General features: G+C 33.3%; 3 protein-coding genes and 2 long non-coding RNA genes across 8 annotated transcripts; 3 read left to right on the top strand and 2 right to left on the bottom strand.

Annotated features, from left to right (window-relative positions):
• Window positions 1–6,955: 6,955 nt before the first annotated feature.
• LOC131935787 (zinc finger protein 883) lies at window positions 6,956–44,266 on the bottom strand. Of its 4 annotated transcripts, none has more exons than XM_059292433.1 (3): window positions 17,285–17,345; window positions 12,071–12,222; window positions 6,956–11,717 (listed from the first exon to the last, which is right to left on the bottom strand). In XM_059292433.1, the coding sequence occupies exon 3, from the start codon at window positions 11,691–11,693 to the stop codon at window positions 9,849–9,851; it is 1,845 nt and encodes a 614-aa protein (XP_059148416.1). In that variant the 5' UTR covers window positions 11,694–11,717; window positions 12,071–12,222; window positions 17,285–17,345; the 3' UTR covers window positions 6,956–9,848. The 4 variants fall into 4 exon arrangements, with proteins under 4 accessions (XP_059148416.1, XP_059148417.1, XP_059148420.1 ...); XM_059292434.1 differs by having other exon boundaries at window positions 12,071–12,215; window positions 17,285–17,333; XM_059292437.1 differs by lacking the exons at window positions 12,071–12,222; window positions 17,285–17,345 and adding an exon at window positions 44,196–44,266.
• LOC131935795 (uncharacterized) lies at window positions 18,733–20,089 on the bottom strand. Its single transcript, XM_059292450.1, has 2 exons — window positions 19,730–20,089; window positions 18,733–19,092 (listed from the first exon to the last, which is right to left on the bottom strand). The coding sequence occupies exons 1-2, from the start codon at window positions 20,087–20,089 to the stop codon at window positions 18,733–18,735; spliced, it is 720 nt and encodes a 239-aa protein (XP_059148433.1).
• Window positions 23,382–24,506, top strand: LOC131935794 (zinc finger protein 100-like). The gene has a single exon (XM_059292449.1). The coding sequence runs from the start codon at window positions 23,382–23,384 to the stop codon at window positions 24,504–24,506; it is 1,125 nt and encodes a 374-aa protein (XP_059148432.1).
• LOC131935788 (uncharacterized) lies at window positions 37,800–39,053 on the top strand. The gene is made up of 3 exons (XR_009385980.1): window positions 37,800–38,045; window positions 38,335–38,380; window positions 38,708–39,053. It is a non-coding gene; the product is annotated as an uncharacterized LOC131935788 (long non-coding RNA).
• A 12,565-nt stretch (window positions 44,267–56,831) lies between the features above and the next one.
• On the top strand, window positions 56,832–60,533 carry LOC131935786 (uncharacterized). The gene is made up of 3 exons (XR_009385979.1): window positions 56,832–57,010; window positions 57,708–57,761; window positions 58,461–60,533. It is a non-coding gene; the product is annotated as an uncharacterized LOC131935786 (long non-coding RNA).
• Window positions 60,534–60,544: the final 11 nt, after the last annotated feature.

The raw sequence follows: 60,544 nt of genomic DNA, 5'->3' as shown, positions 1-60,544 counted from the left end.
AAGAAGGTAGACTATTCCGATTGGGCAACGCCCATTGTGCCAGTGTTAAAGAAGGATGGTTCTATAAGAATTTGTGGAGACTACAAAACTACACTGAATAAGCAAATAGAGCTAAATAGGTACCCTATTCCTAACATTGAGGAAATTTCTTTGAATTTGGCAGGAGGAGACAAATTCACTGAATTGGACTTTAGTCATGCTTACACTCAACTAGAACTGCATCCAGATTCAAAAGTCTATACGACAATAAACACACATAAAGGACTCTACCAATATGAAAGACTATGTTTTGGCATATCATCTAGCCCTGGAATTTTCCAAGCTGTCATGGACAGTATTTTTAAGGATATTCCAAATGTTTGTGTGTACTTTGACAATGTGTACATAACTGGTAAGAATGACACTGAACATCTTAAAACACTTGATAAAGTCTTGAAAATTGTTGGTGAAAAAGGTTTAAAGATAAACAAAGATAAATGTCAATTCATGTTGACAGAAATTAGTTTTCTTGGATATATATTAAGCAAGCAAGGTATCAGACCTCAACCTGAGAAAACAAAAGCCATTAAAGAAGCACCCAAACCTGAAAATACCCAACAACTAAGAGCTTTTTTGGGCTTGATAAATTACTATGCAAAGTTCATAGGAAATCTGTCTGGTAAACTATCACCACTGTACAAGCTGCTACAGAAAAATGCAACTTGGCACTGGGGTAAACAACAAGAAGCTGCTTTTAATACAGCAAAAGAGGCTTTGTCTGCTGACACCTTACTAACTCACTATGACCCAGGGAAAAGACTTATATTAACATGTGATGCTTCACCAGATGGTGTAGGAGCAGTCTTGTCCCACATGGATGAGAAGGGTGACAGACCCATTGCTTTTGCCAGTAGATCTTTGAACCAGGCTGAGAAAAATTATTCTCAGTTAGATAGGCAAGGCTTAGGCATCATTTTTGGTGTTAAGAAATTTCATAAGTTTCTGTTTGGTAGGAAGTTCACCATCTTTACAGATCATAAACCATTGCTAGGTTTATTTGGAGAAAACAAAACCCTACCTGAGCATGCCTCACCAAGAATTCAAAGATGGGCTATCACACTAACTGCATACAATTATGAATTGAAATACAAACCTGGATCTGAGAATAGTGCAGATAGTCTTAGTAGATTACCTTTAGAAAACCAAAGCCTGAGCTATGTACCAGAAGATGTATTTGTTCTCTTCACTATCATGGATAACTCCAATATAAAGGTGAATGATATTAAGAGAGAAACACAAAAAGATGAGTGCTTAATAAAAGTATATGAGTACTGTAAGAATGGTTGGCCTGAAGAGTCTGTGAATGATGACTTAAGGCCATATAAAATAAGAAATAAAACCCTTTGTGAAGATAATATAAAAGATGGAGAAGATGCAGTCCATTACCAGTCAGAGTTGCCTAAACAAGGTACTTGTAACTTGATAAATGATTATGGTGATATGGCAATTTCAAATGTTTTAAAGAGAATACATTAGTAAGAAGGAATGTGATCATCAAACAACTTTGCTAACATCATTAGCACTTACAGAAACTAAAAGGGTAACATCAAAAGAAAAGAGCAAAGATTTTTGCCATTGAATACACCCACTTCAAATACTGGATCACAGTTGCAAAGTGATATTGTCCAGGATATTACTTTTAAACAGTATGTTTGGTTACGAAAAAGCACTATCAGATTACCTGAGGAAATTGATCAATCAAAGAAATCTATGCCAGTTAAGGATCTGAATAACAGCATAATACTTTCAGATGCCAATTCAAAAATAGTTCCATTAGATCATGACAAACATTCATTGAAAGAGAATTTGGTGTTAATAAGAATGTGTATCTAAGAAATTATGGGAGAAGGGAAAAATGGATACCAGGTCAAATTGTTCAATGTACAGGACCTGTGTCTTATAAAGTAAAAACAAATGATGGACTTATTGTCCGTAGACATGCAGACCAGTTAAAAATAACTTGTGCAGATAATAAGTGTGAATCTGTCAATCCCACCAAGACTGATCAGTTCACACCAACTCAGTTTGTTCCACAACCAAGTTCTGTTGATATGAGTGAACCAAGTTGTCTGGAGTCAGAAAATGTAAATTCTGGAGTTAATGATTTAAATCCTAGACCTTCTGAGATAGAGAATCCAGATGGTCAGAATCTTGAGTCACCAAATCAAAAGCCACTGAGAAGGTCAAGCAGGACAATCAAAGTCCCAAATAAGTTAGACCTATGATTCTAAAGGTCAAAAGGACTTTGACATTATTGTTTTGTATTTTGATTATGTTGTAGCATATTGTGCATTGTTTGTAAGGATGTAATCTACCATAGTGTTCATGTTACAATATAATTGGTGATTTTAGGATACTATCAATTGTTCTATTGAGAGATGTGTTATTGTGTTCTAAGGGTAAAGGGATGTAATAGATTGAAATAATTGTGAGGTCAAGGGAACTCACTCTTCTGTATTAGTTATATTTATAATATTGTTATCTTGAGTGATGTCCCTTGTGTACTTCCTTCGGTCCTCTCTGTGTGTTACCATCGTGGTAGTTAGACCCAATAAATGTGTTATATACAACTACAGGCTTCTGTCGTCAATCTATTATAATAACTCTAGCATTAAAGAACATAGAAAATGAGAGAGCAAGTAGGTCACTGTGATATCTGTTCAAGAACATTTTCATCTTTTGAAAGATTACAAAAACATTGGAACAAAACGCACACAGAAGTGCAAGCCATAAACTTGTTTTTGTGATTTTATAGTTGCAGAGGAGCCATTGTTTGCTAAACATAAAAAGGAATTTCATCCAAACGATCGAATGGCGTGTGAGTTTTGTGCTTTTACCACCAGGAAATGGAGTAAGCTGAAAAAACATCACACGATAGTTCATATGGCTTTGTATAAAGAAAACATTGCTACTGGTTTAAAAAAGGACAATTTCAGAGAGGAAACCATGACATCTTCATGTACCCATCAGATCACAAACTTCACCAAATTGTAGAAACTTTAATGTCCAATGCTCAATATTGAAGGAGAAAATTTTTTTATCATCAACTAATGAAATGACAGCTGAACTTTACCACAATAAATTCAAATCATGTGACAAATTACAGTTACATCATGAAAATTAAACAGCTGCACCTCAAAAGTTACAGACTTTAACTGGGCAAAAATGTGAATGTGCTCTGGAGAATTGTACAACTTGTCAACTATACCATAAAGATAAACAGAGAGGCAGTGATCCTCCAACTGAGATTTCTGTGTGTGACATTTGCCAAAAAAGTTTTAAATCCTTATCTCATTTGGCTTCTCATAAAATTGTACACACTCCATTGAAATGTTATATATGTTGCAGGGGCGGAACTACAGTGCCGCCAGACCCCGCAATGCGGGGGGGGCCACGCCATTTAGGGGCCCACGGCCGACCATAAAAAAATTGTTATAGTTAAAAAAAAAATGTTCTTGCATTTTTGGCTTAATGTTCGTTTTGTAAAAAAGATTACCGTAGCTGCGGTTGGATTATCTTTATTCTATAGACACCACCCCACGCTAATTTTTCCTTCGTTTTTAAACCACTGTGAAAGCCGAGTCATCTTTCTCCTACAATGAAACTTATCAAAGATAAGCAAACGTTCAAACCACTTCCATGACTTATTTCCCTTTTTTAAATAGTCAAATAGTGATGCTCATAAGCCTCTTTTTAATAGATTTGTACTAAACAAATTAAAAAGCAATTACTTCTCTTTATTATTATTTGTTTATAAATTACTTACTAAAGAATGACACTGTATAAAAAGAAAATGTATTTAAAATTAATAAAATAAATACAAAAAACCTTAAAAATAAACATGGCACGAGACACCATTATTTACAGAAAGCTTTCCTGTTTTATATTCTTTTGACTGATGGGAGGTTACATGTCTTACGGCAAAGATAATACAAAACTGATTTTCACAAAACAGACTAATGCACTTACACTAATGAATGTAATTTGTTTTAATTAAGAAAATACCCACGTATTTCTCATAACACGAACAGGCCAACATGAATAAGTACCCTGTGTTCGTATGTTGTGTTTGAGTATATATATATATATAAATATATATATACATATATATACATACATAGGTCTATATATTTATAATGGGGGGGGCCTAAAAAATTTTTTTGCGGGGTGGCCCCTTTTTTCTAGTTCCGCCACTGATATGTTGCCACTGTGATAAAAGTTTTAACATTGGAGAAGAATATGATCTACACTTAGCAACACATTTTAGGTATAAGCCATTTAAGTGTGAAATTTGTGAAAAATGTTATGCAGATAAACAATACCTAAAAGCTCACATTAGATTGCATAATGGAGAATCAATTCACAAATGTGAGAAATGCAATTACACGTCACCTTATCTGTGTCGGCTAAAACAACATCAAAAGATTCATCTAAACCTTCAATCAGTTGATGGTGTTGAAAATGTACAAACTTGTGATATTTGCCAAAAAAGCTTTGTTTCTATAGCTCACCTTTTGTCCCATCAACTGATGCATACACCTTTGCAGCTTTACATATGTAGTCATTGTGACAGAGGCTTTAACTTACCAGATGAATATGACCTTCACCTTGTAAAGAGACATTTCAGGTACAGACCTTTCAGATGTTCATTGTGTGAGAAATCTTTTAGCACGAAAAGTAAATTAAAAGTTCACACAAGCATACACACTAGGGATTTACTGTATAAGTGTTTCAAATTGTGAATACACAACAAATGATAGAGGTTCTTCATTAGAACATAGGAGAGTTCACATGAACAGTAAGCCTTTCACATGCAATTCTTGTGACTATTCGGCTGCTTCTAGAGGTACTCTACAAAAACATTTGAGGACTCACTCTGGTGAGAAGCCATTTTGTTGCAACCTTTGTGACAAACGATTCAGTCAACATGTAACTTTAATCTCACATAAACGGCATATTCATCTAGTTTAATCATACTACTGAAGACACACTACGAACAGTGTTATGATGTGTAGTTAATCAAGGTATGTTGGTGTGAAATATATAATGATGACATAATGAGGAAAGATAGTGATGTTTTGTGTAGAAACTGGTTGCTGTGTATTGTGTGAGTTAACCTTAGTCTTGGTGAAAGGGTGTATATGACCAGTGTGACTCAGTCAGTAGAGTGAATCGTGAGACGTCCATGTGGATGACGATTATAAGCAGAATGTGTTTAATAAATATCAGAAGAAAAACCTTTTTTCATCTTGTCAATAAATTGTCACCTGTGTCGTCTAGACGTGTAAGGGTATAATGACTGCCTATGTTGTCTGATATTCTCACATGGTAATGAACCAAGTAGTTCAACCCTCTCACAATCGAAAAATATATTATAAAACTGTTGTGACTGAAGAAATGTAAATTTATGCTGCAATTAAAAATTTTTTTTTTTATTGACATTGGTGTAAAAACACTGGTGTTTTTTTTTTGCATGCCTCCAATTCTGTTTATACCCAATCACAGTTAGATGAGGGGGGGGGGGGGTAGTAAAATGTTTAATCTGCTCAAGTTACAGCTATTTCCAACAGTGGGCTTGTGTCACTTTCAATACCATCATACTGTAAAGTTTTTTTTTAACTTTTAAAAGTTTTTTATATCTGCTTGTCATATATCAAAAAGTGTATTGTGTTGTTTATTGGAAGTCTGTGTTACCTTCTTTCTATTTGAAGCTTATCTGAAGTTTTGGTAGCTGTATTTTCTTATATAACTAGTAATTTGATTTATGTTGACACATTTACTAGTAATAGTTAATCCGTTTAGGCTTTTATGTTCTTGTCTTTAACATATTATAAAGCTTTTCTATTGCTTATGATACACATTGAAATTTATTGGACACATAAGAAAATAAACTTGTTAATTAACAGTTCTTCTGAAATATCTGCAGCTATGTAACACCTCGCCAATCTCTGTTGAGGCTACATCATAGGAGTAATTTAAACCCATAACGAGACAAATGGTGTTGAAAAATTACACACTTGATTCTTTATGTCATCTTATCAACTTTAAATGTAATTATCAAACCAATACAGCATTTTGATAGTAGTGACAGTTTAATTTTGGATGATGACTGTTACACTTGCTTTTCTTTTAAACTCTTAATATTATTTAAGTTATTTATTTAAGTTCCTGTAAATTATCAAACTTTATTTAAATTACCACAAGTTCTATCAATTTTAAAAAGCATTAGTATTTTGCACAATTAAGGTCTTAATGTTTTGTACTGGGCTTTGTGCATCAGTAGGAGTGATGTCACAATTAGCAGTCTTTAACACTATCTGAACCAAATTATCCTCTTTATTTCTAAAGAGCTAATTATAACACAAATATTTTTTTTAATTTTCTGTTATTTTTTAAAATTTACATTAATTTGGTTTTAAATTGTCAATTAAATAGTTAAATTCTGTCTAATCTGAAATATATGCCTATTTCTGTTTTTTTAAATTTACCTGTTGGATTCTTTAAATTTGTTAATTATGTTTATAAATTTTGACATAAATTTTTTCTCAGCTGTGAAACATTGTTGTTGAGATTCATTTCTAATTGCGTTTGTGTTGAGGTTGTATTTTTCATATTGTATGTGGCCAGCTATTAACTCTTTTGTTAAATAAACTAATAGTATTTACATAATTAAGTCTCGAACTTGAATGCAGGTTAAATTAATGTATGTGGCATGTGGTTAAATAAACTAACAGTATTTACTAAAATAAGTCTCGAGTTTGAATGCGGGTTAAAGTCAGTAGAACGTTCCAGAGTTCACCCAGCTCTAATGTGTACCTGACTCACATTATGGAAAGCAAAGACGGCTGGGCATAGTGCTGACCACACTATCCCTTTAGGTGCTGAAGTCTCTGAAAAATTAACTCTACATCATTGTAGAACCAATTTATCCTACACAATGAGCAGCACGAAGCCATTGGTCTACCTATACAACATCCACATTGATAACAATAAAGTTAACACACCCCGCTAAGGCCCCAAATAGAGGTAGACACAAAGCAAGTGACTCAACATGACATTGTAAGAAACATCACACACATTAATTTTACAGCAACCTAAAACTCGAGACAAACTAAAATACACTTATTACTGTCTAAGACAACCACAACAAAATTACTTGTGACTGAGCCCAACTTAGTCATCGTGGGGAACTCACAATAACAATACTTTAAAATAAAAAAGTAAAATACACAAACACACTCAAACCAGTTTGGGAAACCATCCTAAACAGAGCGACCTAAACCACGTGGTCTAAAACACGCCAAGGGTTTTAGAAAATACCAAAATACAATTAAAATCTTTCAAAAAAGAAAACACCACAAGTATACCAGACAAGCCGATGCCCACTATCTCTTTTCAGACGAAAAAGAAAGAAAACGAGAATTATCGGCAGTCGCTTTCATACCAATCACACATATACAAATACAATAAAAAACACAAATACCTTCACGCACGAGGTGAGCCCACACAGAAACTGACCTGATCTACATCTCGCCTAGGGTCAAAAGAAAGAAATTATCCAAGCGGTAAGTTTTTACTGACCGCTTCGTGCAGAACGGGAAACCCTGTAGCCGCTGTCAAGTGGACCATTCATGCAGATTCTCACACAATAAAATAATACAAAATAAGACATCCATTTACCCGCTCACACTAACATTAGTAACAAACAAATGTTATCCGACACTGAACTTACCTAACTTGCAGGTACAGGCTTTGGAGCATCACAAGAGAGGAAAATACACCCCAGCATTCAAAACACATTGGCCTCATTGGAATTTACATACATAAACTGTTGTTAGAAAAACAATAATAATAAAATTTGCCACACACTTTAGCCATTTTATTTCTTAAAATTTTCACGTTACAATTTGTAATAATTCACTACTTTAGAATTTAGATTACAAGTCTATTTTTTTAATAGTAAGGAATAAAAAATTAAATAACTAGCCAAAAATAACATTACGTTGAAACTAAGATACCAAAATGTAACAATTGCAGCTCTAGTCTTTCTTTTCTTCAAATTTATAATTTTTATGCTGTTTTTGTAAAAAAAATTAATGTTAATTTATGACATTGAAATGTGTGGTTAATCTTTAAATTGTATAGCCTTATGTGAAGAAAATTATTTTATTATCTTTTCAATCACATAGTATGCAGAGAGGAGTCTGAGATTTGGCATAAAGTTCATATTGACTTGAGGTGTAAAGAAAGATAAAATCTATATATAACATGTTACAAATGCATTTAATTTAATAAAATAAAACATTTAGCAAAAGTAAGGAAGTGACCATAAGCCTTAGCAATGATGAAACAACATGAAAAAAAAAATTGCTGCTTGGCCAGGTGCCATTGTGACTGCTGGTCTGATGTCATTGTACTTGTCTAATGGAGGTCGTATTAACTGTCAACATGATATTCTGTCATGTTGCTGTATGTCTGACTGAGCTGTTTGTGAGTAGTGTAAATGTGTAAAGTTAAGAATGAGAATTGTGTTTCAGTACTTATATTGTAAACATCTAGTAAATGTAAATAATACATCGAAGTTGAACAGCGTGTTTTATTTTAGTTAGCTTCTGTGATTGTTAATGTGCAATTGGTTTGATCAGAATTGGTAAACTTCCTTGTCCCAATGAATGTGCATTGTCAATTTTATATAATCTGAAACAGGCAAATTAACTGTGTGGCCTGAACAAAACAATGCGGGTATAAAAATAAAACCCTGGGTCCCTGAAGTGAAAGCTTACTTCTCCTATCATACATATTTACAAATAACACAAAAAGAAAGCTACATAATGAAAAAATTGTACACATGCAGCTGACAATAAGATGCTATTTCCTTTTACAGTCAGAATACAATTTCTTTTTAGAGTATGTATAATAATTGACGAGGTATACTCTTTGACAAAAGAACCTTTTTATAATATAAATATTTATTAACTATGGCCCACTATTAGAAGTTATGTGCAGAGAAAAATTATAAGAAATTTATTAATAATAATTTGCTAGATATTAATTTTATGTCAAAAATGATTTTAAATTGGTTTTAAGTCATGATGAATTTCTATATAAAGTAAATTTAAAAGAAAATGTTTCCTTACCAACATCACATTCCTCTGTCTTACATATAGAATGAATTTTTTTAGAGTATTTAAATTTGAGAAAATCGTTTGTGTAAAACATCATTTAGACTACAACTTCTAGAAAACCTTTAATGACATATACCACTTTCATATAGCTTGTCTCATAAATGAATTTTTTCATGTGCACTTAATTGAGAATGTTGAAAAAACCATTTATGGCCAAAAAAAGTTTTTTATATGTAGTTAAACTATTCTGAGTAAATCATTTAGGATTAACATCAAATTCATTTGGATTTTTTCCCAAATGAACAAAATTGTCTTAATAAATCACACTTACAAGCAAATTTTATAGGACAAACATCACATTCATCATGTGGCCTTTCATCTGAATGAATCTTTTTTTGTGTTCTTAAATTAGAATATTGAGAAAACATTATATTAAACATCACATTCATGTGGTTAATCTCCTGAATGAACCTTTTTATGTGTTCTTAAATGAGAACTATTTGAAAATCTTTTCAGACAAACATCGCATTCATATGGCTTAGCTCCAGAATGAACAATTTTATGTCGAAAGAGATCCTTCATATCCACAAATTTTTTATGACAAACATCACATTCATGTGACCTTTATAATGAATGAACTTTTTAATGCTGTAATAGATTATTCTTATTTGCAAAGATTTTATGTCAAACATCACAATTATACACCTTTTCTCCTGAATGAATCTTTTTATGTTTACCTAAGTTAGAACTTTGAGAAAACCTTTTATGACAAACATCACATTCATATGGCCTTACTCCTGAATGAATCTGTTTATGTTGATTTAAGTTAGAACTTCGAGTAAACCTTTTATGACAAACATCACATTCATAATCATATGGCTTATATCCAGAATGAACATTTTTATGCATTTTTAAACCATAATTTCTAGAAAACCTTTTATGACAAACATCACATTCATGTGGCTTATCTCCAGAATGAACATTTTTATGTATTTTTAAAACAGAATTTCTAGAAAACCTTTTATGACAAACATCACATTCATGTGGTTTATCTCCTGAATGAACTTTTTTGTGTTCTCTTAAATCATAACTATAATAAAATCTTTTCAGACAAACATCACATTCATATGGTTTATCTCCAGAATGAACATTTTTATGTTGTAATAGCACATTCTTATTTGCAAAGTTTTTATGACAAACATCACATTCATGTAACCTATTTCCTGAATGAATCTTTTTATGTTTACCTAAGATAGATCTTCTAGAAAACCTTTTATGACAAACATCACATTCATGGGGTTTATCTCCTGAATGAATCTTTTTATGTGCTCTTAACTGAGAAGCAGAAAATCTTTTATGACAAACATCACATTCATGTGGCCTTTCTCCTGAATGAACCATTTTATGTTCTCTTAAATGAGAACCTTGAGAAAACCTTTTATGACAAACATCACATTCATGGGGATTATCTCCTGAATGAACCAATTTATGTTCTCTTAAAGTAGAACTTCTAGAAAACCTTTTATGGCAAACATCACATTCATGTGGTTTATCTCCTGAATGAATAATTCTATGTTGCAATAGATATTTCTCCTCCACAAAGGTTTTATGACAAACAACACATTCATGTGGCCTTTCTCCTGAATGAATCTTTTTATGTTTACCTAAGTTAGATCTTCTAGTAAACCTTTTATGACAAATATCACATTCATACGGCTTAACTCCAGAATGAACATATTTGTGATAACTTAAACCAGAACTATGAGAAAACCTTTTATGACAAACATCATAGTCATATGGCTTATCTTCAGAATGAACATTGTTATGCACATTACTTTCAGAACTTTGAGAAAATGTTTGATTATAATAAACAATTTTATTTCCGTTGTCCCTAGACAAATGTAGATTATCTTTAAGTCCATTTTCTTGTTTATCCTCAAAAAATAAAAATTCTGTTGTGAAATCTTGTTTTAAATTTTCAGTAGGTGATAATTCTGGTTTTAAATTTTCAGATGTTGAAAATACTGCTGCTGCAGCTGGTTTCTTATTAATTTTTTCAATTGAAAATGTATTATCAGGTTTAACATCTTGATAAGTTTTAAATGACATGTTAGGTTTTATATCCTGAAAATTAAAAAATGATAATTCTGGTTTTATTTTTATGTCATTAGAAGAAGAAAATTCTGAATTAATATCAGGTTTAACATCTTGAGAAGTTTTAAATGACATGTTAGGTTTTATATCCTGGAAATTAATCAATGTCAATAATTCTGTTTTGATGCCAGCAGAAGAAGAAAAGTCTGGTGTAACATCAGGTTTAACATCTTGAGTGGTTTTAAATGTCATGTCAGGTTTTATATTCTGAGAATTATAAAATGACAATACTTCTGTTTTGATGCCAGCAGAAGATGAAAATATGGCCGATAGATCTGGTTTCAAATCTTCAGAAGATGAAAATTCTGTTAATTCATTTGACTGTATATCTACAGTAGATGAAACTGCAGCTAACACATCTGTTTCCACCTCCATGCTGGACAGCTTCTTAGATATGAACTGATGATTAAAAAATGTAAATGATAAACTGGTGATTAAATAACCAAAACAACATATTACTAATAACATGGCAAAATTTGTAACACATGCCTGACTTTTGTCAGTCTGATTACTAATGATTACTCAGTCAGATGTAATTTAAAAATAGACAACTAGTAATGCAAAGTAATCAGGACTGCAGATTAATATCTGAAGCTACCAGTTTCTTAAAAATTATTGTTAAAAATAGAAATACTAAGATATTAATAAAAAAAATCAAAACTTGATTTGCTTTTGTTAGTTTTAAATGTAAGTAATAAGTGCTTAATCTTATCCAAATATGTAATAAAAGTGTTAAAATTAATTTTAATTACAGTTCTAAACTGTCATAAACAGCTTAATAAACACTTGATTTCTTTAGACAGCTTGGCACTAATTTGCACTTTTTGTAGTTTAGTGACAATATTTGTACACAATAGGACTTGTAAGTACTTGTTCTCTCTCACTTAAATTCAAGTCCTGTTAGCTGGGGAGAGATAAAAAAATTTGAACTAAATCAATTGTTGTGAACAGGATTTATATTGATAACAAAAAAAACATGGCAGTTTCAAGATTTAAAAATCATCAACAGCTTCCTTAATGCAACAATTGTAAAAACTTTCAATTTCAATGCTATTTAATTCGTATGGCTGGGAACTAATATATGTGCATGCATAAAAGTTTTGTGTATATGGATTTATTAATTTGTTTACAGGTAGTGCAAGGAAGGCTAGGGGATGATACTGTTACTCTACTAAACTGGCTTAGCTATTTTAAACTACGGAATGAACATAGCACCAATGGTGTCCTCTTCCAGTTTTAGAATATAAAGAAATGAACTTTTTCATTCAAATTTGACTTAGATCTAGATTTTATAAATTTAATTAGCAAGACCTACACTATGAAATGTATACAATTTTCTTGGTCAAACTAATGGAGAGGTTGCACACACATGACTAAAACCACATGATGTTTACATCCGCCGCCATGTTGATGCCCTAGCCTAGCACTGGACTTCTCTATGTATTTTATATTGCTAGTCCCTAAGTTTATTTTAAAAACTAGCCTCCCACAGAACAGTAACAATATTTGAAGGAACTTAAATTATTCAGGAACCTATTTTTTTTATTTTTGTCCAGCTGATAGACAATATGAATATAATAAATAACTGCCAAAATGTGAACATCTATCGGAATCTATCCAATCAAAAGTGAAAGCCACAACCCCAGAGAGTCAGCCTCAAGAATACCCAAGATTCTAGAAAGTTCAACCTCACAACAATTGTTGTGGTCTTGGATGCACACTATTAAGTATGAATAGGTCTATTAGTCATTCATGTCAACTATATTGAAAAAAAAATGAAAAATTACTATACAGGCATATATTAAAACAAAACAAAATAACCGTATTAAACAACAAAATCAACACAACAGACATGTGAATAGACAATTTTTCAAGGGAAACTACTCTATTATTGTTTTTGAAACATGGCAACTGCTTGTATTTACTCATTGTTGTCTCGAACGGGGTAGTTTACAAGTTTATTCCAGGATATTTTTGGCTGGTTTGGTCATAGATTGTGATTTGTTATATTATGTAAAATATGTCATAAATGATGATAAATATGGACAAATGAAAGAAATATTCATTAGTTACCGCCATCGCACATTACTAGCTAGTAGCTACTTTGGAAATTATGATGCTTAACTAAGGTTTTACCGAGAAGAGTTATGATGACTATTATTTAGCGATACTCACTAATTTTAAATTTCGTTATTTTTCGATTTAAACATTACCAATGAAAACTAGAGATCAATCTCTAATCAATCAAATACTTAATTTGTTGATAATAAACTCATTTGGAGCTTAATTACTGATTTTTATTAATTGGCCACTCCCAGCATTGCAAGCCAAAAAATCCGTGACAACCATTTTCCTATCTAAAGAGAAGAACTCTGCAGGGTGGACCTTGCAGCTGATTTGATTCTAACAGAATATGCACAGTACATTTGATTTTATTACCACATTTCTATTCATATGGACACTGTCTTCGTCAGAATAAAAATCACAAGATGGAATTACATCTAGATCTATATTTAAAAAAAAATATTTGATTTCCTTTTTTTTTAATGGAAGGATGTTAAAAAAGGAAAACTAAACCCAGATTAATGTATTTGACGACAAATATGCGTCAATTAAATATGTTTAAGAATATAGAATAGATCTAAACTTTTGAAAGATATTCTATCCCATGCATGTTTCATCAACTAGTGTAAGTGCTTTAGCAATGCTTAATCAGGGCAATTTATAAAATTCTAGCGATGTCATTGTAAAATGAATCTAACTCTCCTCTCTCACTGGACTTGGGACAGGTGTGTTATTCACAAAGTTTCGCCGATGCTCAGTTTAAAATATTGTTAAGATTTGTAAGTATTTGATTTATTTTTATTAAAATCTGCAATAGCATTAAAATTGATAAAGTTAGCGAGAAATGCATTCTAAACAGCATCACGGGCAGTGTGCGTGGCGGACATCTCGCTCGCGTAGTTTTGTCAACCAGAAAAGTTAGCCTATCAAATACAATTAATCAGGCCTATAAAATAAAAAGAGGCCAATCGCATTAAAATGATCGCACGTGAGCAAAGATATATGCAAATTACAAACATCGCCAGCCCGCCTGCGTTCTTTCGTCAACCAGCGAGAGAAAACCCACAGCACAGTGTGAGCATGCGCTAAATCTAGTCCAAGTACTTTGTTATCCCAAGTTATAATTAGTACTGTAGGTCTAGATTAATATAAAGTTCACATTAAATGTATTTAATTAAGATGTGTGTCTATTTGATTTTTCAAATGTCAGCGCATAAAAATTGATTACCCGAGAGCGAGAATTATGCCTATGCATTCCAAACATCGACACAGACCAAGTGTGACACACGACTCGCTCGCGCTGGTTTGTCAGCGAGAGAGGCATCGCCCGCCACAGCGCGGGCACAGCACACACATGTCCTAGTCCATGCGTACTTTGTTTACTAAGTACTAATTAGTAATGTAAACTTAGACCCAACGCTAAAATCATTTAATTTATCTATCAGGCCACTAAAATCGTAATAATATTAACATTATTAAGCCTAATAAATGTATCAACGAAGACCAGTGAAAATAATATTATAATAATTAGCCTAATTGAAATTTATGTAACCAATAAGAATTAAGACAAATTCATTAAGCTATAACAAATTTGAAAACAAATAATTAGGCCTAAGTAAGCACACAAAGACCAACGCTCACTACTAGATCTAGATCTAATTCCAGGGACCAAAAAAAAAAAAAAAAAAACAACAGATCGTTGTGGTTTAAGGGTTTTTAGAGTCATAGTATAATCCAAAAGCCAGGTGAAATATCCATAATTAGGCTTAATGAGTCTAATTACGCTAGCAAAATAAGCTGAAAAAGAGTGTCAAGTGAAAAGAAAACACAATTATATAAGCAGCGAGGGGATGTACAGCTTCCGTAACAATAGCGATGACGTCACAATAAAAAATTACATGCTTTCAGTGACCTTTTTAGGAAGCCGATTTCTTAAAATCGGCACATAATAATTGCATTTTTTTTTCACGAAACGATCAATCTAATAATACCCTACCTAACAGTTCCATTTAGACACCTTACAATCCTTTATTTAAAGTTTTTAAACAACTCAAACTATACCCATGTTTACGTTTGACCTCCATGGTCGGAAGCAATTAAAAAAAAAAATTCTGCCAAAAATAGCTTTGTCATCTTCAGATAGCTTAAAATACGCGAAAAAAACGCCATTTTTTCGCGTGATAATTATTTTTAAACTTAAACTAATAAACTGTTAAGGTGGTCTCTCGAACAAAGCAGAAAAAATTGCCCAATCGCAGGCCAAGGTGACGTAGCCATGTTCTGGTTAGCAACCAAGGACGCTTTCAAGTTACTGAGACTCGCTACTATTATTGATTAATATTATTATTATAAGATCTCATCCAACTTTCTCAGCCATCGGCATAATTTTACCCCACTAAGTCAGTACTACTACCACCAGAGGCGTATCCAGGTTTTCGGTGTAGGGGGAGCGGAAATAGCAAAAAAGGCGCCAAATTTGTAATATCTTCAATATAAGTATATATATATATATATATATATATATATATATATATATATATATATATATATATATATATATATATATATATATATATATATATATGTATATATATATATATGTATATATATATATATATATATATATATATATATATATATATATATATATATATATATATATATATATATATATATATATTAGCTGTATGATATTTCTTCGATATGATGTAAAATAAATTTAAATTAGCACTCTGAAGAAATAAATAAAAGCAATGTAGGCCGATGAAACAAAAAAAAAATGGTTTCATACTAAACAAATATATATATATATATATATATATATATATATATATATATATATATATATATATATATATATATATATATATATATATATATATATAATCACACTAGAACCAAAAACAATAAACGGCATAATCTGTTTTGTAATCCTTTTAAAAAAATGCATAATGATTCCTGGGACATCTATTAAGACTAGCGAAAAGGGGAAATAATCAATATCTTAATATAAATATGTATATGTCTACATATTTTATTATAAATATCAAAACAAATCAATAACTACTTAAGAATCTAATAAAGTAGTTTAACACTATTCGTTTTTACAAAAATATTTTATCTACAATCAGAATTAAATATATTGTCATCATAAATGCTAAACTTTTACAGCATAATGAAAGTTTTTAAAATCAGAGTTGGTATAAAACCCAGCTTTTAAAAATAGCAGTAAAAGATTCGGAATATTAGCCTACATATAACTAAAATATCTGTCTTACATTTCAGATCATGCGCTTTTTTATTAGTTACTGACTTTTAGTGTTGTTTAAAGATAAGTTTTTGACATAATGAGAAGGTATGGGTTAGATCACTGTATTGCTCACACACCTTTTACTGGTAGTTGCAAGAACAATATTCACAGAGATTTATGTTTCAAATGTGCCGACCAAAGATAATTTTTTAACAAATATCAATGTTTAAAACTTTGAGTTGCAAAAGTTTCCAAAAAGGCGCCACTTTGCTAAAAATGGCCAGAGGGGGAGCGGCCGCTCCCCCTGCTCCCCCCCTGCGTACGCTACTGACTACCACATTAACTACACTACTTATACTACACTGAGTCACACTCCATTGATAATCCGGTTTTTAAATACTTAAATGTAAGCTCGAAAAACGTTTTTTTTTACTCTGGGGAAGTGTTTTATTAAGCAAAGCCCATCCCACCTTTTCCGGAATCGGCGTTTAGATTATTATAAAATGGCGTCCTTGGAGATTTAATATGGTCGTCTGTACGGGCAATGGTTTGTTTCGACTGTTGATTTATTATATAATTCTATTTTTATATCGTAGTGAAGATGTTAGGCTTTAGTATTATGTACAAATAAAAAAGTCAATAATACACGCACCTGCTTTAGTTTATTTTGACTTCAAGCACAAGAATGACTTTCCCTCGTCGGCCTCGTGAAAGACAAAGAAAGAAATCAGGTAAAGCTAGCATTATTAAAATGTTAATTATTCGCCCCGTAAATACATGGGCAGTTTCGATACAAATCTATCCAACTACGATACGATCCTTATTTATAAGTATCATGTACTTCATGAGAAAGAAATGATTCGATATTTTATATCCGCCCAAAACACGGTGGCCTGCGAAACCGCGAGAACGAGAATTCACGAATCGAAAAGCCTAGTATATTAGTATAAAGTAGATCTAGATCTAATAAAGTACAAATGTTTGTAAAAAAAAAGTTTGATCTTTCAGCATAATCTGAAATGACCAGAAATGAGTCTCAATCTCTGCTTAACTACTTAACTAACTACTAGATCTAGATTCTAACTACTTTATTAGTATTAGTAGGCTACTACTAGATCTAGTACTTCGGGGGCCAGAGTTTCTTTTTAGGTATATCATTGGGGTGGCATTTTTTTAAAGCCACCTACAACAAACATTTTTTTCCGTGGACAAAAATATCTCCGAGGGCCGGATGAGAGGACCTCACGGGCCGCATCCGGCTCGCGGGCCGTAGTTTGGATACCCCTGATCTAGATACTCGTCATTAGATACTAGATAGGCCAGCTATTTAATATTTAAAAAAATATTTATTATATTTATTTACAAACTTACTAGACTACTACTAGATCTAGGCCTACTAAATAATACTACATGACACATGAAGTATTTTGTTAGAATATTTTATTAGGTAAAACCTTAGTTTAGCGTCGGTTATTATTCCGGAATGGTATAGCAGTAAAAAAAAACAGTAAAACAATGGCAAAATCTGTCACACAGTTCCGGAAGCACTGTAAACCATACTTTATTTGGCGTCATCTTTTACTTTTAATACAGATCGTTTAAAATTTGGATAGATTTATTTTAATTGCGTGTTAAATACTACTTTATTTTGAATAACTAGTTATTTTTAAGTGTTTCAGCTAAATATTTCTGCTACTAAACATTGTTTAACAGGATTTGTACGCAGTCTGCAGAGGCGTATCCAGGTTTTCAGTGTAGGGGGAGCGAAAAATAGCAAAAAAGGCGCCGAATTTGTAATATGTTCTATATACGTATATATATATATATATATATATATATATATATATATATATATATATATATATATATAATATAGGGCGTAGTCTGTTTTTGTCGTCCTCGTACAATTCACTTTATAATAGCATTATGTCTTCTAAAAATTGGAATGCATAAGACACGTAAATGAAGATATTTTTATTGCTTAATCAGTTGTACAAAACGGTATTCGTTTTAAATTAAAAAAGAAACAACAATAATTTAGTTAGGCCTATATTTGATAGCAATTTTGTTTTATCCTGTACTCTAGGACTTCTGTTAGAACTACAACATCCTTTTTCGTCGAGGTTTCATTTTAGCAAAATGATCAATTACGTCTTTTAAATCAACATCAGAAGCTAATTGTCGTTCAATTGTAATCAGGGCTAAGCTGGACAACCTGTCTTCGTTCATAGTAGAACGGATGTATGTTTTCAGGAGTTTAAGACGGCTGAAGGATCTTTCTACTCCGGCACTGCTTATTGGTAAAGTCAGAAATATACGATACAAAGTGGCCAGGTTTGGATACATGGAACACAAGTCATTAGCTATCATGAATTTCAGAATGCTGTTTACTGTCACCGCTATTTCTAGAGGTTCTTTTTCAGTTGAAACTCCCTTGTTTACACTGCTTACACTAAAAACCTCTTGGTAAAATGTTCTAAATCAGGGGTCTCCAAACTACGGCCCGCGGGCCGGATGCGGCCCGCGAGGTCCTCTCATCCGGCCCTCGGAGATCTTTTTGTCCGCGAAAAAAAAAAGTTTGTTGGAGGTGGCTGAGGTAAAATTAAAAATAAATTGAAAATGTAGCATTGGGTGCAAATAACATTGAAGCAAATGTGGCCAGTTGCTCAGCAAATGACCTCCTTAAAGACAAGTTCAATTTTATGGGCGGGTGGGTTTTATAAGTATTTTGCCCAAGGAAGACTTTTCAAATATTAAAACTTTTGCCCAACATACAAACTTTATCAAGAATGAAGTAGGCCTACGTGAAAAAAAATGTGAGAACAAACTTGGACCTCGAGTGTGTTGTCGGTCCCCGAAAGTGTTTCTTTCAGACTTTTTTCTCGGGTGGGGGGACACTTGAAATTTGCATATATATATATATATATATATATATATATATATATATATATATATATATATATATATATATATATATATATATATATATATATAAATTCTGGCCCCCGAACGTATATTTGATAGTTAATCCGGCCCTCGGGCTGAAAAGTTTGGAGACCCCTGTAAATGATACGAATTCCTGCACTATTTCAGTTACACTGTCAACAACATCCGAGTACGTCACTGCTAATTGCTCCAACTGTATTAAACTGTCATCTAATGCTAAATGTTTTGGGTCTAAGCAACAAAACTTGGAAGACACATCTTTAAAATTTTGAAACCTTGTGTTTGTACTAGTTATGACAGAGTCAAGTGACACTAAATAAGTTTGAACAATGAATTTTTTCCTAGAGTCAGATATCTGAGTATCCTCTGCTCGTTCGTCATGGAATATTTTCCGTTTGTATAGCCTGTGTTGCTTATACTCCGTACGGATATCACATTTCTCAGCGAGCTCAGTGGCTTCGTTCTCAATCTGCTCAAATTCTGATTCAAATTCATTTCTCCAGCTACTCATCTCATTTTAAAAAATCTGAATTAATCGAAAGGCTGTTAACATATCAATGCTACTCTTCTGTAAATAAATGGATACGTTAAAAGCCTTATGCAGAATTCTTTTCCAAAACATTAAAACAACTAAAAACTCAAAGGTCTCTATTGTAACAAGAATTCCCTTTCCTTCGGCAAACTGTTTAGAAGTAGAGTTTTTAACTTCACCGTCAACTATTCTTCGCAATGCAAGAACAAGTGCTGGTAAATTCTGCAATATAGAATCTACTGCTGTCTTTCTAGAAGCCCATCTTGTATCATTAAGTCGTTTCAGTGTTAATGAAAATGCTTCTATGTTGTTGCGTTGCTCCTCTTGCAATATAGAAAGACGAGGTAGATTTCCGGTAAAAAATGTATATATGCTTTCCAAAAAACAGCTGTGTTTGAATATTAGATGAAACAGCATCTATGAGAATTAAATTTAAATTATGAGCACAGCAGTGTGTGAAGAGTGCATGTGGAGCTATTTCTCTAACTCGTTTTTGTACGCCCGATATTTCACCAGACATGGTGTTTGCTCCATCGTAGGACTGACCATAGCACATGGTCATTGACAGCCCTAAGTCTGTGACTGCTGTAAGAAGCGTTTTAAAAAAAAACCTCTGCACTAGCTTCAGGAAGCTCACAAAGTTGGATAAATCTTTCGATGGCGTCTCCATGTTCAGTAACATATCTGATTGACAAAGAAAATTGATCCATTCTACTAATGTCGATAGTCGAATCTACAATCACAGCGAAATACCTAGCTATCTTAATTTCACCTACTATCTTCTTTAAAATTTGGGCTGATATAGACTTAATTAAGTCGTTTTGCATACCCGGACTTAAGTATGTTGCATTTCTGTCACCGAAAAGTAAATGTTGTTTTAGCAAATCATCTTTCTTAGAAATGAGTTTAATAAGTTCCAAAAAGTTGCCTTCATTTAATGTAGCTTCTCCTAAACCTTGGGATTCACGATGGCCCCTAAACGCCAATCCCTGTTTTCCCAAATAGAGAACTGCATCTATAATACTTTCCAGTATTATTCTGTTTTTTTCTCTTTCCTTCTTTTCTGATGTTAAAATGTCACATATTATGGTTCTGTCTTTGTAAAGTCGGAACTTTGTAATTAAAAGTTCTCTCTCTCTCTCTCTGCAATCTTGTGACTTTCAGAGTTTTCATGTTTGTTAATTTTGTCGGGACCTTTTGCAAAGTTCATACAACCCAGTTTTGGATCGCCCCAAGTGTCTGACTTGTGTTTAAAAGCCAACAAGCAAAACAAATCATATTATTTGCCTTGGGTGAATATACTAGCCAGTGTCGTATTATTTCACGACCACATTTCGTATGGTTTTTTTTCTTGTACCAACTGGCACTAAAGTGCCGACCAGTTAAATTTTTGGGAAAATCTTTATAAGTATCTTTGAGGCCTGGTTGACAAGGACCAAACTCAAGTAATGCACGTACCAGATCCGGTGTTAAGGTGTTTCACAAAACAAAAAAGGATCTGTAGGATATTCCAGATTTATATCGATTATAGCTTTAAGTTTGACTGGCATTGTACTGTCAATATCCTCTTCTAAACGGGTGTCTTCTAAAATGTCTATAGACATTACCTTATTGTCTTGAGTCTCGACGACTTGATTCTGCATATTAGATGATGTTGTTGCTTGTACATTTTGTACTTGGGTATCTTGAGACACATCAACCTCTGGTTGTATTGTTGTAGCAGTTAAAGGCATACAGCTTGAAAAATATGTATCCAGTTTGACACATTTGGATGACGATTGTTGGCGATCTGAAATTTCTTTCAATCTCTTCCTCTCCCACCCCGAATATTTATTCTTTTCTGATTTCCTTTCCATTTATAACCTTTTAACTAACGAATTCTAAGCGCAACTGTTGTCTTATTCGCAATATAGTTAGTATGATACACCAAATAATTTAAATGGTGCGATTACTTTTTGATAATTACTAACTATTGGAAACAAGTTCAAACGATACATCAGCTGAGCGGATAATTAACAGTGCTATCAGGGTTAGTTTAAGTTGAGTTGTTTTTTAAATACAAAATATAGCCTTATTCAAATTTAATATAGATCTAGATCTAGTAAACTAAAATAATAGTTAATTTAAATTTGATACTGTTTAATATAATTTGTAATCGTAATCAAACTGTAAGAATACTACTACTTCATCGTGATGACGTTGTTGAACTTTCCCCACCGCTACGCAGTTTGCCCATAAGTAAATTTAAATAGAGGTGTCACTGTAGTTGTATTTGTTTCTGTATTGTAATTTTTTATAAATCAATCACACGATTCAAACAGTATATATAAAGTAATTATGTGTGAAGTTTTATGTACAACATTTTCTAATTCAATTATTCGTAAACAAATACATTATACCGTGGATTTAAACTTAACTCCCCTCTTGTCAAGTGGTACCACCCGTAGATGTTTTTTAAACATTGCATTGCATCATAATGGTTATTTTTAGAATGGCAAACTGATGCAGCTGTTAATACGTGTTGTAAACGTAGACAGTACTAGACTAGTACAATAATGCTTAATTGCTGCATGAAAAGTAATCTTGTGATTTACATAGATGTGCCGACCAAAAATATTTTTTTAACAAATATCATTGTTTAAAACTTTGAGTTTAAAAAGTTTCCAAAAAGGCGCCACTTTGCTGAAAATGGCCAGAGGGGGAGCGGCCGCTCCCCGTGCTCCCCCCCCCCCCCCCTGCGTACGCCTCTGGCAGTCAGGAAAAAGTCTTGAATTTAGAAAAGTGAATTTCATCAGACTTAAATAGTCTTGACGGGTCTACACTGTGGAATAATGTTTTTCGCTGGGTATCTCAGAAGAAACCCGATTTCTCAGTTACTACGTCATTGGGGGAGGGGGGAGTGTAAGACCTGTCTTTTTGTTGTTGTTGTTGTTGCGTGACTGACCGTGAAAATGTTTAGGGCTAGACTAATCCGCTCCTCCTAGTAACTAAGGTCACTGATGATAATCACTTTCAGCTCTAAATGTTTGATCAAGTGAATACATCATATTAATTTAATAACTCTAGCATTATAGAACAAAAGAAAATGAGAGAGCAAGTAGGTCACTGTGACATCTGTTCAAGAACATTTTCATCTTTTAAAAGATTACGAAGACATTGGATTAAAAAGCACACAGAAGTGCAAGCTATAAGCTGTTGTTTTTGTGATTTTATAGTTAAAGAGGAGCCGTTGTTTGCTAAACATAAAAAAGAATTTCATCCAAACGATCGGATGGCGTGTGAGTTCTGTGCTTATACCACCAGGAAATGGAGTAAGCTGAAAAAACATCACACGATAGTTCATATGGCTTTGTATAAAGAAAACATTGCTACTGGTTTAAAAAATGACAATTTCAGAGAGGAAACGATGACATCTTCATGTAAATACCCATCAGATCACAGATCAACCTCTCCAAATTGTGGAAACGTTAATGTCCAATGCTCAATATTGAAGGAGAAAAAAAATTTATCATCAACTAATGAAATGACAGCTGAGCTTTACCACAATAAATTCAAAACATGTGACAAGTTACAGATACATCATGAAAATAAAACAGCTGCACCTCAAAAGTTACAAAATTTAACTGGGCAAAAATGTGAATGTGCTCTGGAGAATTGTACAACTTGTCAACTATACCATAATGATAAACAGAGAGGCAGTGATCCTCCAACTGAGATTTCTGTGTGTGACATTTGCCAAAAAAGTTTTAAATCCTTATCTCATTTGGCTTCTCATAAAATTGTACACACTCGAATGAAATGTTACATATGTTGCCACTGTGATAAAAGTTTTAACATTGGAGAAGAATATGATCTACACTTAGCAACACATTTTAGGTATAAGCCATTTAAGTGTGAAATTTGTGAAAAATGTTATGCAGATAAACAATACCTAAAAGCTCACATTAGATTGCATAATGGAGAATCAATTCACAAATGTGAGAAATGCAGTTACACTACGCCTCATCTGTCTCGGCTAAAACAACATCAAAAGATTCATCTAAACCTTCAACTAGTTGATGGTTTTGAAAATGTACAAACTTGTGATATTTGCCAAAAAAGATTTGTTTCTTTAGCTCACCTGTTGTCCCATCAACTGATACATACACCTTTGCAGCTTTACATATGTAGTCATTGTGACAGAGGCTTTAACTTACCAGATGAATATGACCTGCACCTTGTAAAGAGACATTTCAGGTACAGACCTTTCAGATGTTCATTGTGTGAGAAATCTTTTAGCAGGAAAAAAAATTTAACAATTCATTACGAATTACGATTACGAACATACACTCTAGGGATTTACTGTATAAGTGTCCCAATTGTGAATACACAACAAATGATAGAAGCCATTTCTTAAACCATAGGAGAGTTCACATGAACAGTAAGCCTGTGTGTATGTATCATGTAGTGAGATGCGAGGCTGGGTGTGTTGACGTGTATACTGTTGTACGGACTGAACGAGGGTAGAAGGGAAGCGACTGGTCGGGTGACAGTGGCTGTGTTGTGAGCGAGAGAAAGGTGGTGTGTAGGAATGAATGCGGGGGGGGGGGGGGGCAGTTGAAAGTTGGACTGTAAGCAAAAATGGTTGATGTGGGACTAAGTGGCGCGTTTAAAAAGAAATAAAGGATACTGTGATACCTAGCCTCAATCGTGTTGGTTGTGTATTCGTTGAGATCCTGACACCCTCACAATAATGACGTTGTGTGTAGAAACTGGTTGCTGTGTATTGTGTGTGTGAGTTAATCTTAGTCTTGGTGAAAGGGTTATATGACCAGTGTGACTCAGTCAGTAGCGTGAATTGTGAGACATCCATGTGGATGACGATTATAGGCAGAATGTGTATAATAAATATCAGAAGAAAAACATATTTTCATCTTGTCAATAAATTGTCACCTGTGTCGTCTAGGCATGTAATGGTATAATGACTGTTTATAATTCTGTTTATACCCAATCACAGTTAGATGAGGGGGGGGGGTTGTAAAATGTTTAATCTGCTCAAGTTACAGCTATTTCCAACAGTGGGCTTGTGTCTCTTTCAATGCCATCATACTGCAAAGTATTTTTTTAACTTTTAAAAGTTTTTTATATCTGCTTGTCATATATCAAGAAATGTATTGTGTTATTTATTGGAAGCCTGTGTTATCTTCTTTCTATTTGAAGCTTATCTGAAGTTTTGGTAACTGTATTGTCATATATAACTAGTAATTTGATTTATGTAAACACCTTTGATGTTAGAAATATTTCTGGAAATTTTTTAAATTAAACAATGTAATAAAGCAGAAATGGACTTCAAATAGCAACACTTTTATTTTTGTTATCTGTTGTAGCATAATCTCTAGTAGTTACAGTTTAGGCTTTTATGTTCTTTTCTTTATTATGTGATAAAGCTTTTCTATTCCTTATGATAACCATTGAAATTTATTAGACAAATAAGGAAATAAACTTGTTAATTAACAGTTCTTATGAAATATCTGCAGTTATGTAACACTTCATTGATATCTGTTCAGGTGACACACTAGAATTTATTCAAACCCATAACCAGATAAATGGTGTTGAAAATTTCACACTTGATTCTTTATGTCGTCTCATCAACCTGTGCAACTTTATATGTAGTTATTGTAACAGAGATTTTAATTTAGCTGATGATTATATTTAATACACTTAGCATAAACATGTTAATAGCAAAAAACTTTAAAATATACATAATGTAAAAAATGTTCTACTTGGAAAGATAAACTAAGACTTCACACAAGCACACACACACCAGGAATATACTTATAATACGTGATGAAAATGTGAATACACAATTTAAAAAATCTACATTCTATGTCCACCAGCAAATCCACAAGAACACATAGCCTCACACATGCAATGCTTATCACTAATTAACATCTTCTATAAGTTCTGTACAAAATAATTTAGGGACTCACGCTGGTTAAAAGCCATTTTATTGCTACCTATGTAATAAGCTATACAGCCAGTGACAATCCTTAACCTACCACATGCAACATGTTCATCTAGTCTATTGATTCAGTCACAGGAATCTGACATTCGACTGCCTGATTTATTTATGTTTTATTTATGTATCTTGGTAATTATCAAACCAATACAGCATTTTGATAGTAGTGACAGTTTGATTTTGAATGATGACTGTTACATTTACCTTTTTTTTAACTTTTAATATTATTTAACTTATTTTATTTTTAGTTCATGTAAATTATCAAACTTTATTTAAATTACCACAAATTCTATCAATTTTAAGAAGCATCAATATTTTGCATAATAAAGGTCTTAATGTTTTGTACTGGGCTTTGTCCATCAGTAGAGGTAATGTCACAATTAGCTGTGTTTTAACACTATCTTAACTAACCAAATTCTCCTCTTTATTTCTAAAGAGCTAATTATTACACACATTTTTTTTTATTTTCTGTTTTTTTTTTTAATTTACATTAATTTGGTTTAAAATTGTCAATTAAATAGTTAATTCTGTCTAATCTGAAATATAGGCCTATTTTTGTTTCTTTTAAGTTTTATTTACCTGTTGGATTCTTTAAAGTTGGTAATTGTGTTTATTAATTCTCAGCAGTATATCATTATTGTTGAAATTCATTTCTAATGCTGTTGGTGTTGGGTTGCATTTTTTGTTGTTGTATGTGTCATGTTGTTTGTAGGGGGGGGGGGGGGTTATTGTGGATCAGAGGAAATTGATGTTTTTTCCCCCCATTAAAATCATGTAATCCAAAGTCAAACACATAATTTGCAGTAAAAGGGCATGTGTACCCAGTGCGTGTACATGGTGCTTCACCCCAAAAATATATGTCTATATCTACATCTATATCTGTACCAGTATATATATATATATATATATATATATATATATATATATATATATATATATATATATATATATATATATATATATATATATATATAATTTACAAGGTCTACATTATAGGCCTATAATACAGTTGCAATTGGTGTCACTATACTTCAATTTTATGTGCCTGATACAAGCTATTATATTGTTATTTTTAGACATCTTAATATATCTTTCTCTACCTAAAGAGGATTTAAATTCAACAAGATATTTCAGTTTTTGTATATGTACTGTAAATCATAAAAAGTAAATTAATACTGGGATTTTTTTATCATCTTAATGGTCATGATTAGAGTTCTACTTCAATGCAGAAAAAGCTAACATAATATTAAGAACATTATCTTTTTCCCATTGGTTTCAGAATGCACTTGTTCAATAAAGCTATTATCAGTTTTTAATTTTAAGTCACTGCATTCCAACTTTTAAATTTCTTTTTCAAACTATTAAGCTTTTATTTAGTATCCTAATGTTTTTGCATTGTTTGTTCTAGGCAAACTTCATCAGAGAATTTATTGTGTTATTTCCAAAAAAATATTTTTAAAGCTCAAAGCCTTATCACACGCTGTACTAATTATAAAATTGTGCATAGAATTACAAAATGTTACATATGTTGTCATTGGTAAAAGTTTTAAAAGTGGAGAAGAATCTACATTAAAGACATATTTTATGCAAAAGCTTTTAAAAAAGAAAATGTGTGAGCTATTTTATGTAGATAAGATAAATGTTATCTAAATGATCATATTAAATGACAAATGGAGAATTAATTTATAAATGCAAGAAATGCAATTACATAACATGTCCTTGATCTGCCATGAAGCCACACTGTAAGATAAATCAGATCCTGAAACAGGAAAATTGTCAAGATGAGGTTGTTAAAAAATTATACATTTGTTTTATTTACATAAAAGTTTTTGATAGTCAGTACCCCTGTCATTACATCAGTTTGTCCATACACCTTTGCCACTTTATATAATATGTAGTTTAAAAAAACGTATATGAAAAAAAAATTTACCTATCACACTTCTATAAACTGCCATCGAGTCTAATGATTCACTTAAAGCCATCTGAGTTTAGCTATCAAGACTTAAACCCCATTTTTATTTATCTATGTTAGTATTTATCAAACTTGTGCAACACTTCTACAGTTAGATTTTAAAGTGTATACTGTACCTTAGTTCAAATATCTGTTTCTTTACTCACTTGTCATATCCAACACAACATTTTACTAAATTACTACATGTAGCTAAGGTGGATATTAGGTCTTTATGCACATTTACATATGCATTGTGTACTGTTAATTTAAACAGAAAAAAAACATGATGAAAACAAAAGTATTTCTGCTTTTCCTTACTAATTTTTTTCATATTGCTGATTCTGTAATTTTTCAACTAACTTGATGCACATTTTTAATGAGGATTTAAGCCTTCAGTTTTAAAAATTATATTAAAAATGTGTGTAGAAATTCAATTTAGTCTGCAGTGTTACGGATAGTATTAGAAGTATTTTTATTAAGAATTATTAATAAAACTTATTATACATTCATATATATTTACTATATTTTTATAAAATGTCACGTAAAATTGGAAAAGCATCAGTTTTCCACAATAACATTTTAATTTTTCTCTAGGCTTTGTTATTACTTGCAGCAAGCACGACTAAAATTAGAAACGTTTACACTACATTAAATTTATTTTTGTCATTGTATCTATAAAGTTATTTTTTAAAATTAATAATCATTTTTCATTATCAAAAATGTGTATTTTATTTTAAGTTGTCAACTAATAAGCGGTATTATGAATAATCGGATAGTTTTGTTTATCAATATTTTTCCCTGTTTGCTTTTTAGTTATTGTTAATTTCTTAAATAAATATTGACACTACTTTTGTCACAGCAATAAAATGTGATAATTTTTAGATTCCATTTGAGTTGTTGTGTGTTGCAATCAATTTCTATTTCACCATTATGCATGTGACATGCTTTTAGCTGTGTTGTTAAATGAACCAACAATTTTTACAACAATACTAAGATAAAATAACTTAATTTCATGTGGCAAGAACAAACTTACAAATGAGTTAACTCCATTGCTCAGTCAAGATAAAGCAGGCTGTTTTTAAATGCGGACCACACAGGGTGACACCATTTAGGGGAGTAACACCAAGAAAAAAAAGGGCAAAATGTATACAGAAAAATGAAAAATTTCACTTAAATAATAATTAGAGTGAGTTAAATAGTCTTTTAAGAGGAAAGTTGACCAATCCCGACAAGGGCGGAGAGGGGGTCGGGAGGGTGACACAATGACGTAAACCTGCTAATGATAGAGAAAACATGCTACATCCAGCTGAATTTATAACCGACTATAGATAAAAATCGCTAGTGTTATCTGAGAACAGATTGTGCACTTTGTGTGCAGTTGGGCTATAAAAGTTTATGGTAAAACCATTTTTTTTTGAGAAAACGACTCACTACTGCAAAACATCCTTAAGTCAATCATTTTTAAAAATTTTTTTTAACTTGTAATTGATAAAAATAGAAAAACAAGTGTTTAAAATGTCAAATGTTTCCTTTGTAACTGGAGTCCTAACAAGCAAAAGTTATCTGACACTGACCTTACCTAACTTGCAGGTACAGGCTTTGGAGCATCACAAGAGAGTAAAATACACCCCAGCATTCAAAACAGATTGGCCTCCTTGGAATTTACATACAGAAAGTGTTGTTAGAAATAGAAAGACAATAATAATAAAATTTGACACACACTTTAGCCATTTTATTTCTTAAAATTTTCACGTTAAAATTTCTAATAATTCACTACATTAGAATTTACATTACAAGGCTATTTTTTTAAATAGTAAGGAATACAAATACAAAATTAAATGACAACTAGTCAAAAATTACATTATGTTGAAACGAAGATACCAAAATGTAACAATTGCAGCTTAAGTCTTTCTTTTCTTCAAATTTATTATTTTATGCTGTTTTTGTAAAAAAAAAATGTTATTTTACGACATTGAAATGTGTGGTTAATCTTTAAATTGTACAGCCTATATGAATATGTGAAGAAAATTGTTTTATACTCTTTTAAATCAAATAGCATGCAGAGAGGAGTCTGAGATTTGGCATAAAGTTCATATTAAGAAGGTGCGAAGAAAGATAAAATCTATATATAACAGGTTACAATTGCATTTGAATATAATTTTAAAAAAAAAACATTTAGCAAAAGTAAGGAAGTGACCATAAGCCTTAGCAATGGTTGGAGCAACATGAAACTTGGGGTTAGTTCCATAAGACATGTAAATAGTGGGGAGGGAGGGGAAGTTTTTACATGTGGTCTGTTTGAGTTAAACATTGCATCCAGTAGCGTTTGGTCATAGGATTTGTGATTCTATACCTCTCAATATAATGATTAAGGACATTTAGCAAAAGATGAAAAATTTTTACAAAAAATATTTTGTCTGCTCAGAAGTTTTGATGTCACTGTATCTATTGGCCAGATGCCACTGTGACTGCTGGCCTGATGTCATTGTACTTGTCTAATGGAGGTTGTTTTACCTGTCAACCTGATATTCTGTCTTGTTGCTGTATGTCTGACTGAGCTGTTTGTGAGTAGTGTAAATGTGTAAAGTTATGAATGATAATCGTATTACAGTACTTATATTGTAAACATCTGGTAAATGTAAATAATACATTGAAGTTGAACAGCGTGTTTTATTTTAGTTAGCTTCTGTTATTGTTAATGTGTAATTGGTTTGATCAGAATTGGTAAACTCCCTTGTCCCAATGAATGTGCATTGTCAATTTTATATAATCTGAAACAGGCAAATTAACTGTGTGGCCTGAACAAAACCATGCACGTATAAAAATAAAACGCTGGGTCTCAAAAGTGATAGCTTACTTCTTCTATCATACATATTTACAAATAACACAAAAAGAAGTAGGATACATAAAGAAAAAAATGTACACATGCAGCTGACATAATAGAATAAATTTCATTTTTACAGTATGTATAATAATTGTCAAGGTATACTCTTTGACTAAAGAACCTTTTCATAATACAAATACAAAAATGTATCAACTATGACCCACTTTTGGTTAACCACTAGTTAAATTTATGTGCAGAGAAAAAAATTATAAGAAATTTAATAATAAAATTTGCTATAGATATTGTTTGTTTATTTTTAAAAATGGCATTAAATTACTTTTAAGTTATGATGAATTTCTTTGACAAATAAAGAAAACATTTCCTTACCAACATCACATTCCTCTGTCTTATTTATAGAATTAATTTTTTAGAGTATTTAAATTGGATATTTAAGAAAATCTTTTGAGAAAAACATAATTTAGACTATGACTTCTAGAAAATCTTTAATGACAAATACCACATTCATGTGGCTTGTCTCCTGAATGAACTTTTTTTATGTGCACTTAATTGAGAACGTTGAAGAAACCATTTATAACCAAAAAAAAAGCTTTTTAAGTGTAGTTAAATAACTATTCTAAGTAAATCATTTAGGACAAACATCAAATTCATATGGCTTTTTTTTCCCAAAAGAACAAAATCATCTCTTAATAAATCACATTTCCAAGCAAACCTTATTATAGGACAAACACTACATTCATCGTGATTCAGGTGGCCTTTCAACTGAATGAATCTTTTTATGTGCTCTTAAATTAGAACTTAGAGAAAACCTTTTATGACAAACATCACATTCATGAGGCCTTTCTCCTGAATGAGTCTTTGTATGTTTACCTAAGGTACAACTTCGAGTAAACCTTTTATGACAAACATCACATTCATGTGGCCTTTCTCCTGAATGAACTTTTTTATGTTCTCTTAAATGAGAACTTTGAAAAAACCTTTTATAACAAACATCACATTCATGTGGCCTTTCTCCTGAATGAACATTTTTATGTTTACTTAAGCTAGAACTATCTGAAAACCTTTTCAGACAAACATCACATTCATATGGTTTAGAATGATACATTTTATGTCTTAATAGATCTTTTTTCTCCACAAAGTATTTACAACAAACATCACATTCATGTGGCCTTACTACTGAATGAACCTTTTTATGTCTTCTTAAATAAGAACTTTGAGCAAACTTTTTATGACAAACATCACATTCATGTGGTTTATCTGCAGAATGAATAATTTTATGTTGTAATAGATCTTTCTTCTCCACAAAGATTTTATGACAAACACCACATTCATGTGGCCTTTCTCCTGAATGAATCTTTTTATGTTGACCTAAGTTAGAACGTCGAGTAAACCTTTTATGACAAACATCACATTCATATGGCTTATCTCCAGAATGAACATATTTGTGGTAACTTAAACGAGAACTATGAGAAAACCTTTTATGACAAACATCACATTCATATGGCTTATCTCCAGAATTATATGCCATTTCTCCTGAATGCTTCCTTTTATGTGTACTTAAGTTAGACCTTTGAGAAAACTTGTGATGACAAACATCACATTCATATGGCTTTTCTCCAGAATGAACATATTTGTGTTTACTTAAACCAGAAATTTGAGTAAACCTTTTATGACAAACATCACATTCATGTGGCCTTTCTCCTGAATGAACATTTTTGTGTTGTAATAAATGTATCTTCTGACCAAACTTTTTATGACAAACATCACATTCATGTGGCCTTTCTCCTGAATGAACATTTTTATGTACTCTTAAATAAAAACTTTGAGAAAACCTTTTAAGACAGACCTCACACTTATATGGCTTATCTTCAGAATGAACATCTTTATGAATATTACTTTTAGAACTTTGAGAAAATGTTTCATGATTATAAACAATTTTATTTCTGTTGTCCCTAGACAATTGTAGATTTTCTTCAAGTCCATTTTCTTGTTTATCCTCAAAACATAAAAATTCTGTTGTGAAATCTTGTTTTAAATTTTCAGAAGGTGATAATTCTGGTTTTAAATTTTCAGATGTTGAAATAACTGCTGATGCAGCAGGTTTCTTATTACTTTTTTCAATTGAACATGTAATTTCAGGTTTTACATCTTGAGAATTATTAAATGACATGTTAGGTTTTATATCCTGAACATTAAAAAATGATAATTCTGGTTTTATGTCATTAGAAGAAGAAAATTCTGAATTAACATCAGGTTTAACATCTTGAAAAGTTTTAAATGACATGTTAGGTTTTATTTCCTGGAAATTAATAAATGTCAATATCTCTGTTTTGATGTCAGCAGAGGAAGAAAAGTCTGGTGTAACATCAGGTTTAACATCTTGAGTGGTTTTAAATGTTATGTCAGGTTTTATATTCTGAGAATTATAAAATGTCAATAATTCTGTTTTGATGCCAGCAGAAGAAGAAAAGTCTAGTGTAACACCAGGTTTAGTATCTTGAGTGGTTTTAAATGTCATGTCAGGTTTTATATTCTGAGAATTATAAAATGACAATAATTCTGTTTTGATGCCAGCAGAAGATGAAAATATGGTCAATAGATCTGGTTTCAAATCTTCAGAAGATGAAAACTCTGTCAATTCATTTGAATGTATATCTACAGTAGATGAAACTGCAGCTAACACATCTGTTTCCACCTCCATGCTGGGCAGCTTCTTAGATATGAACTGATGATTTAAAAAATGTAAATGTTAAACTGGTGATTAAATAACCAAAACAACTTATTACTAATAACATGGCAAAATTTGTAACACATGCCAGACTTGTCTGATTACTAATGATTACTTAGTCAGATGTAATTTTAAAATGGACAACCAGTAATGCAAAGCAATCAGGACTGCAGATTAATATCTTGAGCTTTCAGTTTCGTAAAATTCTTTTTAAAAATAGAAATACTAAGATATTAATAATAACAAAATCTAAACTTGATTTGCTTTTGTTAGTTTTCAAATGTTAGTAATAAGTGCTTAATCTTATCCGAATATGTAATAAAAGTTTTAAAATTAATTTTAATTACAGTTCTAAACTGTCATAAACAGCTTTATAAACATTTGATTTCTTCAGGCAGCTTGGCACTAATTTGCACTTGAACTTAATGTTTTTTAGTTTTTAGACAATATTTGTACACAATAGGACTTGTAAGTTCTTGTTCTCTCTCACTTAAATTCAAGTCCTGTTAGCCGGGGAGAGATAAAAAAAATTGGAACTAAATCAATTGTTGTGAACGGGATTTATATTGATAACAAAAAACATAGCAGCTTCAAGATTTAAAAATCATTAACAGCTCCCATAATGCAACAATTGTAAAAACTTTCAATGCTATTTTATTCGTATGGCTGGGAACTAATATATGTGCATGCATAAAAGTTTTGTGGCGTTAATTATACGGATTTATTAATTTGTTTAAAGTTAGTGCAAGGAAGGCTAGGAGACGTTACTGTTGCTCTACTCAACTGGCGCAGCTGCTTTAAACTACGGAAAGAACACAACACTAATAGTGTCATCTTCCAATTTTACAGTATGAAGAAATGAACTATTTGATTTAGATCTAGATTCTATAAATCTACTTATCAAGACATACACTATGAAATAAATAAAATTTTCTATGTCAAAAGAATACAAATTACTATAAAAAACAACCTAATGACCATTGAACAGCAGGGTTTTTAACGGGATCATTTAAGTCTCCAAATCAGTGTGTACATTTAATATGGTATTGTGTTGACTAATAATGTATATAATTCAGTTTTAATTTTTCTAATAGGTATTGGTAGCGTATGTTATTTTAAATGTGTTGGATTTTTAGCTATTTCTTTGCTTTGTCACTAATATCGTTCAAGGTTACATTAAAATAAAATGATAAAAAAATCAATGAATAGACAATTTATTATAGTATTAGATTAGACATTAGATCAAGATCTTTCTAGATCTAATTAGTATGGTTGCATAATCTGCCGTCGCTAGTAATGTAGGAATACTGTAACTAATGAATATATTATTGCATAGTGTACTAAAAGACTAAAGATAATTGAATATTCAACAACAGTTACGGGTTAAATCAATACAAATTTCCAGAAATTAACGTTTAACAACGATGTTCCAGATACTAAATTTGCTAATAAAAACAGCAGCCATCTTATGAAACGGCGGTGTTGAGAAAAATGACATATTTCTTTTTTTGACAGCCGAATAAGAAATAGATTATAATTCTCCTACAAACTTTAGGTTGATCTAGGGTTTCTTTTAGAGGGAGATCTCATTATAGAACGGGTGTTTTTTGTTGTTATAATAATGGATGGTGGGGATGGGTAAACATCAACAGCTGAACAAAAAAATCGGAAACTGATGAAAGCTGGAAGCAAACATGCAACAAACATGTAGTATGCAAATGTAACTAATTAAACCTATTTTATAAACACAACAACCGTACTCAGAAAAGTGTAGGCCTAAGAGTAGGCCTATTGGGAAATTTTTCCTAATTATCATAGAATGATAAAACGGACACAGATTGTTCCTATAATATACCCCATTGATAAAAATACCAAATTTATCATTCTAGGCCTAATAGTTTTTTTTATATGAATTTTCAAAGTTATGTGTTCAACTTGTTATGTTTCATTGTAAACTGAATTTGAGATGTGTGATTGGCTTTAAACTTGCATACCAATGTTGCTATTAAAGATATAATGATAAAACTTTGCACATTTATACTCAATGATATAGGCAATAGAAGTCTACAAATAAAATAAAAATTAGAAAAAAGATAGCTAGAAATAATGAAGTCAAATTAAGGGGTGTGGCACTGTTCTATAGTGACTGCCATAAGAGGATTTCCAGACTGCACAGCTAGGTTGCTATTCCATATACCATCATGAAACTTTAAATATTAGGACTAGAGAATGTAAAAAATACAAACATGCAAGTAAAATAAACATAGCTAGAGGAAAACTATAAATAGTGAACTTAAATATGGTACAGCGCAATTAGACTATGATGATTAACTACAGGCTAATATATTGTACTTCTTTGCACTATAAAAATAAAGATTAAACTTTACATACTGATTCTGGTGTAAGTAATAAGAATGCTAGTATACATATTGTACAGGTAATGTATTGAGTTAGAACTTACAAATATAGCACAATGATCAAGATACTTAATGATTTGCCATAAACATTGCATTTGTCAGTGTATGACATGGTAAAAATGTTATTATTAATTTAGAAAATGTTGGTTCTTGTAATGTTTCTGATGACAAGTGTTGAGATGTGCTAAAAGTCAAAGATTGACATTTCACAGTATTTTTATTAATAAAATGTTTACTGAAGTCGACATGTCATTTAATAAATTCTTAAAATGACATTAATGAAACTGTTCATGTTTTCTTTCTATTATAGTTGCCTTTAACTAAAACTGTTATGCAGTGCAGCTTATAAAATTGGGCATTATCATTTATTAATTTAGACCCTTTATAGATCTAGATAGGCCTGTCAGTATTTACATTTAGGCCTAATAGTTTTTTTTTATATATTTATATTACACATCTCTAGACCCAATATTATTTCAGTGTTTTCATTTCCATTTAGATCTAGATTCTATTTTATTTTAATTTTTTGCCAGAAATATAGATTTATTTCTACTTGAAAATGCCTTTATAATCTATTTATCTGCAATCGTTAATTCTAGTTTGCAGTATCTAGTTAGTGGTATTAAGAAGGTTAATAAAAATTTGGCTAATTTAAAATTTTATAATTTAGGCAGCAATTATCTACATTCTTTCCATTTTTAATTTAATAATTTAGATATAGATCTTAAGTATATTTATTTTAAAGCCCATTTTATTGTAACAGTCCATTTAAAAAAACAAACAGCTATTAAAAAACAGTATGCGCATATCTATTAAGATCTCGTAACTCAGCCATCATTATGAAATTACGCACGCTTTCTTGTTCCTACCCTACGAGTTTTATCGCACTACTCCTCATTGCCCCGTGCTTAAAAACCCTTAAAATCGACATTTCTGTTTATCCAAATGGTTGGCATGTTATTAAGACCTATTTTCATTCAATTTAGATGATTATTTATATCTGATTTACTTTTCAATGCACCAGTTCGGTAGCGTCGGCATATCGACAAATATTTGCTATTATAGTTGATCGCTTTCGGTATTGGACATTGTAAAACGGGAGCTAATTAATTTATTAGTATGTATGTATATTTAATTTCGAATGTTCAAATGAAACACAATTTTTAAAGATTTTGACCTACATATACCAAATTTTCCTACTCGGCCTTGCCCCGGAAGCAAGGTAAAATTCTATTGGCTGGCGGACTCGGCATTATTAGTGTTAAAATTTTCGATTCACTAGCTAGTTTATCGCTTCCGGCGTGCCTAGTGATGAACTGAATCTTGTTGTGGATTTTCAATCAGCTGTTTACAAACTCTTTAGACAAATCTCATCGTATCAAATGTTTTTGTCGGTTTAATAATGTTTAAACTGTTCAGAAGTAGCGTGATTTCATACCAGCCACCATTCTCTGTTGATTCACTGCTACTAGATTTAGTCTACACAAGCCTACCGCAAACGACAAGAGTACAGAGTTTCTTCCAGGCATCTCTTCGGGGGGGCGAAGCCCCCCCGAAAAATTTTTACCGCCCCCCCGAACGAAATGAAATTTATATAATTTATATAGAAAATATATACTTTTAACAGTGTCCGCCCCCCCGAAGAAAGTTTACCGCCCCCCCGAAGATTTCAAGTGCCCCCCCGGAGAAAAAAGTCTGGAAGAAACACTGCAAGAGTAAGCAGTGTGTTACGTGTGTGTGTAGTAAGTTATTACACAGCAAGAAATACACTATCATCCTGTGATCGAACCCATAACAGACTTATCAGATAGAACGATTTTGGTAATAACTTAAGTAATCCCCGGGTGAAGCTGGCCTGCATATGTTACAAGTGTCCTAATGTGTAACAAAGATAAAAGAGTACACAACAAACTAGGCTCATGTGGTTGATGTTCTACAGCTGATTATGACAACTACAGCCTTAATTTTGTTTACAGAATAGATGCACGGACATCAAGCAGTGAGTGTTTCAATATCCATTAAACTTTTTGAATTTAAAGATTAATTAGTAGGCCTACATATTTTTTTTTAAACATCTTATTTAGGTTAGTAGACCTGTTTGTCATTAGACTCATTACTGGTTCAGATACTAGTTCAAAAGATTTTTATCTCCTCAAACTAATGAATCAAATTCTATTCAGTGATTCTCCTAATCTTATATTCATACAATATATCATTTTAGTTTTATGATTACTTTTCTTTTTACATTTGTATATTTTATTAATAAATTCATTTCACCTATGATTTAGGCCTATAGTGTGTGTTGAAAACCCTGCAAGTTGACCCTGGTTCAAGGTAACTTTCCCTACACATAATTTTGTTTCACATAACAATATCTGGAGATAATGATTGAAGAGCTAGTGACCAAGTGAACTCAGTGAAAGAATATGGCAACTTTTAAATACTGCAAAAAGGAGAATCATGTATCCGAGTGACTGCAAACCGCTTTTCAAAATCTTGTTCTGGACCCAAAACAGTTGTAAAATTTATTTATAGCTTATACCTTACAATGATTTTTCAGCTTAGTTTAGGATTCAATAAATATTCAATGCAAAATGTGTTTGTGGTAAAGTGTGGTTTTTTTTTGTCCACTAAAATAACTTGTTCTACTTTCCTTTATAGAATTGACCTTTGCTAAGAGAAAGCCAAGCAGTATGAAACCAGACAATAACTTGGAAAAAGAGCATTTATTTTGGTCAGTGCACATGTATTAACAGGAAGAGATAAAGAGAGCTGAAGAGATGAATAAATCAATTAGTTATAGTGGTTGCAAGGATTAAAAAAACAAACCATTGAAACATTTTGCCGGACAACTAATCTGAAAAAAGAAAATGCTAGATGGCAGGAAAAAGTAGCAGTTGCCAAAATGAAATGTGAATATGCTTAACAAAATAGAACTGTTAGGAGTGGTTCAGGCCATTTTTTGAATCAGCTTATTTTAAGAAAAATTTTTTACCTTTACGCATTATCTTTGTACAACAATTTTTTTACTTTATTATTTAAAATGTACTTGCAAGTTTAATACTTCATTGCATGATTATATGTTAAATAAACCTGCATAAATTAAAACCAAATTTTGTTAGCATTTGTTAGGTTGTGAATGAAATTTTTCATTTTTCTTTAGTTTTTTGCGTTTTTCTCAAAACGCTAAAATTCACTCTTCAAATCCCTACTCCTATTAGTTCTGCATGTATTGTAATGAAACTTAGCCTGATTATTCTTCTAACATTTATAAACAACTTCTATAAAGCGTTTTTTTAAAGATTTTTCGGTAATCTATCGTTTTGGGTACGTAAAATCGCCCGCGGCTATTTATGTACGAAAACGTTACCTCATTGTCAAGGCATTAATAGAAGTATATTGTCATACTTTTGTGTCAAATATTATAGATAAATGAATAATAAACCTAAATCAATGGCTAAATATATCGATATAGGCCAGAAATTAACTTTAAACAGCAGTGTCTGAGAGCAAGATTTGCTATATAAACAGCAGCCATTTGTAAAATAGAGTGGCTTCCCCCTGAATCTGGCGCTAAAAGCTTATAAAAATAAAACTTAGACAAGATGGCTGCTATAGTAAATGAGCATGGTTGCATCTGTTGGAAACATCGCTAGTCTTCATTTATTACGGAAAAGTTTTAATTCAATTGTTTAAAATCAGGTACATAAATGAATCAAGGAAACATTTTTGAATTTTTTAATACATAAATCCTCCTCAAAATGTGAAATAATTATTAAAATTTAAGGAGTCACCTGTTTTTCACATTACAAATCGCGGGCGATTTTACGTACCCAAAACGATAGATTACCGATTTTTCTTACTTTAGATTTTATGGACTGAAATATGTTGAATTTGAGCAAATTTCAGCTTTTTTTAACAGTTAAAAATAATTTTTCTGAACCATTTTCTAAAAAAATACTTATAGAAAGAAAATATAGAAAGTTTCAGGCTAACATCACTCTACAAAATGCTTGCATTTCTGTGTGTTTACCTCCAGTGGTTGCTGAACCTTAGCATTTTGAAAATGATAAACAAAAATCCAATATGGCGGACGTAAACATGGCAACTAAAAAGATTTTTCTTTTTCGATACCATTTTAAAAAATCCCATTGAGCATACAGTATATGGGTGAAGTTTCGGTGAATTTGCTTGACTAATAACAAAAAAGAGTTTGTCCTGTAGCTCCTAGCCTTAAGACGGCAGTTCAGTTTTTCCCAAGAGTACTCGACAAGAATAGCGTGTATTAATTAAAACCATATATCTCGGCCATTTTAAGGCATGGCGTCTATTTAGTTAGCATCTCACATTAAAATAATGATGAGATTTTGCAATATTAGCAGTTTTTCCATTTGTCGTGTATAGGACCCCTAAAAAACCCCGCAAAAACAAGTGACGTTTCAGGGTCAGAGGTCGTCCCGCCATCTCAGCAATGAGCTAGACTATTATATAGGCCTACCTATAGACATAAAAATAAGGACGGGTAAGGCAAGAGCAGTCTTCAACCAACTAAAACATGTTTGGGGTTCGGGAGATTTAACCCTTAGAATAAAAATCCGGATCTTCAACACACTAGTAAAACCTGTTTTACTCTATGGAGCCGAGACATGGAGAATAACTGCTATAAATAAGAAGAAAATACAATCATTTATAAACGCATGTCTCAGAAAGATCCTGCGAATTCGCTGGCCTAAAACCATCAGAAATGATGTTCTATGGCAACGGACAAATCAACTGCCAGTGGAAGTAGAGATCCTCCAGAGAAAATGGAAATGGATTGGCCACACACTCAGGAAGCCTGTATCCAGCATAACAAGACAGGCCCTCACCTGGAATCCACAAGGCAGGAGGAAGAGAGGCAGACCAAGAAAGACCTGGAGACGTGACCTGGAAGAAGACACCAAGAAGATTGGATACACCTGGGGACAGTTGGAGAGACTAGCCCTGGACAGAGACGTCTGGAAAGCTCTTGTCAGCGGCCTATGTCCCAGTAGGGACGACAGGCAAACATGACATGACCTATAGGCTATTTAATAAATTATATATATAAAGAAAAAAACAGGCCCCGCACGGAAGGTTGGCCATAGGCCCCGCATATGCCTAACGCCAGCTCTGAAGTTACTTCTCCCTCACATTGATTACTAGATCTAGATCTACTGCCGTTGAATTGATTACGCTAAAATCGAATAGATTACCTATTTACCTAGATTAGAATTAGATAAGATACTTACTAGACTGTTTGAAAGCGTCCTTGGTTGCTAACCAGAACATGGCTACATCACCTTGGCCTACAATTGGGCAATTTTTTCTGCTTTGTTCGAGAGACCACCTTAACATTAAGTTTAAAAATAATTATCACGCGACCATGGAGGTCAAACGGAAACATGGGTATAGTTTGAGTTGTTTAAAAACTTTGAATAAATGACTGTTAGGTGTCTAAATGGCACTGTAAGGTAGAGTATTATTAGATTGATCGTTTAGTGAAAAAATATTGTAATTATTTTGAATCCATTTTAAGAAATCGGCATCCAAAAAAGGTCACTGAAAGCACGTAATTTTTTTATTGTGACGTCATCGCTATTGTTACGGAAGCTGTACAGTAGTATCCTCTCGCTGCTTATATAATTGTGTTTTCTTTTCACTTGACACTCTTTTTCAGCTTATTTTGCTAGCGTAATTAGACTAATTAAGCCTCATTATGGATATTTCACCTTGCTTTTGGATTATACTATGACTCTAAAACCACAACGATCTTTTATTTTTATTTTTTTTTTGTTGTTCCCTGGAATTAGATTTAGTAGTGAGCGTTGGTCTTTGTGTGCTTATTTAGTAAAAATATTTAGGCCTAATTATTTGTTTTCAAATTTGTTATAGCTTAATTAATTTGTCTTAATTTCTTATTGATTTCATAAATTTTAATTAGGCTAATTATAATATTATTTGCACTGGTCTTCGTTGATACATTTATTAGGCTTAATAATGTTAATATTATAACGATTTTAGAGGCCTGATAAATTAAATAATTTTAGCGTTGGGTCTAAGTTTACATTATTAATTAGTACTTAGTAACCAAGTACGCATGGACTAGGACATGTGTGCTGTGCCCGTGCTGTGGCGGGCGATGCCTCTCTCGCTGACAAACCAGCGCGAGCGAGTCGTGTGTCACACTTGGTCTGTGTCGAGGTTTGGAATGCATAGGCATAGGCCTAATTCTCGCTCTCGGTGATTAATTTTAATGCGCTGACATTTGAAAAATCAAATAGACACACATCTTAATTAAATACATTTAATGTGAACTTTATATTAATCTAGACCTACAATTCTTATTATAATTTGGGATAACAAAGTACTTGGACTAGATTTTACGCATGCACATACTGTGCTGTGAGTTTTCTCTCGCTGGTTGACAAAAGAATGCAGGCGGGCTGGCGATGTTTGTACTTTGCATATAGCTTCGCTCACGTGGGATCATTTTAGTGCGATTGGCCTCTTTTTATTTTATAGGCCTAAGTAATTATATTTGATAGGCTAACTTTTCTGGTTGACAAAACTACGCGAGCGAGATGTCTGTCACTCGCACCGTCCGTGACGCTGTTTAGAATGTATTTCTCGCTAACTTGATGAATTTGAATGCTATTGCAGTGTTTTTTAAAATAAATCAAATACTTACAAATCTTTACATTTTAAACTGAGCATAGACAAAACTTTGTAAATAACACACCTGTCCCAAGTCAAGTGAGAGAAGAGGGTTAGATTAATTTTACAATGACATCGCTATATTTTATGAATTTTCCTAATTAAGCATTGCTAAAACACACTAGTTAATAAAACATGCATGGGATTGAATATCTTTAAAAAGATTAGATCTATACTATATATTCTTAAACATGTTTTTCATTAATTTGGGTTAAGTTTTCCTTTTTAAACACCCTTCCATTTAAAAAAAAATAAAAATATTTAAAAATTCTAGAACTAGATCTAGATCTAATTCCATTATGTGATTTTTATTCTGACGAAGACAGTGTCCATACGAATAGAAATGTGGTAATAAAATCAAATGTACTGTGCATATTCTGCTAAAATCAAATCAGCTGCAAGGTCCATCCTGCAGAGTTCTCCTCTTCAGATAGACACATGGTTGTCACGGATTATTTTGATTTGCAAAGCTGGGAGTGGCCAATTAATAAAAATCAGTAATTAAGCTCCAAATGAGTTTATCAGAAACAAATTAAGTATTTGATAGATTTAAGATTGATCTTTAGTTTTCATTCTATAATTATAATTATTATAATAATATAATATTATAATAATATAAGTTAGTTTAAAGTTAGTGAGCCTCGCTACTAAGTACTAGATCTAAGTAATACCTGCTGGATCAAAATTTATTTATAAGAAATTATTAGTCCCCCTAGATCTATACAATACTGGGTAAAATCACGATATAGCGTCGGAAATTATTGGGTAATGTTCGTTGAGTTTCGGTAACATTCGTTACTGTAAACCATACTTTATTTGACCGGTGAAAGAAAAATAAAGTCAAGTGCATTAAATTAATGTTTTAACTTAATTTAATGTTTAACTGACATAAAATTAGCAACAATTAGTAAATCTAAATATTATTAATAAAGTCGAGTGTAGTAATTAATGTTTTTTTTTAAGAAACAGATAAAATCTGCAGAAGATTTGCGACAACCAGCTCTAGATCTAGTTCTGTTAGTAAATAAGACGATTAGGCTAGATTAACTAAAGTTAAAAGTAGTAAGAATAACTAGAATAATGTTTAGTAGCAGCAATAATTAGCACATACACTTAAAATAGTTAGAAATACAAAATAATTAGGAAAACAGTATTTAAAATGCAACTAAAATCAATCCTTGCACATTTTTAAACATTATGTACTAAAAATAATATGGCGGCAAATAAATGATGGTTTACAGTATTTCCGGTGGTTTCCGGAACGGCTCGACAGACTACGCCATGGTTTTACTGTTTTTTACTGCTGTACAGTTCCGGAATAATAACCGACGCTATATCGTGATTTTACCCAATACTGGATCTAGATTCTAGATCCAGATCTATACAATACATTATTATAAAAAAAATAGGTTACTGAAAATTTTTCCCGTTTGAAGCTCCATTAGGCAAGGAATTTTAATCTCCGCTTCTCGTTCACCGCCAGTTGAGCTTATTTTAACAACCGAAACACACCAGAACATTAAGAAAACACGATTTATTTGTTTGTAGGCCTATTGTATTTTTATTTTAACAAATGAATAAAAATAAATAAAAACAACAAAGAGACTGACTGAAAATCTTTGTTTGTTGGTTACAAAAAAAAAGAAATGCATAATTTGTACAAATATGTGTTCCAATTTCAACTTAACTGAATAAAAACATAATAATGCTGCCAGAATGTGAGGCGGGGAGGGGGAGAGGGGGGGGGGGTTGGAGGGGGGTCGCATTTTGTGATGATGTGTGGGTGAGGGTTAGTTTAGAGTTGTAATAGATTGAAATAATTGTGAGGTCAAGGGAACTCACTCTTCTGTATTAGTTATATTTATAATATTGTTATCTTGAGTGATGTCCCTTGGGTACTTCCTCTCGTCCTCTCTGTGTGTTACCATCGTGGTAGTTAGACCCATTAAATGTGTTATATACAACCACAGGCTTCTGTCGTCAATCTATTATAACTGGCGACGAAGGATAAACATCTACTAGAAAGAGCACCTACTTACGCAAAAAAGAGGTTTGCTAGAGCTTATTAGCTAATTATTTCTAGAATTATGGCGCTGTATGGCCAAATAAAAGAATTTGATGCGAATGATGAAATCATTCAAGATTACCTAGAGAGGTTAAGCTTTTACCTAGAAGCAAACAACGTGACGATAGAAGCCAAAAAGAGAGCTGTTTTGTTAACAGTCATAGGGCCTCAACAATTTAGGCTACTAAAAGACTTATGCGCACCAGCCAGTCTAACTACCAAGAGCTTTAACGAGCTGAGCAAATTGCTAACAGACCACCATGCGCCTACCCCATCAAAGTTTTTATGTAGAGCTAGATTTGACAGTAGGACTCGTCAACCAAAGAGTCAATATCAGAATATGTTGCTGCTTTACGTCATTTAAGTAGATTCTGTGAATTTGGAGAAACGCTGTCTGACAGATTATGTGAAAAGTTTGTGACAGGTGTAAACAGCCCTGATATTCAAAGAAAGTTGCTGCTCGAGTCAGATCTAAAATTGGAAAAAGCAATACAACTTGCAACTTCATACCAGCAGTCATCAGATGCGGTGAGATCTTTAGCACCTCCAGGGATCCATGCAGTGAACAGCAGGTTAGTCAATAAACATCAACCCCATCAGAGCATTCCAACTTATGCTAAACACCCTGCTCGTTCAAAGCCTAGATCTAAATCTAGTAATAATTATCAAAAATGTCATCGATGCAAAGGTCCCCATGCATCTCATCGGTGCAAGTTCAAGTCTGCAACTTGTTATAAGTGCGGTAAGCAAGGTCACATTGCCAAGGCCTGCTTTGCAAAGTCTTCGTCTGTTGCTAAATCTAGCCAGTCAAGACAGTACCGCAACCAAAAGCAGCACTATGTTAACTCTCACCAAGACTACCTAACCCAACCAATGAACCACTCTACCTGTGAAAATGCTCAAATTGATTTGCAGCCGGATTTCAACCTGTTCTCTGTTAAATCAATAAGTCATGCTCCCATCAATGTACAAGTTAATATCAACGGTAAGAGCATCAGCTTCCAACTTGACACTGGAGCATCTCTAACAGTCATAACAAAGAAAGATTTTGACGCTGTCGCAGGAGGATCAGTGCCTCTACAGCCGTGTCACAAGTGTCTAACAACATACACTGGTGACAATGTTCCGGTAATAGGAGAGTGTATGGTTCATGTAAGTTATAATGGTCAAAGTGTTAAACTTCCTCTTCTTGTGGTTGAAGGAAATGGACCGCCATTACTAGGTAGGAACTGGTTAAGTGATCTTAAGTTAAATTGGGAGAGTATTTGTTCATTGAAGAATGTAAAAGAATCTAGTCTTACTTCACTAGATAAAGTTATATCTGAAAATAAATGTGTTTTTAGTAATTCAGGTTTACTAAATGATAGAACAGTGAAGTTAAGCATTAAAGATACAAATCCAAGATACTGCAAAGCTAGAGTTCCACCTTATGCAATGAGGAATAAAATTGAAAATGAGCTAAGTAGATTGGAATCTAATGGCATTATAAAGAAGGTAGACTATTCCGATTGGGCGACACCCATTGTGCCAGTGTTAAAGAAGGATGGTTCTATAAGAATTTGTGGAGATTATAAAACTACACTGAATAAGCAAATAGAGCTAAATAGGTACCCTATACCTAACATTGAGGAAATTTCTTTGAATTTGGCAGGAGGAGACAAATTCACTGAATTAGACTTTAGTCATGCTTACACTCAACTAGAACTGCATCCAGATTCAAAAGTCTATACGACAATAAACACACATAAAGGACTCTACCAATATGAAAGACTATGTTTTGGCATATCATCTAGCCCTGGAATTTTCCAAGCGGTCATGGACAGTATTTTTAAGGATATTCCAAATGTTTGTGTGTACTTTGACAATGTGTACATAACTGGTAAGAATGACACTGAACATCTTAAAACACTTGATAAAGTATTGAAAATTGTTGGTGAAAAAGGTTTAAAGATAAACAAAGATAAATGTCAATTCATGCTGACAGAAATTAGTTTTCTTGGTTATATATTAAGCAAACAAGGCATCAGACCTCAACCTGAGAAAACAAAAGCCATTAAAGAAGCACCCAAACCTGAAAATACCCAACAACTAAGAGCTTTTTTGGGCTTGATAAATTACTATGCAAAGTTCATAGGAAATCTGTCTGGTAAACTATCACCACTGTACAAGCTGCTACAGAAAAATGCAACTTGGCACTGGGGTAAACAACAAGAAGCTGCTTTTAACACAGCAAAAGAGGCTTTGTCTTCGGACACCTTACTAACTCACTATGACCCAGGGAAAAGACTTGTATTGACATGTGATGCTTCACCAGATGGTGTAGGAGCTGTCTTGTCCCACATGGATGAGAAGGGTGACAGACCCATTGCTTTTGCCAGTAGATCTTTGAATCAGGCTGAGAAAAATTATTCTCAGTTAGATAGGGAAGGCTTAGGCATCATTTTTGGTGTTAAGAAATTTCATAAGTTTCTGTTTGGTAGGAAGTTCACCATCTTTACAGATCATAAACCATTGCTAGGTTTATTTGGAGAAAACAAAACCCTACCTGAGCATGCCTCACCAAGGATTCAAAGATGGGCTATCACACTAACTGCATACAATTATGAATTGAAATACAAACCTGGATCTGAGAATAGTGCAGATAGTCTTAGTAGATTACCTTTAAAAAACCAAAGCCTGAGCTATGTACCAGAAGATGTATTTGTTCTCTTCACTATCATGGATAACTCCAATATAAATGTGAATGATATTAAAAGAGAAACACAAAAAGATGAGTGCTTAATAAAAGTATATGAGTACTGTAAGAATGGTTGGCCTGAAGAGTCAGTGAATGAGGACTTAAAGCCATATAAAATAAGAAAAACAGAGTTAAGTCTAGAAGATGGATGTATACTATGGGGGTCAAGAGTAATTATCCCCAAAATGTTACAAAAAGAAGTTTTAAGAACTTTACATGATACTCATCTTGGTTCTTCCAAAATGAAGAGTCTAGCAAGATCATGGTTCTGGTGGCCACATATGGATGCTGATATTGAAAAATATGTAAAACTTTGTTCAAGCTGTGCACAACATTCAAATCAACCAGCTACAGCACCTTTGCAAAACTGGGACTGGCCAATTGAACCATGGAAACGTATACATATAGATTTCGCAGGACCTTTCATGAACAAAATGTTCTTAATTGTTATTGATTCACATTCTAAATGGTTAGAAGTTAAAATCATGAACACAATCACTGCAAATGATACCATTATAGAACATAAGGAAATAAAAACCCTTTGTGAAGATAATATAAAAGATGGAGAAGATGCAGTCCATTATCAGTTAGAGTTGCCTAAACAAAGTATTTGTAACTTAATAAATGATTATGGTGATATGGCAATTTCAAATGTTTTAAAGAGAATACATTAGTAAGAAGGAATGTGATCATCAAACAACTTTGCTAACATCATTAGCACTTACAGAAACTAAAAGGGTAACATCAAAAGAAAAGAAAAAAGATTTTTGCCATTTAATACACCCATTTCAAATACTGGATCACAGTTGCAAAGTGATATTATCCAGGATATTACTTTTAAACAGTATTTTTGGTTACCAAAAAGCACTATCAGATTACCTGAGGAAATTGATCAATCAAAGAAATCTATGTCAGTCAAGTATCTGAATAACAGCATAATACTTTCAGATGCCAATTCAAAAAAGTAAATCATGACAAATCATCCATTGAAAGAGAATTTGGTGTTAATGAGAATGTGTATCTAAGAAATTATGGGAGAAAGGAAAAATGGATTCCAGGTCAAATTGTTCAATGTTCAGGACCTGTGCCTTATAAAGTTAAAAATAACTTGTGCAGATAATAAGTGTGAATCTGTCAATCCCACCAAATCTGATCAGTTCACACCAACTCAGTTGTTCCACAACCAAGTTCTGTTGATATGAGTGAACCAAGTTGTCTGGAGTCAGAAAATGTAAATTCTGGAGTTAATGATCTAAATCCTAGACCTCCTGAGATAGAGAATCCAGATGGTCAGAATCTTGAGTCACCAAATCAGAAGCCACTGAGAAGGTCAAGCAGGACAATCAAAGTCCCAAATAAGTTAGACCTATGATTCTAAAGGTCAAAAGGACTTTGACATTATTGTTTTGTATTTTGATTATGTTGTAGCATATTGTGCATTGTTTGTAAGGATGTAATCTACCATAGTGTTCATGTTACAATATAATTGGTGATTTTAGGATACTATCAATTGTTCTATTGAGAGATGTGTTATTGTGTTCTAAGGGTAAAGGGATGTAATAGATTGAAATAATTGTGAGGTCAAGGGAACTCACTCTTCTGTATTAGTTATATTTATAATATTGTTATCTTGAGTGATGTCCCTTGGGTACTTCCTCTCGTCCTCTCTGTGTGTTACCATCGTGGTAGTTAGACCCATTAAATGTGTTATATACAACCACAGGCTTCTGTCGTCAATCTATTATAAGAGTGTTAGAGAAAGCGTGACAACTCACGTTGGCATTTTAAAAAGTAATGTTAGAAACTAAATTTCATACGTTATTTCGCGATTTTTAAGGCTGTACAGAAATAAACTAATACAATCAATGTTAATTGATATTGTAAAAAAATGCAATCGTGATGCATGAAATTAAATAGTAAAAACAGCTAAATAAATTTAAATTTACAAATTTATTACATCAAATTATGATATTTCTTAAAGTTTTGACAAAACTGACAAGTAAAAAAGCAAAATTTCTTTTTATATTTAATGAATATTTTTTTTTTAAAAGTCAGAAATTTACTCATACAAAAAACCATACTTGATAATTATATCAACATATTGGGAAGGATGGTTTTATGAATGTAAATAACATACAACTCTATAGTATAAATATTATTTTAGTTTTGGCGAAATTGTCAAATAAAAAAAACACACAAAGTTTGTACATCTAGATGAAATAAAAAAGTCGTGAAAAATGTACTCACGCAGAAACATACTTGATAATTATATCAAAATATTGTGAATGATAGTTCTGTGAATTTAAATAACATAGATCGCTATAGCATACATACAAAGTATAATAAAGAATAATTAACAGTTTATCAGTTTCGCTAGGAGATAAATGCCTTTTTAAAAAAAAAGTATGCCAACACAGGTGACATAAACTAAATAATTAGACACATAAACTGATTAAAGAGTAAGCTACAAATGAATACGAAGTTGAATTTCAAGTTTGGGATTAATTTGAAATGCAAAAATATGAAACTGTTTTCAAGCTTCGCAAAAGGGCCTTTTAAGTGTGACGGACGACACACGTTTATGCAACAGGAATTCAGCAATTCAAGTAGGAAGCCATTGGTCACTAGGTAGAAATCAGTAGAAAGATGTATTGATATATAGCCCGACCAAAGAGATAGTCGAACTCTTAGATATCAGTTTAAGTTTAGAACCGATAGATATTTGAATAGGTTTTAGAAATTAGTATTGAAGAAATATGGATGATAGTAGAGTTAGACTGGATACAATTCAACCAGCACCCAGAGGCGTAGCGACCCTTCCCGGCGCCCGGGGACAAACTTTTTGATTTGCATCCCCCCTCGAGATTTCGATTTGCACCCCCCCTCAAACTTCCGATTTGCACCCCCCCCCCCCTCGAGATTTCGATTTGTGACCCCCCCTCAAACTTCCGATTTGCACCCCCCCTCGAGATTTTGATTTGCACCCCCCCCTCAAACTTTCAATTTGCGCCCCCTCAACCTTTCAACTTATTTTTCCAACCCCTTTATGGCGCCCCCTAAGCTCGGCGCCCGGGGACATGTGTCCCCCCCCCGCCCCCCCCCCCCCTCGCTGCGCTACTGCCAGCACCAAAGGGAATGAGCTGAAAACATCCCCCCTACAACACTACAACAAAACACCAAAATTCAAATTCTTTCAAGTAACACACACACACACACACACACACATATATATATATATATATATATATATATATATATATATATATATATATATATATATATATATATATATATATATATATATATATATACAAACTCCCACACGCTATAGTTGTATGTCATAGCTTTGCTACGGTGTAAAATGTATTTTAAAAATTTTAAATTTATCACACTAAACAAAATACAACACTTCTTGTTTCGTAATCATTTAAGAAAATAATTTGACACAATGGAGTCGTCTATAAATAACGTCACACTACGACCGAGGGCGGGGAGGGGGGGGGGTAAGACTTTTGGGGCGGATTAAGTTTGTGAGCAGGGCCCCCGGCTGAATTATTTTTTTTTTTGGGCCCTATATATATATATATATATATATATATATATATATATATATATATATATATATATATATATATATATATATATATATATATATATATATATATATATATGTGTGTGTGTGTGTGTATGTGTGTGCAATGAAAAAAAACAATAAGTAAATAAATGCTAGTACAAATTTGCTAGTATAACAAGATAGGACAAAAAAAGTCAACTGATCGAAATTTAGCAAAAGAATTTATACACGCTTAGTATTTGTATTGGGTGGTTCTCTCATTTTTACTAAGCGACTGAAGCTTGGATATCCGCATAAACATGTGAACAATAAACTAGTCTGAATCCACCAAGACTAGATCTATATTGCATATTTCATTAAAAGAGTTGGGAGTCGGCGTGGTCGAGTCGGTATAGCCATGGTTGCTAAACCGAAAAGTCTCGAGTTCGAACCCTCGGGCAGATGAGGCTCGTTAGCTGGGGACAGCCACTCTTCTAGGAGAGACAACTCCAAAATTAAAAAACTGCTGCCTTTTGGTTGGTCAAAGGCTATGGAAGCAAATCCAAAAAGAAAAGCAGGCTGAAATCGGAGTCAATGGCCTCAAGGGCGCATAACCAGTTGACACGTAACGCTTAATTGTGTTGGAGGCGTGGTCGAGTCGGCAAAAAGCTCATGGTTGATAAATTCGAACAAAGTCTCGAGTTCAAACCACTGGCAGATAAATCTCGATCCCCTTCAACAGTAAATAATTAAGTACGAAGAAGAAGAAGAAGATTAAAAGAGATGAAAAATTACTTTTCGAAAACTTCTTCTAAAAAATATATAAGAAAAAAAAAACCTCAAACCACCCAATGTGGAACAATCATGAATATTTACCGGATATCTAAACACTAGCGCCATTTCGCGTTGACTAACAAAAGCTCAATTAGGTAAGGGACGCTTTTGTCTAACATTTTTATGTAGGAGTGTGTTTAAAAATGATTTTTATGAAAATAAAATTTAGGCTTGAATGGCGAAACATACAGAAGAATAATATTCAATTACAACTTCTATTACTTGAGGAGTTTGAATCCAGGATTCATGTGTTACAACTTTAAAATTACAAATGCAGTACTTTAAAAATCGTGCTTGATTATAATTTATCTTTTTAAAATCGTAACTAGACCTAGATCTATATGAAAATGACAAATGTGATTCAGATAACATCTCTCCATACTTTTTTAAAAATAGGCCTACTGACAGTGGCGTAGGCAGGGGGGGGGGGGGGTTAGGGGGGGTCATACCCCCCCCATAGACCCCTCGGTATATAGAAAAAGTATGAGGGGGGGGGGGGTGCAAATCGAAAGTTTGAGGGGGGGGGGGGTGCAAATTGAAAGTTTGAGGGGAGGGGGTGCAAATCGAAAGTTTGTCCCCGGGTAAAAATTGTACCCCCCCCCTTGAGACGATCCTGGCTACGCCACTGCCTACTGATGTACACATATGTGAGTTATAGTGCTGCTTGTCTAGATCCAATGGAAGACACAATATGATTATAAAAATAGATATATAACTTTATCTATTTTAGTATGTTTGATCAGCCTACTATACATTTGCAGATCTAAGAATCCTAGACTAGTTTTTTTCAAGGAGGCCGCCGTTGCCATGCCAACCATATTTTCAGAAGAGTCCCTGATGCACGCAAATATTTCCCCTTACGTTCCTTAAATATGTCTAGAGTGTTTTCTGTTACAAAAACTAGCCAGCTGACTCAATTATTGTTATTAAAAGAAGGATCAATGGTTAAATAGCCAATATATATATGTTAGCTTATGAAATTTTGAACTCCACAAATTGTTAGGTTTTTTTCAAGATGGCCGCCGTTGCCATGGTAACCATATTTTCAAAAAAGTCACTGATGCTTGCAAACATTTTCCTTTTAAGTATTCTAACTTAGATATACACAAATAAATCAATAAAACGTTGTAATAAGGAAGTTTTTTTTTCTGGTTCCTACCCCCTTAAGATTGTTTCACAATAAAATAAACCGGTAGTGATCTCCCCTAAACTTTCTCGAATATTCTTATATAAAACAACAGGGGATGGTAACTGGGGATATAGCTATGATTTTTAATCCATTTTAAATACTTAAACTTTTAAAAATAGAATAGAATCTCATAAAAAAAACATTGCGCACCAAGCAAACGCCGAATAAAAACGCGTATAATAGCGCGCAATATTATTAGTACTTTAAAAATTTACATTAGTTTTTTGAGAAATCGGAAGTAGCGTAAATTACTACTTCCAGTCAACGGAAATTACTCAAAATTTAACAGAAGGTAGAGAATTAGATCTTTTACTTACATGTGAAATTTCATTTATCTATCTGAAATAGTACTCAAGTTATAGGCTTTTGAAAAATTCAAAGTAGGAAAAGTACCACTTCCGGCTGTCGGAAATCGCTCAAAAGTTGATACGGATCTACGATTTTGATATAATACTTATATATGAAATTTCATCAACCTAGCTGTAACGGTACTCAAGTTATCGTTTTTACACACGGACAGACACACACACAGACACACACACACACAGACATACGGACAAGATTGCAAAATTATGTTTTTCCGTATCAGTGAGGCGTAAAACGTCGAGAACTGTAAAAAGCTCGATTTTTTTTTTGCACGATTACAATACTTTCTCTATACTTCGTATATACGAGAAAGTAAAAATGAAATGTTTCCTACTTCAATTTTTAAAAAAAAATTCATAAAAAACGTTTTAATAACAAGCTTTTATGTAATGATGCACTAAAAAGTAGAAAATAAATTATAGACTACTATTTAAATAACTATAAAGAAAAGCGTAGGTCACTTTAGTATCTATTGGATACCTTTACTAATGTTAAGGAAGACACCCACGCTTTTCTTTATAGTTATTTAAATAGTAGTCTATAATTTATTTTCTACTTTTTAGTGCATCATTACATAAAAGCTTGTTATTAAAACGTTTTTTATGAATTTTTTTTTCAGTACTTTACATGTTTTATTTACAATAGAGTTACATGACTAAAAACCATTGCGCGCCTACTGAACATCACGTTCAGTAGGCGCGCAATGGTTTTTGAACGCAGCCATTACGTGATGGCGCAGCTATTGAAGGTGATGACGCGTGTGGTGTGGTTGGCTAGACATGCCTACTAATTCGGTCCAAATTTTAATTAATTCATAAAAAATTAATTAGGCATCCAATTAAGTCAAATTTAGTTTCAGATTTGCATTGTCTTCATGTCTTGACCCACGTGCCAACTGTGAATCGTATCGGTCAAGTAGAACTGTCCGAATTTTCACTCCTGTGTTTCCGTCTAGACAGACAGACAGACAGAGGAAGTGAGTTAAATAAAAGCTTGTAAAAAAAATTCATAAAAAACGTTTTAATAACAAGCTTTTATGTAACGATGCACTAAAAAGTAGAAAATAAATTATAGACTACAATTTAAATAACTATAAAGAAAAGCGTGGGTCACTTTAGTATCTATTGGATACCTTTACTAATGTTAAGGAAGACACCCACGCTTTTCTTTATAGTTATTTAAATAGTAGTCTATAATTTATTTTCTACTTTTTAGTGCATCGTTACATAAAAGCTTGTTATTAAAACGTTTTTTATGAATTTTTTTTTCAGTAGGCCTACTTTACATGTTTTATTTACAATAGAGTTACATGACTAAAAACCATTGCGCGCCTACTGAACATCACGTTCAGTAGGCGCGCAATGGTTTTTGAACGCAGCCATTACGTGATGGCGCAGCTATTGAAGGTGATGACGCGTGTGGTGTGGTTGGCTAGACATGCCTACTAATTCGGTCCAAATTTTTATTAATTCATAAAAAATTAATTAGGCATCCAATTAAGTCAAATTTAGTTTCAGATTGCATTGTCTTCATGTCTTGACCCACGTGCCAACTGTGAATCGTATCGGTCAAGTAGAACTGTCCGAATTTTCACTCCTGCGTTTAGGTCTAGACAGACTGACGACTGACGAGGAAGTGAGTTAAATAAAAGCTTGTAATAATAAATTATAGACTACTATTTAAATTACTATAAATAAAAGCGTGGGTCTCTTCTCAAATATTAGTAAAGGTATCCAATAGGTACTAAAGTACTAAAGTGACCCACGCTTTTCTTTATAGTAATTTAAATAGTAGTGTATAATTTATTTTATACTTTTTAGTGCATCATTACATAAAAGCTTGTTATTAAAACGTTTTTTATGAATTTTGTTTTCAGTACTTTACATGTTTTATTTACAATAGAGTTACATGACTAAAAACCATTGCGCGCCTACTGAACATCACGTTCAGTAGGCGCGCAATGGTTTTTGAACGCAGCCATTACGTGATGGCGCAGCTATTGAAGGTGATGACGCGTGTGGTGTGGTTGGCTAGACATGCCTACTAATTCGGTCCAAATTTTAATTAATTCATAAAAAATCAATTAGGCATCCAATTAAGTCAAATTTAGTTTCAGATTGCATTGTCTTCATGTCTTGACCCACGTGCCAACTGTGAATCGTATCGGTCAAGTAGAACTGTCCGAATTTTCACTCCTGCGTTTCCGTCTAGACAGACAGACAGACTGTCGAGAAAGTGAGTTAAATAAAAGCTTGTAAAAAAAATTCATAAAAAACGTTTTAATAACAAGCTTTTATGTAATGATGCACTAAAAAGTAGAAAATAAATTATAGACTACTATTTAAATAACTATAAAGAAAAGCGTGGGTCACTTTAGTATCTATTGGATACCTTTACTAATGTTAAGGAAGACACCCACGCTTTTCTTTATAGTTATTTAAATAGTAGTCTATAATTTATTTTCTACTTTTTAGTGCATCATTACATAAAAGCTTGTTATTAAAACGTTTTTTATGAATTTTTTTTTCAGTACTTTACATGTTTTATCTACAATAGAGTTACATGACTAAAAACCATTGCGCGCCTTCTGAATATCACGTTCAGTAGGCGCGCAATGGTTTTTGAACACAGCCATTACGTGGTCGTGATGGCGCAGCTATTGATGACGCGTGTGGTGTGGTTGGCTAGACATGCCTACTAATTCGGTCCAAATTTTAATTAATTCATAAAAAATCAATTAGGCATCCAATTAAGTCAAATTTAGTTTCAGATTGCATTGTCTTCATGTCTTGACCCACGTGCCAACTGTGAATCGTGTCGGTCAAGTAGAACTGTCCGAATTTTCACTCCTGCGTTTCCGTCTAGACAGACTGACGACAGACTGACGACAGACTGACGACAGACTGACGAGGAAGTGAGTTAAATAAAAGCTTGTAAAAATCACATTTGTTCGTAGACTGTACAAGATGCAACACATACATTTGAAAAAAAAAAAAAAGAAATGGAAAATCTGAAATAGTCTACCGCCCCCCCCCTCCCCCGAACGACAAGAAATTTATATGGAAAATATATACTTTTAACAGTGTCCGCCCCCCCCCCCCCACGGAAGAAAGTCTACCGCCCCCACCCTGAAACCCGAAAATTTCAAGTGCCCCCCCCCCGCCCCGGAGAAAAAAAGTCTGGAAGATACACTGTTAGAGTGTGGTCCGTGCCGCAGGCAAGCGTGAAGGTTAAATTAGTTTGTAAATGTTAACCCAGTCTTGACACAATTTCTGTTCAGTTTACACGGCTTCGTGATCACGATGGGTCATATTTCACCGAGAACTCGGGGAAGTGCGCTAACCGTGTATTGCAACATTGGAGCGGGTGACTTATCTCCCCGTACTGTGACAGCACACGAAACCAGCCAGGATTGTGTTCAGGGATTTATTTTGATTGAGTGTGCTGTTATTTTTTTTTAACTGAGTTTTGTTGTGTTCAATCTGGTATGTAAAATTTCAAACATAAATTTCATGTAATTAAAATCTGTTGAAGTAGTTGTTTAATAACAATGTTATATAACTATTATCCGGGCTTAGTCTAATCAAAATTTTTTTTACACCGGTACTCAAATACTGCAAAAATATATTACCCTATTAATATATAGTTAGAATAAGTATGCTCTTTATAAAAAATTTATGAGTGAGCCACGTTTTTCTTCACAGTTGTGTAAATAGAGGTGCGTTATTAATTATTGGGCGTTTATTTAAAATAATTATTCTCTTATTTTAGTCAATAAATAAAAGCTTTTTATTATCAAGTTTAAAAAAAATATTTTGCTAAAGTTATTTTGTCAAAGTGTTTCTTACGTTTTTTTTTTTTTTTTTAGAAAAAATGCTAAAATTAAGATGCAATTTTTTTTCAATTGTCAACACCGTGTTTAAGTAATATAGTAAAGATTATAGCTCGAAACTTTCTTTTTGAAATCAGTACTTTAATCACGTTACATCAATGTCAGTGCCTTAAATTCAGTTACATTTAGGCAGGCATATAATTCATCATCATTCCTGTGGACCGCTATATGGAGCATAGGGTCGCGACCAAACCTCTTATCGTACTCGATTTTGAGCTATTCTTCAAGTTGGCCCATGACATTACGCCTGCTTCTGCTTCATTGACAACTGATCTTTTTTAAAATAATAGTCTTACAGGTTTATAGAGAAGTAGGGAAGGACAGTATGGAGCATAGATTTGAAGGTGGGTACGGGAGTGAGTATTTGGTGAAGGAGTTGTTTGATTCTTTTGGTGAAGCCTAACTTATAATTAATGTATTGTTTTATTCTGTTAGTTGTAACATATTTATTGTGATTCTGTTAGTTTAGTCTAACATACCACATATTTATTGTGATTCGGTTAGTTTAGTCTAACATACCACATATTTATTGTGATTCTGTTAGTTTAGTCTAACATACCACATATTTATTGTGATTCTGTTAGTTTAGCCCAGGGGTCTCCAAACTACGGCCCGCGGGCCGGATGCGGCCCGCGAAGTCCTCTCATCCGGCCCGCGGAGATCTTTTTGTCCACGGACAAACCGTTTGTTGGGGATGGCTGAGGAACTTCGCCCAGAAAAACCAAAGACATGCCTGGAAGAAACTGGCCCCCGAAGTGAAATTTGATCGTTAATGCGGCCCTCGGACTAAAAAGTTTGGAGACCCCTGGTTTAGCCTAACAAACCACACATGTATTGTGTTTCTGTTAGTTTAGTGTAACATATCAGCAAACAATCAACCTACAACCTCACATCATGATTAATCTCAACGCATTTTTTGTTATGTTTCATTTAATCTATTTAGAAAACTACAGCTTCACTCGTCCTATTTTCCAATAATTTATTTTCCTTACAATCCTTACCCCACACTCTTTCTCCTCGTATTTCCATATCCCCAATACCAGGTACCCACGAAGTGGATATTCAACATGAGGGCAACATCACGTCCATGAAACAAATCGTGTGTACCAAAAAGTGCCACAACCTCTTCGTCCCATTCACCACCTTCATGCTCCGCCACCTCCCCATTCCCTACCGCAGCAAAGCCATACTCGACGTCATCAACATCCTAGCCTATCTCTCCGTGAAACTTGAAGTCAGCTTCACCAGTTACGACAGGCCAGAGTTCTAACACAACACCAACCGACCGTATCCGTTTGGAACAGCCAAGGGCAGTAGCCAGGTACGCACCGGAAGTGGGAGAATCGGAATCACAATCAGGGAGAAACGTAAACCGAACCGCACTTGCCCTTGTAAAGCGTGTACGAATTCCGGCAACTCCGTTGAAGAATGGGGAATCATAAGGATCATCACTTCCGTCCACGTGGTCTATGACGCAACGGAAGCTCTACACACTACCTGCAGGTTTGGGTATGACTCACTTCACAGCGCCGCCATATTTCTCGAAGTCATCGGCATGGAGAGAGCGGACGTCAACGACGACCGGTGTCACGTGACATGCGTCACGCACGACATGCGGTTCATCAGTGACGTGAACAGAGAGTGGATCCGGTACCCCGCGGCGCACCGTAAAGTGAACGAATTCTTCGACAGTCCCAAGCACCGGCTGGTGGTCATTGTGTCGCACCCCCACGGGCTATTCAAGCACGTTTCCGTCGGGGAGTGGATCTCTAAGGACCATGTCTCCGACTCGCCGGTCGGGCACACCCAAAGCAGGTACACCTACACGACCCCCACCTGCCCGGGGTCGAGCGGCGCCACCATCTACGCCATGGGGCGGAAGTGGGGGTTTTGGTTCAACCAAACTCACTGTGGTTATAACGGGGTGGAGAACTTCAGCGGCAGTGCGTGTGACTAGGGTGGATGTAACAATGGTTACACCAATTACATGACAATTAATAATGTTACTGTAACATTTTTGACAACTTCAGCGGCAGTGCGTGTGACTAGGGTGGATGTAACAATGCTTACATCAATTACATGACAATTAACAAATGTTACTGTAACATTTTTGACAACTTCAGCGGCAGTGGGTGTAACTAGGGTGGATGTAACAATGCTTACATCAGTTACATGCGAATTAACAAATGTTACTGTAACATTTTTGACAACTTCAGCGGCAGTGGGTGTGACTAGTGTGGATGTAACAATGCTTACATCAGTTACATGACAATTAACAAATATTACTGTAACATTTTTGACAACTTCAGCGGCAGTGGGTGTGACTAGGGTGGATGTAACAATGGTTACATCAGTTACATGACAATTAACAAATATTACTGTAACATTTTTGACAACTTCAGCGGCAGTGCGTGTGACTAGGGTGGATGTAACAATGCTTACATCAATTACATGACAATTAACAAATGTTACTGTAACATTTTTGACAACTTCAGCGGCAGTGGGTGTGACTAGTGTGGATGTAACAATGCTTACATCAGTTACATGACAATTAACAAATATTACTGTAACATTTTTGACAACTTCAGCGGCAGTGGGTGTGACTAGGGTGGATGTAACAATGCTTACATCAATTACATGACAATTAACAAATGTTACTGTAACATTTTTGACAACTTCAGCGGCAGTGGGTGTGACTAGGGTGGATGTAACAATGGTTACATTAGTTACATGACAATTAACAAATATTACTGTAACATTTTTGACAACTTCAGCGGATGATGGAAGAGAATGAACAATGTTACTGTAACAACGTTGAAAATATCTTCGGCTGTTGTTGTAATTAGGGTGAATGTTACAGTTCCCAATAGACATTATACAATGCAACTGTAACGATCTTAACAACTCCGATTGCTGTGGTTGTGATTAGGATGGATGTAACATTGCCAAATAGACCATTAACAATGTTACTGTAACAATGTGGCTGTGGGTTTGACTAGGGTGGATGTGCTATTGCCAAATGAACCATCAACAGTGTTTAAAACTTTTTGTGTTCTTCAGTCAACTTAAGTTAAAATGCAGTTATCAGTTAACAATGACGCTTTAAAAATCTCACATTCGCAATGAA

The sequence above is a fragment of the Physella acuta genome, unplaced genomic scaffold (assembly GCF_028476545.2).
Source record: "Physella acuta isolate Inbredline_101_S28 unplaced genomic scaffold, ASM2847654v3 ptg000160l, whole genome shotgun sequence".
Classification (NCBI taxonomy): domain Eukaryota; kingdom Metazoa; phylum Mollusca; class Gastropoda; family Physidae; genus Physella; species Physella acuta.
The sequence above is the reverse complement of the archived record's forward strand: the minus strand, read 5'-3'. Positions and strand labels throughout refer to the sequence as shown.

Coding starts and splice junctions, on each gene's coding strand:
- LOC131935787 (XM_059292437.1), bottom strand. CDS start 11,693: ATGGAGGTGGAAACAGATGTGTTAGCTGCAGTTTCATCTACTGTAGAT.
- LOC131935795 (XM_059292450.1), bottom strand. CDS start 20,089: ATGAGTAGCTGGAGAAATGAATTTGAATCAGAATTTGAGCAGATTGAG. Junction 19,093..19,729: donor ACTCGGATGTTGTTGACAGT/GTAACTGAAATA, acceptor TTTTACCAAGAG/GTTTTTAGTGTAAGCAGTGT.
- LOC131935794 (XM_059292449.1), top strand. CDS start 23,382: ATGGCGTGTGAGTTCTGTGCTTATACCACCAGGAAATGGAGTAAGCTG.